General features: G+C 35.6%; 4 protein-coding genes and 1 pseudogene across 4 annotated transcripts; 4 read left to right on the forward strand and 1 right to left on the reverse strand.

Moving 5' to 3' along the window:
- Positions 1–7766: 7766 nt before the first annotated feature.
- LOC136157742 (olfactory receptor 2T33-like) lies at positions 7767–8696 on the forward strand. Its single transcript, XM_065919524.1, has one exon. The coding sequence runs from the start codon at positions 7767–7769 to the stop codon at positions 8694–8696; it is 930 nt and encodes a 309-aa protein (XP_065775596.1).
- A 21543-nt stretch (positions 8697–30239) lies between these two features.
- Positions 30240–31193, forward strand: LOC136167399 (olfactory receptor 2T8-like). The gene has a single exon (XM_065934992.1). It carries the CDS (start codon positions 30255–30257, stop codon positions 31191–31193), a length of 939 nt encoding a protein of 312 aa, XP_065791064.1. The 5' UTR covers positions 30240–30254.
- Positions 31194–42172: 10979 nt separating this feature from the next.
- On the forward strand, positions 42173–43117 carry LOC136157753 (olfactory receptor 2AJ1-like). Its single transcript, XM_065919530.1, has one exon. The coding sequence runs from the start codon at positions 42173–42175 to the stop codon at positions 43115–43117; it is 945 nt and encodes a 314-aa protein (XP_065775602.1).
- Positions 43118–56995: 13878 nt separating this feature from the next.
- LOC136167409 (olfactory receptor 2L3-like) lies at positions 56996–57934 on the forward strand. Its single transcript, XM_065935000.1, has one exon. It carries the CDS (start codon positions 56996–56998, stop codon positions 57932–57934), a length of 939 nt encoding a protein of 312 aa, XP_065791072.1.
- A 9894-nt stretch (positions 57935–67828) lies between these two features.
- LOC136157764 (olfactory receptor 2L2-like) lies at positions 67829–68455 on the reverse strand (annotated as a pseudogene).
- Positions 68456–72089: the final 3634 nt, after the last annotated feature.

Consider the following 72089-nt stretch of genomic DNA (forward strand, 5'->3'; position numbering starts at 1 on the left):
GGGGCAGGAGGAGAAAGGGATGATAGAGGATGAGATGGTTGGATGGCATCACCGACTTGATGGACATGAGTTTGGGTAAACTCCAGGAGATGGTGATGGTTAGGGAGGCCTGGTGTGCTGCAATTCATAGGGTTGCAAAGAGTCGCATATGACTGAGCGACTGAACTGAACTGAACTGAACTGATTTAAGTAAAGTCATGCAGTGAAATTCTTAGGCACAATGCAGATCAGTCAGTAATTCATCAATAAAACTTGTTTTTGATAAGCTATTGATATCATTATTATTCATGGATATTGCTTTTGTTTTTTATTTAACTTATCTAGAATTTGCAAACTTTGACTTTTTTTAACTTTTTTGCCTATGTTATTTCACTTCATTGACTGTAGATATCAATACACAACTGTTTGAATATAAAATTCATACAGACTTTCATATACTGATTTGGAGACTCCTAATAAAATAGATTAATGTAATTAAACTGTCTCACTTATTCCCCAATCAGTTGATATATAAAGTGATTCAATATGCTTATGTTTTGGTTATTAGTTATACTCTCCCAGCATTAAGAAAAGAAAAAAAAAAAACACTTGGAAAAAAAATAACTCCTCTCAGGACTACCTGTTATATCAGAAATTAAAATTGTTTGCTAAAGCAGAGAGAAAGGAAGGAGGTACCTAACACTTATTTGATACAGACAGTGTCTCATATTTATTTTAGAAATGAAACTCAAAATAACCTTGTGGAAGAGAACTTATTATCCTCCTTCTGTAGATGACTATATGGAATTTCCAAGAGTTTATGTAATGGATTCCAAGTCATATGGCTAGAAAAATTCAAAACTGGTAAAGTTCAATTAAGCCATTCTCTTTGGAAGAGTGCCTTTTGGGGAAAAATATTTCTATAACACTTTGCTCCCTATGCAATTACTAGCTTGTTTTGACACGTTAGTTATTACTAAAGTATAGACTATAGGATTAGACTCACTCCCGGGTAAAAGTATTTTATATATGCTATCTTATTAAACACTATTGTTAAGCAAATCTCCCGTTCAAATGGTCAAATCATGATTTTAGGATTAGGTGAGTCAAACAAGCACTTTCTTTTTAGATCAAATATACTGAGATTGAAAATAATATACATGCAGAAGTATTTGGTCATCTGTATTCTCCTAGGTTCCCATTAACATTTGAGTACCTGGAACTCAGGACTCCCTAAGGTTTTACCCCTGTAATTTACATTTTATATTAGAACAGAAGAAGTATTAGTAGGTTCAAAACAGTGATTCAGGTGCCAGAGCCAAGCAGCATTATCCATCTCCTGCAAAATGGCTACTACTGACACAGGTGAGTGCTCAGACTCTAAGACCAAATATATGAAACTTGAGCTGGTGTTCTCTAATGTGCTTATCTATTTTGCTTCCAAAATTTTAAGGACTATAACATAATCTGTAGAAATTTGAAAAATAAGAAATTAACTTTCTAAAATTTCATGTTTACTGTTTGCCATAAATATTTTATAAAACATGGCTTTGCATGTCCACATGCTATCTAGACCATTCTGACTGTTACATTATGCTGCATAATAGTTATTTAGTACTTTTATAATAGATCTTCTCATTATGCATTATAAAGAAACAAAAATATTTTGCGAATAGATGACATTTTCATTTTATGTTACATTACTTTTAGAATGAAATCTAGAAAATGTTGCTGGTTTTAAGCAATAAGCATAGTGCTAGGGTACTTACTCAATCCTGCCAAAGTGATACAGAGATTTTAAACTTTATACTATATTAATTTTTACTACATCACATTTAGTAAGGAATATTATCAAAGAAAACTTAAGTCCAAAGTTTGGTGTATAAGAATATTTTGTTTCATATGTGGGTTTCTTTACTTTTTCCTGAGACTATACATTGTGTAGGCATATATTACATAAATTTATCAAACTGTAGTTATGAACAGTATATGATTGAACTTTTCAAGAGATGGAAATTTATTCATGCTTCAGCTCTAAGTTAAATGGATGCATTTAATTAACTATCTATTTGTGTTTATTAGCATTTTTTAGAAAAAGTGACAGTTTCAGAGTACGTAAAAACAATGGTTCCTACTATTTATTGAGAACTTACTAATTTTAAGTAATCAGTTAAGCACACTTTTTATACTTCCTTTAATCTTACAACTATGTAATATAACCATGTATACATTTTTAAAACAGAAGCTTGAAACACATAGGGTATGAGAAGTGTGCCTTACTTCATCGAACTTGCAATTAATAGAATACAAAATAGAAAGAGTTCTGTTTGACATATAAACCTAACCACTTACTTCAAATATTCTTATAGTTACACATTTTTACATGTATTTATAAATGCATTTTAAAATATTTATGCCATATTTTGTGTTTGCAGTATATTTGCTAGCAAAACTAGGCATTGAAAATGCATCCATCCAGAATGAATGTAACAAATGGGTTTCTTTATTCAAACTAATTTTTTAAAATTACATGAAAGATAATTATTTAATGCAGTTTATAACCTTGAGAATCATTTCCCTAGTGGCTCAGACAGTAAAGCGGCTGCCTACAATGAGGGAGACCTGGGTTCAAGCCCTGGGTCAGGAAGATCCCCTGAAGTACATGGCAACCCACTCCAGTACTCTTGCTTGGAAAACCCCATGGACAGATGAGCCTGGTAGCTACAGTCCACAAGGTCGCAAAGAGTCAGACACGGCTGAGAGACTTCACTTCACTTCATAACCTTTAGAATCCATTATTTAATATGTTAAATATACAGTACTTGCTTATTAAATGTTTTTGTCTTCTCACTGTCAAGACTGTAACTATGACAAAAACTGAGAGACCTAATTTAGCTTGGAAACTTAAATTCCAGAACCTGGGTTCTGGACTCGTGGCTCTGCATTTGGTACATGTCTTCTCCCTTAATTCTCCAGGGAAATTAAAGTAGTGAAAAAGTGAAAGTGAATCATTCAGTCGTGTTCGACTCTTTGCGACCCCATGGATTGTAGCCTGCCAGGCTCCTCCGTCCATGGGATTTTCCAGGCAAGAATACAGGAGTAGATTGCCGTTTCTTTCTCTAGATCTTCCCCACCCAGGGATTGAACCCAGGTCACCCACACTGCAGGCAGACTCTTTACTGTCTGAGCTACCAGGGAAGCCAAAGAAATCTTACTCTAATTTAATTCACGTGCAACTCAAATATCAGTGTCTACTTAATTTAATTATTATGACATTCCATGAGATAATACATATTGAGTTAGTATAGTGTTTGAAGTAATATTTTCTACAACGATTATCCTTGTTATGTCTGAGTGGCCACAACTATAGCATGCTGCTGTGGAATTAGTCATTTCAGCTTTAAAATGTCAGGTCATTTTGAAAAAAAGGTTGTATGAAAGCCTGGCTAATTTATGAATCTGCATGTGTGTAACATAGAGCATACATACAGTTGGGTAGGATGAAGTTTTGGTAATTATGGGGAAATCAAATTACAATGGAGAGAAATGAGATAATGGTGAAGATTTAAGGGACTTCTTTGGAGGTCCAGTGGTTAAGACTTTGCTCTTCCAGTGCATGGACTGTGGATTTGATCACTGGTTGGGGAATTAAGATGACACATGCCATGGAGCATGATTAAAAAAAAAAATAACAACAGCAACAACAAAAACTTATAGTTCTGTGTAACCAGTGATTTTATGCAACTGGAAAAATAAATAACAAGTGATTTTATTCTTTTTTTTTAATGTGTGAGAAGCTACATAGATGACTAGTTATACTCATAAATCTATCATGCATTTTGAACACATTGAATTATATAGATTTGAATTCATTTGAGTAAAGCAGTATTTCTGATAGGAAACAACACATAATAAGATTTTATCTTTTATTTTACCCTATAATTTAAAAATCTTAAGGAGTAAATAATTTTATGCATGATAATTTCCATAATATACTAAAATTTTTTTAGGTATTTAATAGTAAACCTATGAAAACTGTTTCAAAATAGGTAATTAAAGAACCAATATCCTTAGTATAATCAAATTTACAATGGTTATGTGTGTTTTCTCTGTGTTCAAAAATTCATAAAAGCTGAGTGGAGGGGACAATCCCACCCAAAAATATATTGCAAATACTATATCACCTAAATTATTCCTATATCAAAAAAATAGATTTGTATTATATGATTGTTCTCAAATAATTATTGATTTTAATTCCAAGGTTGGGAAACATAATATTTAATAACAGTAAAAAAATATTAAGGCTAATAAAGGTATTGTGTTGTGACATACATTTGGCTATGCATTTATGTGCATTTTCTCTTGTAATCAATAAATAATCATAAGAGATTGACAGCGTGTTTCACCCCATTTTGACATGATATTTAAATATATTTTTAAATAAACTGCCTTAATTTATCCACCTACTTATCAGTGACATAGGCATTCCTACTCAAGAAGGCTACTCATTAATTCAGTACTTCTATCTCATAAAATCAAAGAAAAACTTGCTGCTGAATTTAAGATAAGGAGTACAAATATTGCTATCTATACTCTAACTTTTAATGTGCATTATTAGTGAGCCACATAACGTCTAGACTTTAGATTTCCTAGTAGTTTACTGATTAAATTTGAAGTATATGAGTATTTTACATGACTTTTTATTTGGAAATATATGATTAAATGAATGAAAATACTTGTTACCACAATGAACTTTTAAAAAAGTTTACCATTTTAAAACACTTTCTTCTTTGATTGTAAATTTACATAAGACTTTCAAAATCATGCATAAAATAATTCATTATATAAAAAATAAATTGAGAAAATGGCCTTAAGCATGTGCATTAATTGACAGTTTTCATTCAAATAGAAAACACAAAGTAAATCTCAACAGAGCAAATTAATCCTGTGCTGGAAGAGAGTCCAGAAAAATATAAGCTTCTTGATTCTAGAAACAAGGAGACTGACTCAGCAAGGGTGGTTGTAACATGCCCATTTCTAATAAATACCTTCTAAGCGAATTTTGAGAAAAATTTGGATTTTTTTCTTCTTGTTATTTAAGCATTCTTTAATTCATTTTGCTAATGTTTACTCTGAATCTGGACTGGATAAATTGGAGGAATTTTATATTGAAATATACACAATTCAACAAATCCATGAAGTCAAAGCCCCATTTTTCCATATCATATAATTGAAAAAAGAACTCCAAACAAGACAATTCATAGGGTTAATGTATTTGATAAGCATAGATGCAAAAGATACTTCAAAAATAATATTATTTACCAAGATCACAGAGTCAAACAATGTACATATCAGTAATAAGCAGTTTTATCCCAATAATATTCAGACGGTCCAGTATGAGAAGGTCTATTAATGTAATCTAGCTCAATAACACTAAATCAATAATAACATGAATCTCAAATGCATGTAATATCAATGTAAACGTTGGTTTAAAATGAGGCAACAATCAAAATTTGTTAAGGTATTAAATAATCTGGGTAAAATACTGACATGCATATAAACAAGTCAGAACACTGTACATAACTAGAAGTATAATAAATTATTTAAATCTATAAGGAAAATCCAAACAACTCAAAAGAAAACATAGACAAAAGATGTTCAAAGGGAACTTGAAGAAGTAATCCAAGAGTTCAGTGGATATTTTTTTCTCAATATCAATGAACATGTAAATTAAAACAAAAATAATTTGCTTTATTCTATGATTGCCCATAATAGCTGCACCTAACAATATCTGACAGGATCACATATGAAAAGCGACTGAAGCAAAAATCAGCAGTGGATGCCATTAAAAAATTAGGGATTCAGTTATCTCAAAGCCAAAAACAATGCTGCTTTTAGATAATTTACTAGAAAAAACTATGTCACATGCACGGGACCATAAACTATACTGAGAGAAAATTAGAAAGAAACTAAATGTTGACAAATATGCTAGCCTCTGCAAACAAGTTACAAAGTGGAGTCATAATTGAAAATTTCCTAAGGTAAAAAATATAGTACACATTATTGGGATAACAAACTGTGATAATGATATGGACATTATTATATCTTATTTATAGATATTTTGATTAACAAAGCAAACATACATTTTAACAACATAATTGACTTTGATAGTATACATTAGGCACTAAAAATGATGTAAATATTTACTAAAGATATGGTGTCTTTCACATAAGTTGCACTGTTTATAAAGTAACTTGAAGAACTGAAAAAAAAAGATTTCCTATATAGGGCTTCCCTGGTGACTCAGTGGTAAAGAATCTATCTGCATTGCAGAAGATGCATATGGTTCAATACCTGGGTGGGGAAGATCCTCTGTAGAAGAAAATGGCAACCCACTTCAATATTCTGGCTGGGAAAATCCCATGGACAGAGTAGCCTGCAGACTATAGTCCATTGGGTCACAAAAAGACATGAATGAGCAGAGCACACAGCACAGATTATGAATAAAGTGCAAACATAAACTTCCTGGAAATCACTAATCTATTACTTTCTTTAAAAGTCTGGTTTGCAAAGAAAAGACATATGTTATATAAGAATGAAAGTCATGTGCATATATATTCAACTCTATTCCCATAGATACTAATATGTAACAGAAATAAAAGCTAGCAGTTTTGATGAAAGGAGAATTACTTTTTAGAAATAACTGAAATTCTCCAGATTTTATGTGTAGTGGTGCTGTATCTCAAATGAGTTTTGTGTGATAAATTAACTTGGGTAATATTTTACTTGATTATAAGTTGTATAATCAGTCAATTAAGTATGGTAATTAACCTGCTTGTTAATACTCAAATTAGTTAATAAATTAATATTTTAGTACATTTAAAAGGTACTTACTGATAACAAAGTATGAGAGCCTATAAGTCAGTCCAGTTTCTTTATGATCCTTTAGGTTGTATTCCTTCATGAATTTTTTAATTGTTTATAATGTGTATATTTAACTAATTCAGATTCAATTTGTAAGTATATGTTAAGTATGAATGTTAACTCTTGAGACATCCCTAAACTAAGAAAATGCCCCTGTAATCAGGAAAACCAGTCACGGTAACATAAGGTGATGGGTGACCCTGAGCAGTATCTGTGTGTGTGTGTTAAGTAACTGTAGTAGCTAGAAACTTGATGTACTCAGACTACGGGCTGTTTGCAGGTATAGAATGGAGAAACTGAGCCATTTTCCCTTCATCTCTAGAAAACTGAGTTTTAGTAGGTTGACATTTTGTTTTGTGTATACAATTCATTTACAAATCTAATTCATCATGAGATAAAAAAAAAAGACCTCTTGTAAGAGTATAAAAAAGAACAGGAGAAATATTCAAAGTTATGATGTGTACTATATAACATCAATATTGACTAAAATGGATTATCTGAAATTCTTTAAGATGGAAGTCCCAAAATTATAGAAATTGAGATTATATAATAGCAGCTCCTAACACTATGAATATTTTTTCTGTGGCATACTGACAAAATATTGAGAAAGAAATGCAATTGGTAATATTCCATATATAAAAAATCAATTTATTTTGGTTAGAAATAATGTATAATTGCAAAGAGATGGACAATTGGATACCAAGGCAAACATCTTGTGAAGTGAAATAATTTAACTCATAATTTTTTTTCCAAGTCTCATTTTTTCTGTTATGGACCAATTTTTCTTAAGGAAATACCCAGCCTTCCTTTTAAGCAGTTCTCATTTCCTAATCATTCTTTGTCTTCCAGGAATAACAGGAGCCATGGAAAATGCAAGTGACACCACAGGAATAAACTTCATTCTTCTAGGACTTTTCGACTACACACAGACCCATCTGTTCCTCTTTGCCATGGTGCTCATGGCCTTCCTCACCTCCCTGATGGGCAACACCTTCATGATCATGCTCATTCAGGTGGATCCCCAGCTGCACACTCCCATGTACTTCCTGCTTAGCCAGCTCTCCCTCATGGACATGATGCTGGTTCTCACTATTGTCCCCAAAATGGCAGCCAACTACCTGATGCACAACAGGTCTATCTCTTCTGCTGGCTGTGGTACTCAAATCTTCCTGTTTCTCACTCTGGGAGGGGGCGAGTGCTTCCTCTTAGCCGCCATGGCCTATGACCGCTATGTGGCTGTATGTCACCCCTTGAGATATCCTATCCTCATGAATCAGAAGCTCTGCTTGCACATGACAGCTGGGTCCTGGCTTTTGGGAGGGGTGGATGGGCTGATGCAGGCCGGTGCCACTCTGAGCTTCCCTTACTGCCACTCTCGGGAAGTCAATCACTTCTTTTGTGAGGCACCATCACTTGTTCACCTTGCCTGTGCTAACACCGTGATTTTTGAGTTTTTCATGTACGTCTGTTGTGTCCTGATGCTCTTGATTCCACTGTCTCTCATTCTGGCTTCCTACAGTCTCATCTTGGCTGCTGTACTCAACATGCAGTCCACTGCAGCCAGGAAGAAAGCCTTTGCGACCTGTTCCTCCCATCTGGCTGTTGTGGGGCTCTTCTATGGCACTATCATGTTTATCTACATGCGGCCCAAATCCTACCATTCAGGGGCAAACGACAAGGTGGTTTCTGCTTTCTACACCATCTTCACCCCTGTGTTGAACCCCCTTATATACAGTGTGAGGAATAAAGATGTCAAGGGGGCTTTGAGAAAGTGGCTGGTAAGGCACTTTTGATGGTCTCAATAGTGATCATTATTCTCCAAAATGGCATTACTCAGTTTGAATTTAGGTTATGAAATTTGGTTTGTGTCATCATATTTTTCTCTCTCTTTCCCAGTTTGCATTGATTTTTGCAAGTTATTTCTTTTATATTTGATAAATTAATTAAAAGTGACATTTTTCATATTTTCATACCTTATCATATTTTCTTCTAAACTCTGGACCTCAGCAATAAGATTGAAGCACTATAGTACAAGATATGTTAAATATCAGCCATGTAATTTGCATTTTGGTATATTCAATAAAAATTCTTAATTATGATGGACACAAATAATTTATAAAGTGCATAATTATTTTGAAGAAAGCACTGTAGAACTAAATTCATATACTTTTGATAAATTTCAAATAAACAAATAATTATATATATGAAAGTTGCAAGAAATATTCATCAAAATGTTTTCAGGGCAATTATTATCCCTGATTATGTGATTAAAAACATCTTTAGATAAAGAAATTGGGCTATGTACATTGAGGGATTGTCAATATATGAAGTAACTATGAAGAAGTCAGCATATTTATCTCAAAAAACAGATACAAAAAACTATTAAAATAATATGTGATGAAATTTATCACAAATTAACATAGATAATACACACAGAGTATGTACAACTGTAATTAGGGAAAAAAATCCAAGTATTTTTTTCACATATTTCTTGCTTTCTATTAACTGTCCTACAGATAGAAGAAATCATCTTTGATCACAAGGAAACTTTGGGACCAAATATTTTACATCTAGTGTTTAACTGAGGGGAGTGAATCTAAGTTTATTGGAGAAGTCTTACACTCATGATGTATCTGTAAATATTTTAGGGCAATTTTTTTTTAAAGAAAAAAATGAAAAGAAGGAAGGAAGGTTTATACCTTAAACATTTTGATTTTAAAAGACTGTCAGAGAGAACAAGATGGCGGAGAAGTAGGAGGAGGTGGAGTACATCTCTCTCCATGGATACATCAGAAATACATCTTCAGACACAGAAGTGCATGCAGAACACCTACTGAGAGCAGACAGTAGTACCTGACCAGAGGAAAAAAATATATAGAATCCCCCCAAAACTCAGTAGGACTAAGGAACTAGGGGTAAAAAGAGGAGTGTTAGTTGGACTGGACCTGCCTTCAGTGGGTGGGGGAACTGAAGCACGGGTCTGATCCCCAGAGTGGGGTGATTGTCTGAGTCAGAAGAGAAACATTTAATGCTGAGAGTGAAACAACTGATCTGTGGAAGCCTAAACAGAATGAGAATCAGACAGTCCTTGCTGCAGCCATACTTACCCCAGCAGGAATGCTGGTCTCCTGGAAGGCACAGTGGCTGGGAGTTGAAACTGAAGGATTGTGGAGCAATCCCAGGGTGAGGGCTGCTATTGACTGTGGAGAGATGGATTGAGGGGATATGAGGAAGGAGATCTTGGTGAGAAAGGCTGATGGAGGAAAGGTGGGCAGCCATGGAAGCAAGGCAACACTGCTGAGTTCCGTGTAGGGAGTGGAGTCATCACCATAGCCTCTCTCTCCCCACACGCCAGCACCAGCAGCTGAACAATAAGGAGGCTGGCCCATCAAATGCCTGATGCACTGAATTACAGAGCAGGACCCCACCCAGGGTGCCCTTTTAAGTTCCTGACACACCAATCTACAGAGTAGGATCCCAATCAGGGGGGCCCCCTCTATGTGCCTGACACTTGGAAGAACAGAGTAGGACCCCAGGCAAGGGAGGCCTCTAAGTGCCTGAATGGCCAGAGCTACAGAGAAAGACTGGCCAAGTAGGCCTTCCGATGGCCAGCCAGAAGAGGCTTGAAAAAAGACTCTGATAGGTCCATAACCCCTGCACACTTGGCACGGCCAAGGTTCCTACAAGCCAAGCAGCTGCACCAAAGTTATGCTCAATTCTCACTGGGGCAGAGTTGCCACGGGCAAAAAATGTCATGCGTCTATGGGCTCAGGATTGTGCGACCCTGTAGATTGTGGCCTTCCAGGCTTCTCTATCAGAAAGGGAATTCTCCAGGCAAGAATACTGGGGCATATTGGCCAATACTGGTTGCCATACCCTTCTAGAGCACTATATTTCCTGTTGCCCTAGCTGCCACCCTCCCTGAGTACCTGGTGCTGTCAGAACCCCTGCAACACAAGCAGCTGCACCATCTTCACACCTAGCCTTCACTGGGGCAAACCCAAGCCCTCCAGGGCAGCCTCAGTGTTAAATCCAAGTGGAAGATCCACATGTATAGGTGGAAATAAAATCACAATTAAAACCCAGAGTCAGTGTGGCTAAGGAAGGAAGACCCAAAACCTTCCCATCAGCTGTACAAGCTGCAGATTAAATCCACATGATCAACTAAGCAAACCTGTGTCTATGGAATATATCAAAGGCCATTGAGAGCTCCCACAAAAGAAAACGCATAGCTCTGATAGCTGTGGACATTGGAAACAAGAACACATAGGAGTGGGACCAGATTAGAATCTGAGCTGCCCCCACTGCAGGTCCAGAGACCAGCACAGTGCTGGAGGGCATCCTAAGGAGGTGGGGTGGACTGTGACTCCCAGCGAGGGAAGGGACTCTGACAGCAGTGACTCAAGACAAGCATTTATTCTTCTTATTTTTTTTACTAGTTCTGTAGATTAATTTTTTGTTTGTTTGTTTGTTTTTCTGCCTATTTTCTAGTTGTCAATTTTATTGGTACTAAAAAACCGATTAAGCTTTTTGTTTTCCCCAGTCACAACTTTTATTGTTGTTGTAAACGTATGCCTCTATATTGGGCTTTTGCAGTTTTGTGGCGTTTTCCTCTTTTCTCTCTCTCTCTTTTTAATTTAATTGAAAAAATTTTAAACCTCTTATTTTTTTTTTCTACATTTATTCCTTTGTTTGCCTTTCCTACTGTTCTTTTCCCCAGCAGTTAATCTTTAATGTATATAAATCTTCTTAATCTACCTCTCTTTAACTCTGCATGTCTATTCTTTCTTTTCTTTTTTTCCTTTCTTCTCAATATATTTGTTACTTTTGTTTTCATTGCTTTATTCCCAACTTTGCACCTTGCTTTAGTTTTGTTTTCCAGTTTTTGCTTAAGTTAGTTTTGTTCTTAGCTGTTAAATATAATATTTGATTTCCTTTGTTTGCCAGGTCAATCTACTGTACTTTATTAGTGTTGGGTAGTTTTCACTTTGCTCATGGGAGTATATGTATATGCGAGTACTTCATTAATTTAATTATTATTTGCCTGATTTTGTAACTGCCATTTGTCCAGGGTTCATCTTTGGTTTCTCATTCTTGGATATTTGTTTTAATCTCACTTAATGCCATAACAAACCACTTGTGGAATCATCGTTCCTGACCAAAGAACAAGCCCTGAGCCTTTGGGGTTGGAACACAGATTCCAAGACTCTAGACTACCAGAGAACCAATCCTGGGGGGTATCATACAGTGAGAAGTCACACAAAGGAAACCACTTGAATGCAAGACCCTGAATCACCCAATCACCAGTAGCACCCTGTGCAGGACTCCTCATCTAAAGAACAAACAAAACAAAAATACAAACCCAATCATCAGCAGACAGGACTTACACCTCACTCAGCCTTGCCCATCAGAGGAAAAACAAACAAAAAAACAAACAAAAACTCAGCACAAATCTCACCTTATATGAAACTCACACAAACCACTGAACCAACCTTAGGAGGGCAGAAACCAAAAGGAAGAAAGAATTCAGCCTTCTTAAAGGAAAGAATTCAACTTTCCCTGAAGCCTGGGAAAAGCAGCCCTCAAACACAATAACTTAAAAAATAATAATAATGAAAAGGCAGAGAAATACTGCACAAATGAAGGAACAAACTAGAAACACAGACGTCCAAATAAATGAAGAGGAAATAGGCAAACTACCTGAAAAAGAACTCAGAAAAATGATAGTAAAGTTGATCAAAATCCTTGAAAACAAAATAGAGAAAGTGCAACAATCAATTAACAAAGACCTAAAGAATTAAAGAATAAGCATATAGAGACAAGCAACACAATTACTGAAATTAAAAAAACTCTAGAAGGAATCAATAGCAGAATATCTGAAGCAGAAGAATGAATCAGTGAGCTGGAAGGTAGAATGGTGGAAATAACTTCTGAAGAGCAGAATGAAGTAAAAAGAATGAAAAGAACTGAGGACATTCTTAGAGACTTCTGGGACAATATCAAATGCACCAATATTCAAATTATAGGGGTCCCAGAAGAAAAAGAGAAAAAGAAAGGGTATGAGAAAATTTTTGAAGAGGTTATAGTTGAAAATTTCCCCAACATGGAAAAGGAAATAGTCAATCAAGTCCAAAAGGCACAAAGAGTCCCATATAGGATAAACTCAGAAGCAACACACCAAGACACATAATAATCAAACTAAGAAAGACTAAACACAAAGAAAGAATATTAAAAGCATCAAGGGAGAAGCAGCAAGTAACATACAAGGGAAACCCCATACATTTAACAGCTGATCTTTCAGCAGAAACTCTGCAGGCCAGACGGGAATGGCAGGATATATTTAAGTCCTGAAAGGGAAAAATCTACAAACAAAATTACTGTACCTGACAAGGATCTCATTCAAAATTGATGGAGAAATAAAAAGCTTTGCAGAGAAGCAAAAGTTAAGAGAATTCATTACCACCAAACTCGCTTTACAACATATGTTAAAGGGACTTATACAGTCTAGAAATGCAACAGAAGAAAAAAAACCTACAAAATCAATGCCAAACAATTAAGAAAATGGCAATCTTTCAGTTAAGTCGCTCAGTCATGTCCTACTCTTTTCAACCCCGTGAACCGCAGCATACCAGGCCACCCTGTCCATCACCAACTCCCAGAACTTGCTCAAGCTCTTGACCATCCAGTCGGTGATGCCATCCAACCATCTCATCCTCTGTCATTCCCTTCTCCTGTCTTCAATCTTTTCAGCATCAGGGTCTTTGCAAATGAGTCATTTCTTCCCATCAGGTGGCCAAAGTATTGGAGTTTCAGCTTCAGCATCCGTCTTTCCAATGAATATTCAGGACCGATTTCCTTTAGGTTTGACTGGTTGGATTTCCTTGCAGTCCAAGGGACTCTCAAGAGTCTTCTCCAACACAGATCAAAAGCTTCAAATCTTTGGCGCTCAGCTTTCTTTATAGTCCAACTCTCACATCCATACATGACTACTGGAAAAACCATAGCCTTGACTAGACGGACTTTTGTTGGCAAAGTAATGTCTCTGCTTTTTAATTTTTTTTCTAGGTTTGTCATAACTTTCCTTCCAAGGAGTAAGTGTCTTTTAATTTCACAGCTACAGTCACCATCTGCAGTGATTTTGGAGACCAGAAAAATTAAGTCAGCCACTGTTTCCACTGTTTCCCTATCTATTTGCCATGAAGTGATGGGACCAGATGCCATGATCTTAGTTTTCTGAATATTGAGCTTTAAGGCAACTTTTTCATCTTCCTCTTTCACTTTCATCAAGAGGCTGTTTAGTCCTTCTTCACTTTTTGCCATAAGGTTGGTGTCATCTGCATATCTGAGGTTACTGATATTTCTCCTATCTTGATTCCAGCTTATTCTTCATCCAGCCCAGTATTTCTCATGATGTACTCTGCATATAAGTTAAATAAGCAGGGTGACAATGTACAGCCTTGACGTGCTCCTTTCCCGATTTGGAATCAGTCTTGTTTTTCCATGTCCAGTTCGAACTGTTGCTTCCTGACCTGCATACAGATTTCTCAGGAGGCAGATCAGGTGGTCTGGTATTCCCAACTCTTTCAGAATTTTCCACAGTTTATTGTGATCCACACAGTCAAAGACTTTGACATATTCAATACAGCAGAAATAGATGTTTTTCTGGCTTTCTCGGGCTTTTTCAATGATTCAGGGTATGTTGGCAATTTGATATCTGTTTCCTCTGCCTTTTCTAAAACCAATTTGAACATTTGGAAGTTCATGGTTCATGTATTTCTGAAGCCTAGCTTGGAGAATTTTGAGCATTACTTTGTTCAAAATTATCTCGTGTGAGATGAGTGCAATTGTGGGGGTAGTTTGAGCATTCTTTGTCATAGCCTTTAATAGGGACTAGAATGAAAACTGACCTTTTCCAGCCCTGTGGTCACTGCTGAATTTTCCAAATTTGCTGGCATATTGAGTCCAGCACTTTCACAGCATCATCTTCTAGGATTTGAAAAAGCTCAACTAGAATTCCATTAACTCTACTAGCTTTGTTCATATTGATGCTTCCTAAGGCCCACTTGACTTCTCATTCCAAGACATCTAGCTCTAGGTGAGTAATCACACCATTGTAATTATCTGGGTCATGAAGATTTTTTTTGTATAGTTCTGTGTATTCTTGCCACCTCTTCTTAATATCTTCTGCTTCTGTTAGGTTCATACCCTTTCTGTCCTTTATTGAGCCTGGTTTTGCTTGAAATATCATATTATAACACATATATATGGAATCTTACCCCACTTCAGTACACTTGCCTGGAAAATCCCATGGACAGAAGAGCCTGGTAGGCTGCAGTCCATGGGGTCACGAAAAGTCGGACACGACTGAGCAACTTCACTTTCACTTTTCACTTTCATGCATTGGAGAAGGAAATGGCAACCCACTCCAATATTCTCACCTGGAGAATCCCAGGGATGAGGGAGCCTGGTGGACTGCCATCTATGGGGTCACACAGAGTCGGACACAAGTGAAGTGACCTAGCAGCAGCAGCTGCAGTAGCAACAGCATATGGAATCTAAAAAAATGGTACTGAAGAATTTATTTACAGAGCAACAATAGATAAACAGACGTAGAGAACAAACTTATGGACTCGGAGAAAGGGGAGGAGAGGTTGAGATGTATGGAAAAAGTAACGTAGAAACTTACATTACCATATGTAAAACAGATAGCCAGTGGGAATTTGCTGTATGGCTCAGGAAACTCAAACAAGGGTTCTGTATAAACCTAGAGGAGGGGGATGGGGAGGGAGATGGGAGGGAGTTTCAAAAGGGAGGGGATATATGTACACCTATGGCTGATTCATGTTAAAGTTTGACAGAAAACAGCAAAATTCTGTAAAGCAATTATCCTTCATTAAAAAGTAAATAAACTAAAAAAATAATTTTCAATTTAGAAATTAGTTCAGTTCAGTTGCTTAGTTGTGTTTGGCTCATGTGACACCATGAATTGCAGCAAGCCAGGCTTGTCTATCATCAGTTCCTGGAGTTTGCTCAAGCTCAAGTCCATTGAGACAGTGATACCTTCCAAATATCTTATCCTCTTTTGTCCCCTTTACCTGTCTTCACTCTTTCCCAATATCAAGGTCTTTTCCAATGAGTCAGTTCTTCGTATCAGGTGGCCAAAGTATCTGAGTTTCAGCTTCAGCATCAGTCCTTCCAATGAATATTCAGGCATGATTTCCTTTAGAATTGACTGGTTTGATCTCCTTGCTGCCCAAGGGACTCTCAACAGTCTTTCTCCAACACCACAGTTCAAAGGTATCAATTCTTCAGTGCTCAGCTTACTTTATGGTCCAACTCTCACATTCACACATGACTACTGAAAACCCATAGCTTTGACTATATGGATCTTTGTCGGTAAAATAATGTCTCTAGTTCTTAAAATGTTGTCTAGGTTCATCATAGCTTTTCTTCCAAGGAGGAAGTGTGTTTTAATTTTATGGTTGCAGTCACCATCTGCAGTGATTTTGGAGCCCAAGAAAATAAAATCTCTCACTGTTTCTATTGTTTCCCTATCTATTTGGCATGAAGTGATGGGACCAGATGCCTTGATTTATTCTTTGGAACGTTGAGCTTTAAACCAACTTTTTCACTCTCCTCTTTCACTTTCATCAAGTTGCCCTTTAGTTCCTCTTTGCTTTCTGCAATAAGGATTGTGTCATTTGTATATCTGAGATTATTGATATTTCTCCCTGCTATCTTGATTCTGATGTTTCATAAGATGTACTCATTCTGCATATAATCAAATAAGCAAGGTGACAATATACAACCTTGACGTACTTCTTTCCCATTTGGAACCAGTCTGTTGTTCCATATCCAGTTCTATCTGTTGCTTCTTGACCTGCATGCAGATTTATCAGGAGCGAGGTAAGGTGATCTGGTATTCCCATCTCTTGAAGAATTTTCCAAGGTTTGTTATGATCTACACAGTCAAAGGCTGTGGAGTAATCAATAAAGTAGAGGTAGATACTTTTCTGGTAATCTCTTTCTTTTTCAATGATCCAACGCATGTTGGCAATTTGATCTCTGGTTCCTCTGCTTTTTCTAAATTCAGCTTGAACATCTGGAATTTCACAGCTCATGTACTGTTGATACCTAGGCTTAGAGAATTTTGAGAATTAATTTGCTAGCATGTGAGATGAGTGCAATTGTGCAGTAGTTTCAGCATTCTTTGGCATCGCCTTTCTTTGGGATTGGAATGAAAACTGACCTTTTCCAGTCCTCTGGCCACTGTTGAGTTTTCCAAATTTGCTGGCATATTGATTGCAGCACTTTCACAGCCTCATCTTTCAGGATTTGAAATAGCTCAACTGGAATTCCATCACCTCCACTAGCTTTATTTCTAGTGATGAAACTCCAATACATTGGCCACCTGATGTGGAGAGCTGACTCATTTGAAAGACCTTGTTGCTGGGAAAGATTGAGGGCAGGGGGAGAAGGGGATGACAGAGGATGAGATGGTTGGATGGCATCACCGACTCAATGGACATGGGTTTGGGTAGACTCCGGGAGTTGGTGATGGTCAGGGATGCCTGGTGTGCTGTGGTTCATTGGGTCACAAAGAGTTGGACAAGACTGAGTGACTGAACTGATACTGAACTGATACTGATAGTAGTTCTACTTTTAGTTTTTGGAATCTTCATACTGTTTTCCATAGCAGCTGCACCAATTTTTAAATTCCCACCTCCAATATCTGAAGATTCTCTTTTCTTCATATCCATACAGCATTGGTTATTGTTAAATTTTTTAACAATAGTTACTCTGACAGGCAGGAGATTATAGCTCATTGTTTTGAGGTGATTTGTGTTTCTCCAATAATTAACTTTGCTGAGTAACTCTGTTTCACATTTTAGCATTCTATATGCCATCTCTGGAAAAATATCTATTCAGATTATTTGTGCATTTTTTATTGGGTTGTTTTTTGACATTTAGTTGTGTGTGCTGTTTTTATGTTTTGGATATTACCTCCTTGTTGATCATATCATTTGCAAATATTTTCTGCTGTCCTGTGGGTTGTCTTTATTTTGTAGATTTCTTTTTGCTTTTACATCTTTTGCTTTAAGAGATAGATCAAAAAATTGCTCCTCCTGTAAATCAAAGATTGTTCAGCTTATGTTTTCTTCTATGCGTTTTATGGTTTCAGTTCTTACATTTAGGTATTTAACCCATTTGAATTTATTTAGGTATGTTGTGTGAGGAAATGTTTTAGTCATGTTGCTTCACATTAGCCATCCAGTTTTCCCAGCACCTCCTTTTCTTAAATTTTAATAACTTCTGAATGATCTACCTAATATCTTTCATTTAATTAGCTCACATCAACTCAAATAAAACACTGCATTTGTAGATGGTCAAGAAGTAAGAAAAAATATTCTTCCATAGCTCCAATAATTTCTTTTCCTGTGTCTTCTGCATAGCAAGAAGATTCTTTATCTGCTGAGCCACCGGGTAAGCCATACTTATGTATATTTATTTATAATTTATATATGTAAATTGTTGATAGATACAATTTACATATGTAATACAATATGTAAATATATGTAACAATGTGCATGTGTGTGTATGTGCGCTCAGCTCTGTCCAACTCTGCGGCCCCTTGGATTGTAGCCCACCAGGAGGCTCTTCTGTCTGTGGAATATTTCCAGGCAAAAATAATGGAGCAAATTGCCATTTCCTACTCCAGTGGATTTTCCCGGCCCAAGAGATCAAAGCCGCATCTCTAGCATCTCCTGCATTGACAGGTGGATTCTTTACAACAAACGCCACATGGGAAGCCCAATACATAAAAATATATCTATGTAGTCTATGCTTATTTATAATTTCATATATAAACATATATTTCCATATATAAATAACAGATTTATCTATAGACATAATATGTAAAATACTAATAAACATAAATTACCTCATAAAATTGCAAATTCTAAATTATCATGTATAAAACTGTACTAATTATAAATCAGATTTAATACATATAATTTTCATACACTTTAGTTGTTGTTGATGGCTAGTATTGCTTAGAGTCACAACATATATTTCATGTTCTCATTTTAAGTGAGATCTATTTAAACTTTAAAATATGACAGAACTATTATATGTGTGCATAGTGTATGCATAATGATATATAGGTACCAATGATAAATTGCATATTCCAGAAAACGTCTGCAAAATGTGCCAATCTATAAACTCCAGTAGGACACTACCAATAGTCTATTAAGAACTAAAATCTATGCCCCTGTTCTTTAAATCTGGGAAGACCCCTTTGATTCCTTTTATCCTAACGCATGGCAGAAGTGACTGTATGTTCAATCCATGATTAGGTCACATAGGTACTTTCTTGCCCATGTCTATAAATATTTGCAGGCAGACATTAGGCTTACCTTTAACAGCCAGGACATATTTTTAAGCCCTTGAGAAAGTGGATCCTCCAACACCCTTTTCTGCTGATGCTCCTTGAAACACAGACAAGCTGCCACTGCTGGAAATAGCCAAAATTATAGATTCTTTTGAAATATGTTACTGTTTTTTAAAGCTTCTATTTTCAATACTGAAATGATAATTGTAATGTGCTGTCTTTCTGACTCAGTGGCAAAGAATTTCCCTGCCAGTACAGGAGATATGTGTTGGATTCCTGTGTCAGGAAGATTCCTTGAAGAAGGAAATGTCAACCCACTCCAGTAATGGGTAATTCCCATGGACATAAGAGCCTAGCAGCTACAGCCCATGGGGTCACAAAGAGCTGGACACAACTTAGCAACTAAAACAACAACAGCAACAAAGTAACTATAATAGTACTCTAATTAATGCATGCTTTTTTTCTTTTTTTTTGGCATCCATGACAAATACAATGTCATCATTTTAAACTTACTTCACAAACTCTGGAGCCATTGTTTTGATAGATACTTTTAATTATACTATATGAGAATATTTCATATTAATAGGAATATTTCACTACTTCAGCCTTCATATATGATCCATAGATGTTTTACAAACAAAACATTTCAAAATGTAATTTAGGAAAAACATTCAGAATTTGATACGAAATGATCAGGAGTTACACTCTGAGGTCAGTCACCTAGGAACACACACACTTCTATATTAAACCCTCTAAAATGCAGCTATGCAAGTTTACAAATATAACATTTCTGTAGTTTAAAAATAGTTAAAATTTAATTCAAATTGAAAATTAAATAATATAGACTTCATTATTTGAGTGTGTGGCAGAATAACTACATGACAAATCCAAAGAGTTAGATGGATCTATAGGTAGATTTGGAAATAGATATGGAAATCTATTATGCTTATATATTTACAAATATATCTATATTTAAGTCCATATAGTGAGACATCTATATAAGAGTACCTATCTATTAGAATTGAAAATTGAAGTGAGAGAAGAAATCTGAGAAATCAAATGCCAGGATGTCTTCTCTTTACCAAGAACATCAATCATGTAAAATGAACAAATATTATTTGTTTTCATGACCTCATGCTTCATGGGAAAAAATGAAAGACTACAAGTCAAACCAAAGGTAAAGATCAAAGAGAAGGCTCGTGAATAAATCAGGGATATAAAAAGTACACTTTCAGCATTAGGTTTGACTAGAAATAAACCTCTACTTTTCACCTGTAAAACCCTGAACTCTGAAAAAAAAAAAAAATTGCTTGACTCAACTGAGTTGAGTGGTTAAATACTCAGTTGGAATCTCTGTGTATGTGTGAATGTATTGTCACTTCAGTTGAGTCTGACTTTGTGAGACCCTAGGGATTGCAGCCTGCCAGGATCCTCTGTCCATGGGATTCTCCAAGCAAGAATACTGGAGTAGGTTGCCATGCCCACCTCCAGGAGATCTTCCCAAACTAGGGATCAAGTCTCATCTCTTAAGTCTATCTGCACTAGCAGTAGGTTCTTTACCATTAGTGCCACCTGGTAAGTCCAAATGGAATCTGTAGGTCATTTTATTTATTTTTATTTTTATTTTATTTATTTTATTTTTTATTTTTTCCCATTTATTTTTATTAGTTGGAGGCTAATTACTTTACAATATTGTAGTATTTTTTGCTGTACACTGACATGAATCAGCCATGGATTTACATGCATTCCCCATCCCAATTCCCCCTCCCACCTCCATTCCCACCCCATCCCTTTGGGTCTTCCCAATGCACCAACCCCGAGCACTTGTTTCATGCATCCAACCTGGGCTGGTGATCTGTTTTACCCTTGATAAGACAAATGTTTCGATGCTGTTCTCTCAAAACATCCCACCCTTGCCTTCTCCCACAGAGTCCAAAAGTCTGTTCTGTACATCTGTCTCTCTTTTTCTGTTTTGCATATAGGGTTATTGTTACCATCTTTCTAAATTCCATATATTTGAGTTAGTATACTGCATTGGTCTTTATCTTTCTGACTTACTTCACTCTGTATAATGGGCTCCAGTTTCATCCATCTCATTAGAACTGACTGAAATGAATTCTTTTTAACGGCTGAGTAATATTCCATGGTGTATATGTACCACAATTTCCTTATCCATTCATCTGCTGATGGGCATAGGTTGCTTCCATGTCCTGACTATTATAAACAGTGCTGCGATGAACATTGGGGTGCACGTGTCTCTTTCAGATCTGGTTTTCTCAGTGTGTATGCCCATGAGTGGGATTGCTGGGTCATATGGCAGTTCTATTTTCAGTTTTCTAAGGAATCTCCACACTGTTCTCCATAGCGGCTGTACTAGTTTGCATTCCTACGAACAGTGCAAGAGGATTCCCTTTTCTCTACACCCTCTCCAGCATTTATTGCTTGTAGACTTTTGGATAGCAGCCATCCTGACTGGCGTGTAATGGTACCTCACTGTGGTTTTGATTTGCATTTCTCTGATAATGAGTGATGTTGAGCATCTTTTCATGTGTTTGTTAGCCATCTGTATGTCTTCTTTGGAGAAATGTCTGTTTAGTTCTTTGGGCCATTTTTTTATTGGGTCTTTTTTTTTTTTTCTGGAATTGAGATGCAGGAGTTGCTTGTATATTTTTGAGATTAATCCTTTGTCTGTTGCTTCATTTGCTATTATTTTCTCCCATTCTGAAGGCTGTCTTTCCACCTTGCTTATAGTTTCCTTTGTACTGCAGAAGCTTTTAAGTTTCATTAGGTCCCATTTGTTTAGTTTTGCTTTTATTTCCAATATTCTGGGAGGTGGGTCATAGAGAATCCTGCTGTGATTCATGTCGGAGAGTGTTTTGCCTATGTTCTCTAGGAGTTTTATAGTTTCTGGTCTTACATTTAGATCTTTAATCCATTTTGAGTTTATTTTTGTGTATGGTGTTAGAAAGTGTTCGAGTTTCATTCTTTTACAAGTGGTTGACCAGTTTTCCCAGCACCACTTGTTAAAGAGGTTGTCTTTTTTCCATTGTATATCCTTGCCTCCTTTGTCAAAGATAAGGTGTCCATAGGTTCGTGGATTTATCTCTGGGCTTTCTATTCTGTTCCATTGATCTATATTTCTGTCTTTGTGCCAGTATCATACTGTCTTGATGACTGTGGCTTTGTAGTATAGCCTGAAATCAGGCAGGTTGATTCCTCCAGTTCTATTCTTCTTTCTCAAGATTACTTTGGCTATTTGAGGTTTTCTGTATTTTCATACAAATTGTGAAATTATTTGTTCTAGTTCTGTGAAAAATACCATTGGTAGCTTGATAGGGATTGCATTGAATCTATAGATTGCTTTGGGTAGAATAGCCATTTTGACAATATTGATTCTTCCAACCCATGAACACGGTATGTTTCTCCATCTGTTTGTGTCCTCTTTGATTTCTTTCATCAGTGTTTTATAGTTTTCTATGTATAGGTCTTTTGTTTCTTTAGGTAGATATATTCCTAAGTATTTTATTCTTTTTGTTGCAATGGTTAATGGTACTGTTTCCTTAATTTCTCTTTATGTTTTCTCATTGTTAGTGTATAGGAATGCAAGGGATTTCTGTGAACCAGTAAGTTTTGTGGTGGCTTCTTATACAGCATTATGTATGTATAATAGTTTGAGTTAAATTATATATATATATTTTATTTTTTTGTGTGTCAGTTCTTTTGGAAAATGTAAATATACTTAATTTTACAAGTGAAAAGGAAAGAAGCTATACTGAAGAAAAATTAGATTGTAAAGCAAACATATCTAAATTTGAAAAAATGTAGCATGCTAGAAAATTAAAGAATGAGACTAGGTTTATTAGGCAGGTATTAACCCAACAGTAAACAGATTTAGACTTAGTAAAATAAAATAAATTTGATGGAAAAAAACATTACTATATCTAAAAATACTCACTAGCAAAATATAAAACAGATATTATTGTTAATCAGCATGCAAGTCTTTATTTGCTTGTTTTCAGATCTTTTTATTCTGCAAAGATCTATAGCTGAAGATAAAGATTTTTGATTATGTGCCAGTTGGTTTTCTACAGAAAATCTCAGTAGAAGCTCCCGTGAAAACTTGGAAGTTCTATAGGACACAATAAAAAATACTTTTCTCTTTCATTAGCTGTCTCTCTGTTTTCTTTAGTATCCTTGGCAGTAGTTGAGACTCTCCATGTTTCCAGGTTTCTTGAGAGAGCTATTCTTTCTATATATAGTTTCAAATCATACAATCTAACCGGCCTTTTTACTCAGATTCTTCAAGTGGACCCTATTCTTCAGTTTCAGGATGCTACTCATTCAGGTGCTCCTTGATTTACAGGAATGATGGAAACTTACCATGCTTGCATGTTGCTATGTTCATTCAGTTTTCCCCCATTTGGCTCCTTGACATTCTTACCTTCTATTAGGTTAATTATCTGAATTACTCTGCTCTGTTTGAAAAGAGATAGTGGCTTCCAGTTTTATAACAGTAGAGTCACAGGAACCTTTGGCTTTTTTAATTAGGAAACCAGGCACAGACAACTTAAGGTGTTAAAATAGACAATATGCTCAAGCATCATCTTCTCATGGCAATAAAAGAAGCAAGAGAAAAGGGGGAAAATGATACCTATAAAGATCTTGGTGTGGAATTGATAGATAGAGATGTTCAAACACAATTAGTCCAAACAAGATATAGCTTAGTCAAGCCAATATACATACAGATACACACACATGCACACACGTATGTGTTTTTGTGTGTGTATACGTATACATAATGCATATACATATGACAGTGAAGTTCACTCTTCACATGGACATTGGCAGAATGCCAAGAATATATATAAAGCAATAATAAACCACACACAGACTTCAAACATGTATCTAAAGACTGTTGGCTGAGAAAACTAATTTGTCACAATAAGATTATTTTCTATAAATATCAAGTCAGAGAAGGCAACCTGGATTTTGAAAAATAAAGAATATTTAAGGGCAATGTTCCACTGACAATAAAAAAGAGAAAACTATAAAAATGACTTTAATTATTAATTTTCTTCATCCATATTAGAGTTAAAAATTATATGGCTGCCCAGTAAAAATTGAGAATGTCCGAGAACATATTACTATATGCCTCTCACTGTTTTTTCCCTTTGGGGAATGTTTACTGCTATATTCAGGACTTTGATTCACCAAATATGTTGGGTATTGGATGACATATATTTCACAGGTCATCAGATATAAGAACATTTCTGGATCTGTGGGTAACTGCTCAATACCCATGACTGAATGAGATTTTACTTGTTACCTTTGGAAAGTGAATGAACTGGTTTTGTGAAGGAATTAATGGAACAAGACATTTGTTAAAAAGACAGGAGAAATGATTGATTAGTTATGTTTATTAGTAATCTTGTTTCCTACTTCTGGGGTACAGGTCATATTGTACTTTGTCTATGTCCCATGAATTGCCAAGTGTGTCTCTTTAACCCTAGGAGAGGAGAGGCAAACAGAAGAGTAGAATTTATTTCCCTTACTTCCTATCTGCCCAGATGTAACTTCTTGACTCTGCACTGTAGCCAGGTATCAGCACCTATTAGATGCCCTTTTCAAAGCAGTCTGTCATTGTGAAGTCTGGAAAGTATTTAATTTCTACATACCTCCTGGAGAAGAGTTGAGCAGAACATCTTTGTCTTACTAAAATGAGGGTCTGTTAAAAAGTTTCTGATTTCTCTAAATTATATTCAAATATTTATAAGTAATCTTAAATTATTCTAAATTTTGACCCCAAGATTCACAGTCATTTCAGTTTCATGATGAAATTCTGAGATGTCCATTTTTCCCTCTGATATAAGCGTACCTGATCTTCCTACTTATGCCCCAGGGAATCAACAGAATATTTAATGTATATTACTCAATGTCTATTTCCCCCATCTGACAGTGGCAGCACTGTCAACAACTGTGCTTCTAGAGCATTGCTCTAACAAATCTGTGACCAACATGAAACAATATTCAAAACGGAAAATATAAATTTTATTGAAAATGATCGTTACTCTCTTGCCAAATGTCTTACTTGAAACATGATATACTACCTGTTCAGGTTGTACTACTGTTACTGAGCTAGGAATCTGAGGTTTAACAAAGGAAATAATATAGTTTTGCAAAGGAAATAATATGAAAGTGAAAGCCATTCAGTCATGTCCAACTATTTGCGACTCTATGGACAATAGTTTGCCAGGTTTCTCTGTCCGTGGAATTCTCCAGGCAAGAATACTGGAGTGCATTGCCATTCCCTCCTCCAGGGGATCTTCCTAACCCAGGGATGGAACCCAGGTCTGAGTCACCAGGAGAGCCCAAGAATACTGGATAGCCTATTCTTTCTCCAGGAGATCTTCCGGACCCAGAAATCGAACCAGGATCTCCTGCATTGAAGGTAAATTATTTACCAGTTGAGCTACCAGGGAAGCACAAAGAAATATTATAGCTTGAACTTAAAGGTAAGGTTTCACTCAGAAGGTCAGTTAAGTTCTAAATCAGTGCAAGATTGGACACTCTGATAAGATTCAACATCCAAAGGTAGAGTTAGAATGAAAATCTAAGTATTACTCCCTCCCTAAAAGAAGCAAAATAACAATTATTACTGCTCACCTGGATTAATCAATTTGCAATATCATATATATATATATGATATACATATATCATATAAATATATATATATATATTTACAGAGGCAGCTTTTCCCACTAACTATTCCATGAGAAAGATACATACACACACATACATACATATATGCATATATATATATGTATATTTTCATTTGTGGAAGGTGATCCTTATTTACTCTTAGACAACACAAAGTTACAGGGGTGGTTAAAATGAAGCAAAAATATACTTTCCCTGAGCTTTTAAAATGAAAAGTAAACCAATAATAAAATTATAAAAATTATCCCAGGTAGAATCAAATTGCAAATTGCTTGACACAAAAATGTAATCTGCTATAATTGTTTTTGCTATTACAATCCATGTATTGCATAGACACAAGCATGCAAATACAAAATTATATATAGTTATGTTGCTTCTAAGTCGCTTCAGTCGTGTCCGACCCTGTGCGGCCCCATAGACGGCAGCCCACCAGACTCCTCCGTGCCTGGGATTCTCCAGGCAAGAACACTGGAGTGGGTTGCCATTTCCTTCTCCAATGCATGAAAGTGAAAAGTGAAAGTGAAGTCGCTCATTCGTCTCCGACTCTCCGCGACCCCATGGACTGCCGCCCACCAGGCTCCTCCTTCCACGGGATTTTCCAGGCAAGAGTACTGGAGTGGGGTGCCATTGCCTTCTCCGATAGTTATGTTATATAGATACAAACTAAATGAAACTTAATATGCCATTATTTTATCAAATTAAGTCCAAGAAGAAAAGTAGCTGAATTCTACCATAGGCTTTATCAATTTAACTCCTGAGTTTGACGAAATCTTGTCTTTCAATAACACACTCTTTAAATTTTCCTCCTTATTAAAGTTTAAACAAGTAATGCTAGAATCAGATTAGTCCCTTCAATGTATTTTTAAATAGACATCTCTTTCCAGGTTTATTTGCATTTTAGCTTTCTTTGGGTAAATAATTCTTCCTTGTTTTAATGAACCATAACATTATGAAAGCATGTAAGAAAATTTATTGAAGTTCTGGGGACTTCTAAAATCCTTGAAAATTGAATATCTTTGATATCCAAGAGTCATACTTTTGCAGCTCTGACATATTTATAGGATAATAAATGATGAGTTGGGCTTCCCAGATGGCGCTAGTGGTAAAGAACACACCTGCCAATGCAGGAGAAGTGAGAGAGGAGGGTTTAATCCCTGGGTCAGAAAGATCCCTTGGAGAAGGGAATGACAACCCACTCCAGTATTCTTGCCTGAAGAATCCCATGGACAGAGGAACCTGGCGAGCTACAGTGCATAATGTCACAAAGAGTCGGACATGACTGATGCAACTTAGCACACAAATTTAGAATAAGATGGCAATAGGCCAGACCCATTATTAGGTCACTGCAGACACTGTGATGAGCATGTTTGATGTTGCAAGACTAGAAAAGCCTTCCTCCACTCAAAGAGGAACAATAGAAGGATGCCAGTCAGAGAGGATGCAGATGCAGACTTTTGGAGTTTGTCATTTTTATCTTGTGTGAGTAAGTGATACTAATCTCTAAATATTTCTTAGATTTGCTTATTAAATTTGAACTCCAGAAAGTCCACAGTTAATTTACTTTCTCTATATAGTTTAACAAATAAAATCCATTTTATTATGTACTCTACAATCTGAAGAACTAAAACATATGTTAGCTGGCATACTCATTAGGTTAAAGTACTTGTAATAACTTGGAAGCTCATCAAATAAATTTGGCTGTTATCATTTTAGTTTTTACACAATAGAGTGATTAAGTCTCTGTTTTCTTGGGGGAAATTTATAATTTTAATGCTGAGTGAAGAAAACAAGGATTATAAAAATATACAAATAAAAATTATAGACAGTTTTAAATATTCTATGATAGCTCTATGAGAAAACAAGAGAGACTCTATTTGTGCCTTCTGGCAGCTTTGCAAAAGAGATGAGTTTGTGATTTACAGTAAAAATATCACAACTTTACAGCACTACAAATGAAAGACTATATAGTCAGAATGAAAGGCAGAACATATTTAGCTTTCTGAAACCATAGTCCCAAAGAAAAAATATTTATTTTTACAGTATTACATTTTCCTATTCCTACACTAGTTTAGAGGTAAGCTTTTATTGTCTACATAATGTCTTTGTAAATATTTTATTTGCAAGATGAATTATTCCTCATTTAAAAATTTCACCACATTTTGTATCCAAGCCAATTTTAGAAAGTATCCCTCAAAATTATCTTTTCATAGGTTTACAAATATTTTAAATAGTGGCAAATAGATTCACTATTTGAACTGAAATTCACTATTTGAAATTATCACATATTTGTAATATGAAAAGATAGAAATTTCAATGAACCAAATAATAAAACACTATCACATTTTAGGAAATATAATTCCCTACTACTCATTTAATTGTCACATATAGTAGACCTTTCCATTAGATAATCTAAACACAACTATCATGCTGACTAGTCATTTATATTTGTGATGACTGTTGTTTGTATATACTTATCTCACTCAAAATTAAAGCATAGTCATAGCATTTATGTCCATTGAAAAATTGAGTTAGTGATATCATAATAGATAAAATACTTAATACAAGTGGAAACATCATAATAAGAAAATGTATGGTATAAGCAAAAAGTTTGGTTAAAAATTAATATTTTGTGCTTATACATGTATCTATACAAAATTAAAAATAATTACTATGAATTAATAAAAAGTCACATTAAGTCAATAATTAAACCTGGAGTGAAAGCCATACAAATGTCCATAAGTGAAAGGAATTAATAAGTAGAATGTAGTGTGTACATATGAAGAAATATTGTTTATCTTAAAATAGAAGGAAATTCTGACTCATTACAGTATGGATCAACTTTGAGGGCATTATAATAAGTGAAGTAAACTAATCAAAAACAACTTAAAAGTAAATGCCGCATGATTTCATTTGTCTAATGTTCCTAGAGTAGTCACTTTCATAGAGGTAGAAAGTAGGATAGTGATTTCCAAGGGCTGAGCAGAAGGAGTATGGAGTATTATTATTTAATTAGTAATAGTTTCAGTTGGAGATGATGAAGAATCTGGAGATTAATATTCATGATGCAGTAACAACTGTATGAAAATACTTAATTCCACTGTATTGACAGTATACTTAATTTAAGAAACTCGCCAAACGTCCTGTAGTTACTAAGTTGCCTATTGATTCTTAAACAAGGTTAAACTTCTGAAGGTTTAAACAGGGTCAACCTTCCAACAAAATTGTAATGAAAATGATGGAAAATAAGAAGGATTCGAGTCAAAGAAATACGTTAAGGGGGTTTGAGGTATTTCAGAAGAGTGACACTGAGGGCTTTAGTTGGAAATGCATATAGCTATTAGTGGTTCAGACTGATTATTCAACACAAAAATAGTGTACGCATCATGAAGTTTTAGAAAATATGAAATGCATTTGACAATGGGGATTTCCATGATATCTTACTTTAAAACAGTCAGCTAAACCTTCCAGTAGAATCTGATAAGTGATGATGGTAAGATGATGATCAAGCAATGGAATTAAGAATTGAGTGAGCCTTTTGCAATGCTTTTCTCTTTCTTGGTTGACTAGTATGAGATGAATGTAAAAGGTGTGGGTAAAGAGAATGACCATGAAAGAAGAGGACTCCTTCTGTCAGGTCACTTCATCAAATCACAACATATCATTGAAACTGAATTAGCCTCCTTACTTCTGCAGTAAGGTTATATTTATTTAACTAGCTACAACAACTTTGGCTGCAGGATAGTAGAGATGAAAATGCTTTTGAGGACTTAGATCCTCACGAAACTGAAGGAGAAATTAATTTATCTCTGTGTTTGAGTGAAGAAGTAAGAAGATTTTTTTTTCTTTATCCAATAAAAGTTGTGTTTCTGTGAATTTTCAGGGAAAACTTCTCTCTACACAAAATGTCCTTTCCAGTTATGAAGGTTTAAACAGATTTATGGGATTACATTGTGGGGGGGGTACTACTAAGAAGATAATTATTGTTTTCAATTTATAGCTTGACAAAGTTAAAGTAAATGCACTAACAATTCCAAATTAAGTTGTTTCCATCTACAGACTCAATTCTTCTACTTCCTGTGCATAAGAGTATGTCATCTTATTTTGAAAGTAAAAATAACTTCCAAGATTAATTGATGTCAAGAAAAATTATTGGATTTTAGTGTGTTTCAATAAAGTTTGGTCTGTCATACATATGTAATCCTTATGCATTTCTCCATTTACAGTATCACTCTTGTTTGGAATCATGGAAAACTGGAATATCACTGCAGATTTCATTCTCCTAGGTCTCTTTAACCACACTGGAGCCCACCAATTTCTCTTTGTGTTGGTTCTGATAGTTGCTTTCACCTCTCTAGTGGGCAATGCCCTCATGCTTCTCCTGATTCTCCTGGACCCCCGACTCCACAGGCCCATGTACTTCCTACTGAGCCAACTCTCCCTCATGGACCTGATGTTGATTTTCACTGTTGTGCCCAAAATGGCTGTTGACTATTTGACTGGCAGGAAGTTTATCTCCCCCACTGGCTGTGGGTTCCAGATCTTCTTCTTCCTCACTTTTGGAGGGGGTGAGTGCTTCCTCTTGGCAGCTATGTCCTATGACCGCTATGCTGCTGTTTGTCATCCACTGAGATACCCAGTCCTCATGAGTTGGAAATTATGCCTCAGTATGATTTTAGGATCTTGGTTCCTTGGCGCAGCTGATGGGCTCATGCAGGCTGCTGCTACTCTGAATTTCTCATTTTGCAGTACCCGAGAGATCGATCACTTCTTTTGTGAGGCTCCCACTCTTGTGCGTTTGGCTTGTGCTGACACTTCTGTCTTTGAGTATGTCATGTACATCTGCTGTGTGTTAATGCTCCTGATCCCCATTTCCCTCATCTTGGTTTCCTATGGTCTCATCCTTGCTGCCGTTCTCCAGATGTGTTCTAATGAAGCTCGCAAGAAGGCTTTTGCCACATGCTCCTCACATATCTCTGTGGTAGGACTCTTTTTCGGAGCTGCTATTTTTACCTACATAAGACCCAAATCCTACAGGTCAGCTAACCATGATAAGTTTGTGTCAGCATTTTATACTATCTTCACCCCTGTGCTAAACCCCCTCATCTATAGTCTGAGGAACAGTGAGGTCAAGGGAGCTCTGAGAAAGTGTATGGATCTGTGTACAGCCTTAAGTCTTGATTAACATTAGATTTATTTGCCCTAAAGTTCAAGCTTGTACAGTGTGTTTGTAAAATTTCCTTGAGAGAGTATATACTCATTTTATCTCTGAAGGAAAGTTACATGACTCAAAATAGCCTGGAGTTAAAACTCTCCTCCAGGTCCTCCCCGCCATTCTATGCAAAACAAAGAACTCCTTCACCCGAAGAAAAAAACTGACATTAAGGTTGATTATGCCCAGCTCCCAGCTGGTCCAGTCTCTGGTCGATCTCCAAAATTCCTTGCTCCAGCCCTTTAAGAGATAACTACTCTGAACAACCTTGGAGAAGAACAGGCTCCCTTAAGACAGTAACTTTCCACATACAAGAGTATATATCTTTTCTTAGATAAGTGCAGCAGCTGGCTAATCTGACCTCATCTAATCAGACCTCATCTAATCTGACCTCGCTAATCAGATCACCTCATCAAAGGCGATCTGTTCCTGTAAAGTGCCGTATTGTTCTTTTTCTGAACCTTGCCTTCTGTAACTCCCTTACCTTACAGTTTCCATGTGTCATTCCTGTTTTACTTTAGAATTCATATGGACTTCCATACTTTGGGATCATTTGCTAAGCTGTGGTCAATAAATCAGACTATTAATTATTAAAATTTGTTAATCACAAATCCTTATTAAAATGCTTCTACACCCCATTTCACAATAAATATTTGCTCAAAGAATGAACAAAGTTTTCAAACAATGCTGAAATTTGTTGCTTTAAAAAAAATTGATATAACTTAAAACACTAGAATACTCACAGACATAGGCTTCCCTTAAGCCAATTTCCATAGTACATGAACTTATAACTTACACCCAGTATCAAGAGACAAAACCTTCGGGTTTCCCTGGTGGCTCAGATGGTAAAGAATCCACTTGCAACACAGGTATCCAGGTTTGTACATACAGTACCAAGAGACAAAACTTTTACTAAAGCAAAAATGTCCCTCATGTCCTTTTTCAGTGAAATCACTCAACCCAGTGACAAATACTCATCTGATTTGTATCTCTATCTGTTATTTTAACATGTACTTGAGTTTTATATCAGTGAAACTGCACAGTATGTATTTTTCTTGTCTTTAATATCTTTATTTCATATTAAAAGTTTTTTAAAGATTCCTACACAAATTTACACTGTCTGTAGTTTGTTTCTATCATTGCTAAGTAGTACTTTGTTATTGGTATGAATCACCATTTATTTATGCATTATTTTCTTCATAGACATCAGGGCTGTTTTCAGTCTGGAGCTGTTATGATTAAGCTCCTATTAATCTCTCTCTCTTTTTTTTTTTTTTTTGTCTGTGATCATATGTTTTTACTTTTTTGGTAGAAGTATGAATAAATTTTTAATAATCTGTTTTCAGTGTGGATATTGGATTTTAAACTCCTGCTAGTAGAACACACAAGTAGCAGTTTCTCCAAGTTGTTGATATTACTGTTTCTTTTTATTTTGTCTGTCTTATTTAATGACATTTGGTCATTAAGTAAGACTAATTAATGACATTAAATGACTAATTATCATTTGGTCTAATTAGTATTTTCCTAATGTGTAATGATGCCGCAGACTTTTGAATTAGCTTATTTACTATTTGTATGTCTTTCTTTCTGAAAGATTCATCCAGTCTTTGAAAAAAAGAAAAAAAAAATGTGCTTCTAAATCAAACACAAATTGGTGGTTTACTGATAGATAACACATGATGTTTATAGGAATATTTGGAATTTTTAAATAAATTACTTGTTACTTGTTATACAAGTATACACTTTCTGACATCACTATTTCCACTTAATTCATGATGATTTTCTATTTTCATTGAACTGGGTATGTATAGAATGAGTCTATTCCACCTCCATTGGGCTTGAAGCTGTAACTTTGTTTCCTCTCTCTCTCTCCCCCCTCCCTCTGGCTAATTATCTAGAGTGTGGAAACCCACTGAACTCATTCTCCTGCTCAGGTTTTTAAGATTCCCCTCTAGAGGGCCCTGTGCCTTAGTGAGTGGTGCAAGCCCTGTTCTAGGGTTTTATTGGTTCTCTGCATAAACCAGGGAATATTAGCTTCTTTCTCTCTTTAACTTTCTTATCGTCAACTCTCGTTCACCAGGTTTCAGTCCTTTAAAGGACCACAACAGGATGGAAGGAGATCCAATGAGCAGATAAAATGTTCATGTTCAAATTTGTGTCTTGCCTTAAAGTAGGATACTTATTTTATCAGTATATTCCTTATTTCTCCTGCTGAGTACATACCCACAATTAGTTTTAGCTAAGAAATTTGGAAAAATTAGAGGCCAAGATTGAGGGCAGGAGGAGAAGGGGACACCAAAGGATGAGAGGGTTGGATGGCATCACAGACTCAATGGACATGAGTTTGGGTAGACTCCAGGAGTTGGTGGTGGACAGGTAGGCTTAGCATGCTGTGGTCCATGGGGAGCAGAGTTGGACATTACTGAGTGCCTGAACTGAAGTGAACTGACGAAATTTAGAAACATTAGAGGCCATTGGATTTTCAAAGAAAATAGTTACAAATATACATTTGTTTATACAGCTATGTATTTCAAATATGTACACATAACTCAGGCTTACCAGGTGGTGCTAGTGGTGAAGAAACCACCTGCCAATGCAGGAGACATAAGCGATGCTGATTCAGTCCCTGGTTGGGAAGATCACCCGGAGGAGGGCATGCCAACCCACTCGAGTGTTCTTGTCTGGAGAATGCCCTTGAACAAAGGAGCCTGTCAGCTACAGTCTATAGGATCACAAAGAGTCAGACATTTTGAAGGAACTTAGCATGTATGCACACATAACTCTCCAAAGATAAAGAAATTAAATATTAATATAAAGTTAACTGTAAGACAATAATTTTAAATAACTTGTTTAGAATCCAATTTAGAAATTTAAATGTTTTATTTTGCCATTTTTGCTTGATATGGATCCCAGTTTTCACAACTTTTTCTTTTGTTACAAAGTATTTTTGCTCAAATTGTTTCCATTATGTCATGTGAATTAAGCAGAAATGTCATTTAAAGAAGACAATATCAAGGAGCATGGGACCGAAACAGCTGTTCAGGTTCCTGGAGTATTTTGGAAGTGACATCTAGAGATTTAGGAGAAATACTAAACCTGCATTTAGCTTAAAACTGAATACCATGTTTCAAAGTCTTTAATAAAATTCAACCATTATTCAAATATTTTAAACTGTTCTCCTAAACAGGGCCATACTTTGATCAAAGGATAATTTCACTAAGTATTTTATTTCAATTGTCCACTTAAGGTACATTAAGTAGATTAATCACAGCTTCACTGTGATAGAGTTAACAATTTAAATCAGAATGTCATATTGAATGAAGTAAGTCAGAGAAGGAGAAATATCATATGACATCCTTTATATGTTGAATCTAAAGAGAAATGATACAAATGAACTTAATTATAAAATAGAAAGATATTCACAGACTTAAAGAATAAACTTATGATTGTCAGGGGAAGGATGGGGAGCAGGGATAAGGAGTTAGGGATGTAAATACTGCTATATTTAAAATGGATTTTCAACATTGACCTACTGTATAGCACATGGAACTCTGCTCAATGCTATATGGCAGCCTGGATGGCAGGGGAGTCTGGAGGAGAATGGATCCACATACATGTACATCTGAGTCCCTTCACTCTTCACTTGAAATTATCACAATATTGTTAGTGGGCTGTGTGTGTGCTTAGTCAGTCTGTCATGTTTGACTCTTTGCAATCCCATGGGCTGTAGTCTCCTCTGTCTATGGACTTTTAAAGGCAAGAATACTGGAGTGGGTTGTGATTTCCTACTCCAGGGGATCTTCCCAATCCGGGGATTGAACCCACATCTCTTGTGTCTCCTGCATCAGTATGCAATCGCTTTACCACTGCATCACCTACCCCAATAGAAAATAAAAAGCTTACATGAAAAACAGAAATAATAATAACAATAAACATACAAGGTACTTAATTCATGAATAACCTTGTGACTATTTTGCTTAATATTTCACTTTGTTTCTTAATTATTATCATAATTATGAGAAAGGTTTTACATTACCTTTATTTTTAAAAAATGGGGACATTTATTGAGACATATATGTATGTCTCAATAAATATATCTCCATTGAGACATATATATATTTGCTCAAGAAGGATCAGCTTTAAAAAATAAGACTGAAAACACACCTTCTGTCCCTCATATGTTTCACATATGAACATGTGAAATAGCCATCCTTGCCCTTCATTAAACACAAGATATTGTCAAATGGAGTCTGTGCTAAGTTTGTGGGTGCTATTAAAGTTTGTGGTTAAAATTTGTGGTAAAGTAGTAAAAGTTTGTGGAGATACACTACTTTAGAATGTGAGTGCTGAGACAAAAATTTCAGAACTTGAAATTGGATCATCTGTATGACCTTCAGAATGTTGCTTAACATCTGTAGAATCCATGCAGATTTTTGTTGATTAAATAATAATTAACTGTAAAATGCTAATAAATATAAGATACTTAAAATGCTATCTGACATTTATAAATGCTCAGAGTTGGCAGCCAAAATAATTATATGTAAAATAAGTACATTAGCTAAATGTTTTTGCTATGTTCACTTACATATTCAGTTTATTTGGTGATCATTTAACTGACTCATGAATATATTGAATATTAAAATAAGCAGAATCACTTTGGTGAAGTAAGTCGATCTTTTTAATGCCCCCCCCACCCCGCTTGTAATTGGCAGTGTGTAGAATAATCAAGTTCATCTACTGATGCCCAAACACCCAGGAGACTCAATGCAACAACAAGTGAATTCCATCAAGTTGCCTGCCCTGGAGCTTCTATCTAGTGTAAGGAATAGGTCATACACAGAAACCTTAACAGGCAGAGTAGTTACAAACCTTTAAGAGTAGAAATAAAATATACAAAGAAATGATGGAATGATGGGAAAGGGTTCAGAGAAGGCAGTTTCCCCCTCCTTCATCAAAGGTTTATATCACTTTGTGCAATTAGCACTGAAATAGACTATCCCTTTAACCTTTTCACATATACTCTTCTGCAGCACCCAGAGGAAAACCTGGTACATCTCAGTGTCCATACCTTTCTCCACACAAAGTATTTCATCATGCTTTTTTTAAAACTTCTTTCTTTGACTGTTCCATGGGGACATTTTCCCATGTCACTTTATCAAAGGGTGGTTGTTTTCTTTCCCAGAAGCCAGACAGCAGGACTTCAAGAGGTGGGTGCCCTCTCAGTTTCTTATCGCTCCTCTCAAGACATTTACTCCCCATGTCCCTGTAAACCCTCAGCTACATCAAAAGAAGTGCCTGGATTGAGGCATCACCCATGTCTTTCAAACACTCTGTAAGAAGTAAGAAGTAATATTGAAGTAGACACCTGAATGGTATAAGCAAAGTCCTATTGAGGAGAGAGTTGCTTGCAGCCTATGAGGCACCAGTTGGGCTAGTGTGTTAGATAGGAAAAAAAACTCAACAAAAAGGTCCTTTTCTGGGTAGTGAGAAATGAGTAAAGTGAAGTGGGGTGAGATATGGGCCTTGGGAAGGCTTCAGAGCCCAGGTTAAAAAGGAGTGGATAGGTCATGTTCAACGTGCAGAGAGTATAATTAAGCATAAATGGAGATGCTCTAGAACAGATATGACATCCTGACATAGTTGTAGAGTCCTGAGCAAGAAAGAGGAGAGAAGACAGTTCAAAAAATATCAAGGAAGTCTGTGCACATGAAAGACCAAACATAAAATCTTAGTGGAAAACCATAAAGCCCCTAGCAATGATGGAGAAGACTGTCAATGTGGAAGAGAGAGGAGGGTATAGGCAAAGATATAAAAAAATAACAACCCAAGAAACACAATATTAAATAAGTGCAAATACTTCAGTTTCATAAAATGGGAACTAAAGGTAAGGAGATCTTATTTTATGTTTATTTATTTATTTAATTTAATGTACCCAGTAGAAATTCACATTCTTTTTTTTTTTTTTTTTTTTAAATATTATTTTATTAGTTGGAGGCCAATCACTTTACAACATTTCAGTGGGTTTTGTCATACATTGGCATGAATCAGCCATATAGTTACACGTATTCCCCATCCCGATCCCCCCTCCCACCTCCCTCCCCACCCGACTCCTCAGGGTCCTCCCAGTGCACCAGGCCCGAGCACCTGACTCATGCATCCCACCTGGGCTGGTGGTCCGTTTCACCATAGATAGTATACATGCTGTTCTTTCAAAACATCCCACCCTCACGTTCTTCCCCAGAGTTCAAAAGTCTGTTCTGTACTTCTGTGTCTCTTTTTCTGTTTTGCATATAGGGTTATCGCCACCATCTATCTAAATTCCGTATATATGTGTTAGTATACTGTAATGTTCTTTATCTTTCTGGCTTACTTCACTCTGTATAATGGGCTCCAGTTTCATCCATCTCATTAGAACTGATTCAAATGAACTCTTTTTAATGGCTGAATAATATTCCATGGTGTATATGTACCACAGCTTCCTTATCCATTCATCTGCTGATGGGCATCTGGGTTGCTTCCATGTCCTGGCTATTATAAACAGAGCTGCGATGAACATTGGGGTGCATGTGTCTCTTTCAGATCTGGATTCCTCAGTGTGTATCCCCAGAAGTGGTATTGCTGGGTCATATGGCATTTCTATTTCCAGTTTTTTAAGAAATCTCCACACTGTTTTCCATAGTGGCTGTACTAGTTTGCATTCCCACCAACAGTGTAAGAGGGTTCCCTTTTCTCCACACCCTCTCTAGCATTTATTGCTTGTAGACTTTTGGATAGCAACCATCCTGACTGGCGTGTAATGGTACCTCATTGTGGTTTTGATTTGCATTTCTCTGATGATGAGTGAGATTGAAAGCATTTCCTCTGAAATCAGGAACAAGACAAGGATGCCCACTCTCACCACTACTATTCAACATAGTGTTGGAAGTTTTGGCCACAGCAATCAGAGCAGAAAAAGAAGTAAAAGGAATCCAGATAGGAAAAGAAGAAGTGAAACTCTCGCTGTTTGCAGATGACATGATCCTCTACATAGAAATTCACATTCTTAAATCTGTGTTCTGGGAAAACTAATGAACTAGGGCAAAAAGTGCATTTATGTGGGGAGTAGTGGGAGGCACACCACTCCTCAAATTATCATTGCAATATTATAACACTTTCAGATTATATCCCATAAAACAAAGTATTAGGCATTTTGGATAAAACATGCTAGAATTATACTAGTCTGTTACCTATAAAAATTGATGATCTAGTAGGAATGTTAAAGATAGAAAATGATTACCACAGAACAACCTACTCTTTTTTTTTCTTCTCAAATCAATTTTTGAACAATTTAGTGAGCTATTTCATGCTAATATACTTAGTTGTCAAGATCAAGGATATTTTATGGTGTCTTACAATTTTCTGTTCCTGAATCTCTGAGCTTTGTTTCCTGTATAACTCTTCCAGGAAGGATGCACAACCAAGTATCATCACATACAGATTCAAACTAGTGGGGTGAAGGAGCAAGAATGGTGTGTGCCTCTGCACACAGTTCCAACACACTTCTGTTGTCTAAATTTATTTAATTGAACACACTCCACTGGCTTCAAGTAGATTTGAGAAACATGTGATATTATTCAGGTGTTGCAGAGCTCATACAGGTCTACTAAATTTAAAGAGTAGAATCAATGCCTTAGAGCCTCCATGGACGCATATAACATACAACCATGAGAAAGAATAACCCGTGAGAAGCATTTGCATAGAATCAGTAGGAGATTGTGACTTGCAAATGGAAGAGAAAAGACAGAAAGAGAAGTTAGAATGATTTTCTGATTTCTGGATGGGGCAGTTATATGCAATGGGATCATTCATTGTTTAAGGGAACTTGGGCAGTTCAGCATTGTACATGATGAATTTGATATCAATGTGAGATGCTAATCACAAGATTCTCTTAAATTGGAGAGGCAGCAAGAAGAGGCAGAAGTAAGATCATCCTACAATAATTCCTTGGGGCATGATGTGGTATCCTGAAAAGTCTGCAGGGCAAGAAATGTGTAATGGCAGTATCATTGGCTATTTCAAATGAAATTGTGAAAGGCTCTCCTGATTGATTTCAGAATAAGAAGCAACAAAGAACATTACTTTCCCCTGCCACACAGATCTATACATGTGTATAAGTGTGAGGAAGCCAATCTAAACATCTTCATTCAACATGCAGTGTTGGTTTCTCTCCCAGAAAGCCTCTAATTTTAAAAGATACTGAGAAAAATTGAATTTCTGGTTCTCTTCATTGAAATTTACTTCCAATTACCTGATTATATTCTCTAAGGTCCTGTTTATTTCTCTATCTCTCTCTGTCTCTCTAGTATATAATGGCTTAAATGTATATTTTAAATATAACAAATAGCAATATATTAATGATAGAAATTCTAGCACACTAATCATAGAAACAAAAATAATAATAAGAAGAAAGAATAACCTTTAGTTTGAGTTTTTGCAATGTGTCAGTCTTTGGTGTGTATGTGCATGTATGTATAGACAACATGTATGTATGTATGTATGATTATGTAATGATGCAGGTGTGTGTTATTTAGTGTATTGTCTAATGCATTTCACTTAATCTTCAAAAGATTAGTATGAAAAGTGTACCGCTATTATCCTGACTTTATCGAAATTCATTTCAACTCAAACTTCATCATTAATTGGCATTTTATATCATAAAGAGACATAAAAGATATGTGTTTACATTGTAATTTCTTGTCTCTTCAAAGCATTAGAAAAAATTGAGGTTATATTTCTATTTTTTATATATATGATTAATATCTTTATCTGAGTCAAAAGCACACCTGCCCTCAGGCTAGGTAATATCTATCATACAATTTTCTACCCATATTCCATATCAACTTCTTAATAATGAAAACTTTTGTTTCATTCATTTTTAGGGCAATTCAACTTATGACTCCTGTATGTTCAATGAAAATCTATTTAGTTTATTGAATTGTTTATAACAACCAGTTATTTCAAGTCAGTTGCACACCAACTAAGTCTGATATTTGAAGTTTTCTGAGAGAACTTATCATTATTTTATCAAGCAAGTCACTGATATTATGTTATAGAAAATTAAAAAGTAAAAATGGCAGTATCATATAGTGCAAAATATAAATCTTCAGATTTAGTATTTCCCAGGATTTCCAAATTAAACACTTTTCAAAGTAAATATTTTTCAGAAAGAAATGATTTGGTGTTTTTGCATTTGTTTACATTACAATGATAACTTTAATGTAAATATAAGATGCTAGAACATACAAATATTTCTTTAACATATAAATGTGCAGTCTTACCAAGATTAATGAATAACTGACCTCTAGTTAAATGGAGATATAAAACAATATTGTGTGTGCTTAATTTTATAATGATAAATCTAGTAAAGAAGGGCAAATAATTTGATTTTATTTATAGTGTATTTTGAAAATCCTGATAAATGCAAAATAATAATGATTAGAGTGTAGTACATTCATTGAGTAAAGATTACAAAGGTCTTTTTATTTCCTTTGAGGAAGGATTGAAGTATGGCTGTGTATTTAGCTAAAATAAAACCTATAAGTGATAGCATTTTTTACAATTCATCTTCAAGATTCTTCTAGAAAATACAGGGATATAAACTGCATTGCACATCTCTTTTCTGAAATATAGCATTATTAAACAAGGAAATGTTGATGCTAGATGGAAAGAAACTTTATGTTGGGTAAGAGTTGCACAAATGTGGAAGGGGCTAAGACTTGTAATGCATATGTCTCCACTTTGAACATAAAGCAAGGAAACTCATCACTAGAGCATTCCTCTTTTGATTCAAGAATAAAATTTCATTCAAGATCCTGGCTGTCATACAAGACATTTTTTCATCATTCTAGCATCTTGGGAGTATGTTTCCAGATCCTTGATTGATTGGTTATGCAATAAGTTATGAAAGAGAACTGTCAAAGCTTTAGGTGCCTCATAGATATTGGCAGGACGATAGAAGTAGGATGATGAAGGAGTTAGTGAATGTATCATGGAGTGTTTCTAGTACCTGAAGACAAAATAATAAACAATCTTGTGGAGACAATGCAAACTCTCTAAAAATGTAAATATAATTGATACATCATCAGAAACCTTTGATAACAGGGACCAGACAAACATAAATCAATAATTTTATAAAATAAGCATTTGAGAACTTATGATGGTACAGGGACTCAGTGTGAGTAGACTAGACATTACCCATACTCAGCACTAAGATGAAGTGTTAAGTTTTGAATCAGGATGACTATAGGAAAAAGCAAAATCAGCAGGACAAAATTATTCCAGGCATGAGAAAACATCAACAACTTTGTACACAGACATACTGAATTTCAGTTGTCAGTAACCACTGATGTTCGAGACTTATGATCAACCAGTTCTTGGAAGGCACCACTGCCCGAAACCTGAATCTACATCTATACGGAATTTTTACTGAGTTAGTAAGTCAAACCAGTAAAGAGAGTCAGGACCAAATTTACATGCATATATCCTGCAAACCTCATTCATATGCTGATCATTTAAAGCTCATAAAATCATAGTAAATTGATTCTAAAATTTCAAGGAATTCAATGCAAAATCAGAATTTGTTTATTTCATAATGAAAAAAAATAGTTTATGGCTGATTCATATTGATATTTGGCAGAAAACAACAAAATTCTGTAAAGCTATTATCCTTCAATTAAAAAAAATAAATTTTTTAAAAATAGCTAATTTAATGGATAAACATCATGTTACAAAAAATATCCACTTCCAAAGTTGCCTGAAATTCCTTTGGTTTTAATTGCAAAATGCACATTAGTAACTCTCATTTTCACATACAGCTAAATGTAAACAAGTTTGAGATTCACACTACTTTTCCCCCCTTTTCTGTTTAGCTCTAATTTGATTATTTATTTATAGGTAGAAAAAAGGAATTCAGGATGGAGCATGAGAATCACACTTTCAGCAATGACTTCATTCTTTTGGGACTCTTTACTTCTTCTCAAGCAAGTCTGGTATTCTTCTCTTTTATATTCACCATTTTTGTTTTGACTGTAACAGAAAATACAGTCATGATTCTCATTATCCACAGGGAATTACGACTTCATACTCCAATGTACTTCCTGCTTAGCCATCTCTCTTTTATGGATATCTTGCATATTTCCAACATTGTTCCCAAAATGATCACTGACTTTCTGTCAGGCAGCAAAACTATTTCTTTTGCAGCCTGTGGCGTCCAGATATTCCTATCCCTCACCCTCTTGGGTGGCGAGTGCCTTCTCCTGGCAGCAATGTCCTATGATCGCTATGTAGCCATCTGTCACCCCCTGCGCTACCCTATGCTTATGAATGACTATGTCAGCGTTCTCATGGCTGGAGGGGCCTGGTTTGTTGGGATAATCAACTCCATAGTTCACACAGCTTACACACTTCACTTTCCCTTTTGTGGCTCAAGAGCCATCGATCACTTTTTCTGTGAAGTCCCTGCTATGTTGGTGTTGTCTTGTGTGGACACAACACACTATGAACGAGGAGTTTATGTAAGTGGCATCATTTTCCTGCTTATCCCTTCCTCTCTAATCTTTGCATCTTATGTCCAAATTCTCCTTACTGTCCTCCAAATGAAATCTTCAGAGGCTTGGAAAAAGTCATTTTCTACCTGTTTCTTCCACATGATTGTAGTCATAATGTACTATGGGCCTTTTATTTTCACATACATGAGACCTAAAAAGTATCACACTCCAGGCCAGGATAAGTTCCTGGCAATATTCTATACCATCCTCACACCATCTTTCAACCCAATTATCTATAGCTTTAGGAATAAAGATGTTCTAGAAGCACTGAAAAATATGCTGAAAAGTAACTTTGTCCAGAAAAAACAATAGAAAAAATGCTCGAAATACCTGTTTTCTATTTCCACAGTTATATTTAGACAATATCTGTTATTCATATCTCTGAGAAGATAATAAAAAAGTTCTTATCTCTTCAACTGTAGAAAGAAGCAGATGTTTCCAAAATCCTGATAATGATAAAGTTTATCACAGGGATTTGCCTTACAAATACATTTATCTAAAAAATATACCTTCCTCTCTATGGTACTGATTATAATTGTCAGTCTTTAATCAAAAGTCAAATATGACTCAATGTTTTCAATTTTGTATCACTAAAATTATAAGAATGTGTAAAAATATTTTATAATAAAATCACATTGTATTGAATATATATATGTGTGTTAGTCGCTTAGTTGTGTCCGATTCTTGTAACCCCAGGGATTGAAGCCCACCAGGCTCCTCTTTCTGTGGAATTCTCCAGGCAAGAGTACTGGAGTAGGTTGCCATTCTCTTCTCCAGGGGATCTTCCCAACCCAGGGATCGAACTTAGGTTTCCTGCTTTGCAGGTAGATTCTTTACTGTTTGAGCTACCAGGGAAAATAATTTTATAAAAAGTTATGTGATTCTCTCTCTCTATTTATGTAGATATATATATGTATATTCCATGTAAATACAGAATATACTTATGTATTCCATATAAATATATACCATACATATATTCCAGTAGATTTGGAATATATATATATATATTCCATATACATATATATATGTATGTGTGTGTATATATATATATACATATATATAAAAAGGGAGAAAGAGAGCCACATAAATTTTTAAATTATATTTCAAACACTACAATGTTATTAAAAGTTTAAGGTAATGTTCATCAAAGGTACAAATTACCAGTCTGGAGATAGGTACTAGGGATATACCAAAGAGCATTGTAATTATATGAAAAATAAGATACATTTTATATTTAAAAGTTGCTAAAATAGTAGATTAAAAAACTTCTCATCACTCAGAAACAATTGTAATTGTGGGTGATAGATTTTAACTAAACTTATTGTGGTAATCTTATTGCAATATATGCATACATGTACACATGCATGCTAAGTTTTGCAATACACACACACACACACACACACACACACACACATGTATATCAGAACATCATGTTCTATGCCTAAATGTAACACAATGTTTTATGTCAATTATATTCCTGTAACACAAAGAATATGAAATATATTACTATCATTACAATATATTCTTCTCTGGGCATACCGCTTATAATATTAAAATAATATTAATACATGATATTCATTAAGTGGACCTCCCTGGTGGCTCAGCAGTAAAGAATCTGCCTGCCAGTGCAGGAGAGATAGGTTCAATCTGGGGGTTGGGAAGATCCCCCAGAGAAGGAAATGGCAACCTATTCCATTGTTCTTGCCTACTCTCTCCTCATCTCAATTGAGGAGGAATTTAGTGGCCACAGGACTGGAAAAGGCTAGTTTTCATTCCAATCCCAAAGAAAGGTAATGCCAAAGAATGCTCAAACTGCCACACAATTGCCCTCATCTCACAGGCTAGCAAAGTAATGCTCAAAATTCTCCAAGCCAGACTTTAACAATACATGAACCGTGAACTTCCAGATGTTCAAGCTGGTTTTAGAAAAGGCAGAGGAACCAGAGATCAAATTGCCAACATCCGCTGGATCATCAAAAAAGCAAGAGAGTTCCCAGAAATCATCTATTTCTGCTTCCTTGACTATGCCAAAGCCTTTGACTTTGTGGATCACGATAAATTGTGGAAAATTCTGAAAGAGATGGGAATACCAGACCACCGATCTGCCTCTTGAGAAATCTGTATGTAGGTCAGGAAACAACAGTTAGAACTGGACATGGAACAACAGACTGGTTCCAAATAGGGAAAGGATTACATCAAGCCTGTATATTGTCACCCAGCTTATTTAACTTATATGCAGAGTACATCATGAGAAACGCTGGGCTGGATGAAGCACAACCTGGAATCAAGATTGCTGGGAGACATATGAATAACCTCAGATATACAGCTGACACCACCCTCATGGCAGAAAGTGAAGAACTAAAGAGCCTCTTGATGAAAGTGAAAGAGGAGAGTGAAAAAGTTGGCTTAAAACTCAACATTCAGAAAACTAAGATCATGGCATCCAGTCCCATCACTTCATGGCAAATAGATGGGGAAACAGTGGAAACAGTGGCCAACTTTATTTTTCTGGGCTCCAAAATCACTGCAGATGGTGACTGCAGACATGAGATTAAAAGACACTTACCCCTTGGAAGGAAAGTTATAACCAGCCTAGACAGCATATTAAAAAGCAGAGACATTACTTTGCCAACAGAGGTCCGTCTCGTCAAGGTTATGGTTTTTCCAGTAGTCATGTATGGATGTGAGTTGGACTATAAAGAAAGCTAATTGATGCTTTTGAACTGTGGTGTTGGAGAAGACTCTTGAGAGTTCCTTGGACTGCAAGGAGATCCAACCAGTCCATCCTGAATGAGATCAGTCCTGAGTGTGCATTTGAAGGGCTGATGTTGAAGCTGAAATTCCAATACTTGGTCCACCTGATAAGAAGAACTGTCTCATGTGATAAGACCCTGATGCTGGGAAATATTGAAGGCTGGGGGAGAAGGGGACAACAGAGGATGAGATGACTGGATGGCATCACTGACTCAATGGACATGACTTTGGGCAAACTCTGGGAGTTGGTGATGGACAGGGAGGCCTGGCATGCTGCAGTCCATGAGGATGCAAAGAGTTGGACATGGCTGAACGACTGAACTGAACTGAACTTGGGGGAAACAAAAAGCTAGAATTATACAAAGCGACAAATCAGTACAACCGTATCTGTCACTTGGCCCTCTCCTGGAAACTTTCAAAATCTGAAAAGACTTCACAAACTCTATTTGAAAAACGTTTGACTAATAAATCAGAATATTTATCTTAAAAAGTTTAGTGAGGTAACAGAGAACATAAACAACTATACAGAATTAGACAATCAATGTAGAAACAAAATGAAAAGTTCAACAAAATTTGAAACTGTAAAAGAGAACCAAACAAATCTAACCCTAGAACTGAACACAGTAATTGAAATGAAGAAAAGCAATAGAGACTAAATAGCAGACTAGATCTAGCAAAAGAACTCTCTATGAGATCAGAGATTACCAACAGGAATAATAATAGCAACAACAAAAACTGTGAAAAAAATGGAAAAAAACATATAGCACTTATAGGATAGTATAAGTCACTAAGAGGAAAGAAAGAGAAAGGGAGGCAAAAGTTTATTTAATGTAGTAAATGAAAACAATATAGAAACTGAAAATCTGGGGAGGGAAGTGAACATCCAGATCCATGAAACTCAAAGAACTCAAAATAAATTAAACATAAGGAAATCTTCCCCTAGACATATTGTAATTCACAAATCAAATATTTTAAAAATCTAAGCTGAATCAATATTACTCCTTGTCAAGTAAAACATACAATTAATTAACTTACTGAAAACTATTGAAAATATAAGAACACAAGTTATAATCTGCAATAAAATTTATTGTTGAATATTTTCTCAATATCGTTGCACCAAAGTAAATATTATTTTCATTAGATAGTTTATTACATGAAAAAATTAGCAATCTAATTATAATTATTACATGACACTTTTTTATAATTTAATGAGTTTTACCAAAAGAATGACAATTTCAAATAAATTATGTAAACTTAAAAAAATTAAAAACTATTCTCATAAGTGTGATATTTTTAAGAATCCTTGCTCACATGTTTTGTTAAATTAAACACATCCTATTTGATTTATTAAATTTTTGGCCAATATAATCATAATAGGAAATAAATTAGTATATGCAGACATATCAATACTGTGCACTTACTGAGTAACAATATATAAAATATATGATTTAAAAATTTAGAGGCATAATAATATTGAAAGAATCTGAATAAATAAGCAGTGTCTTTCTGCACCAACTAATACTAAATACACCAGGGAAAATTTCTATAGAAGTTATTTGAACTCCTACCCAAACCTTGGCTTGTGGCCATCCTGGGCTTCTAGTAATTTAACTGATATTATGTAAGTCTCGGTGGATATACCTAAGTGCCTAAGTGGATGGAAAAAAAAAAAAGAAAAAAAGAATTAAATTGAGTTTCAGGTAAAGGAGGCCTAGAATCAAATCACTGTGACCCCTGAGTTTCAATAAAGGCATTTAAAATGTCAGCTTTAGAGATGTAAATATTAATATATTTGTTTAGAAATTTTTCAAAGAATTTTACTCAGGAAATACTTTGCTCCCATGAAGAAGTTTGGACTGCTTTCAGCTAATCAAGCCAGTGCGTGTGTAAAAGTGCAGATATAATAAAAGGTACTAATTGTATTTTTATTTCTATTTGCCACCGAAGAGAAGGGACACTTCAGCAACTGCTTAATAGGAGTTTATTCAGAAGTAAGTAAGTACTTCTGCTTATACTAAGCAATACAGCCAGGCCTGTTGTTAGCCAGAGAATTCAAAAAGAAAACTTCATTTGACTGAAGTTAGTTTCACAAGGTATACAAATATTTTATACTAGATTGTATATCCTTAAAAGTAAAAAACTATATGGGCTATTCAAACACTTGCAAACATTTTTTAAAGACATGAAGCTCTGTTTAAATCTAACATTTTTTATCATATAATTCTGACTATTAATCTGAGTGTGAATGACTGTGAAAGGATGGTAAAATATAGCAAAACTGATAAAGACAGCTGTTGATATTGTTTATAAACTACTCTTCTAAATTTATGGGGAATAATGCATGGGTCTACACTCACCTATACCATATACTGAAATATGATGGAAAATAATCATGATATTTTACAAAACATACAATAAACTCTCATAAAATTCAAATAGTACTTCAAATATGAGATTTATGTGGCTGTGATTGAAGTAAGATATGCATAGAAAAAAGAAGAAATTCAACTAATAAACAATATTCATTAAAGAAATGAGAATTCATTGTATCCATAGGCTATGATATATCCTTTGCACATGGGAAATATTGTAGCCAAGAAGGGAATGTTTTAAAACAGCATAGGTAACACAAATCATAATCTCTAGGAGTAGAGATGTTTTCATGCAAGCACACTATACAATAACATGGAAGCTGATTTTATTGTATTAACTCCTTGGCAGTGTTGATTACTGTTTGGATTGAAATCATTCAGGACTTAAGGTAATCAGTTTAGGAAATGAGTGATATAATATACATAAGAGTTGGTTAAGCTAAGAAATAGAGGTTTTAAATGAAATTTGATATTAAGTGTGTGATTCCACTTTTTAAAATACTGTTCAGCAAAAATTGTACAACATAAAATGAACAACAAAAAGTAGTTTTCTACCTTATTCATAAATGTGATTTCTGAAAGGGAAGTGAGATGAAGTTGTTGGAAGAGATAGAGCCAAATCATATTCAGTATGCTCTGGATGTGCTCACGTTATATTTGAAGAATAATTTAATATTTAGGGAATCGAATTCTCAATAAAGTTTATAGAGGGCAGCCTTTCTTATTTATTATTAATTTTAATTTTTGGTTTATGAATGAAAATTCATTACATGGTAATGTTGCAACCTTAATACTGCTTCCTACTCTTTCTTTTACCCTAAATGAACTCACAATTTCTAAGTAAAACCTAAAAATTACTTGTCTAAATTTCATATCGAAATATAAAATGGAATAAATAGTGAAGGTAAACAATAATGGCTATTGTTACCTGTCTGTGGATATATTTTGATCATCTGTATCCATAAATTCTATAATTTGAAAGATAGCTTCTAGAAATAAACTAGCTATTAACCGTATGTTTAATTATCTTTTTTTATACTTTTAAACATAAACTGTATAATTGAGGTGTCTTATGCTTTTAACTTGTACATTTTATTTATTTTTATTTCTTATAAATAAATATTGAGCAAATTTATCTGAACAAACAATCTTGCATAATTTTGTGAATATAAAATGGGTTGTAGCATACAGAAATAATTTGAAAACATGCAATTGTAGTTAATGACAAGTGAGGTGAATGTAAATGTTGGTTATGAATTATAAAGACGCTAAAATGTATAGCTCTTCTCAGTGATATTTTACACCCTGGCATGCACTGATTTTTATGTTTTATCTCCTAGATGGCCTGTAATATTCCATGTCTCTTTGTACCTGTTCTACTTAAAAAATACAGACTCAGATATTTATATTCTTTATGCTTACAATTCTTGTAAGTAAATAAGATAAAATTGTATCCAGTTTTAAACTTAAACTCTCTCTTTCATGTACCTGTGTATTAAAACAGAATAAATACATTCTTATTGCAAGACAAAATTGAAAGACATATTATTATAATCAGTTTCTGTCTTTCAAAATATTTGCTAATTACTAGTTTACCTAATAATGCTTATTCACCACTGTAAAATTTCACTGAATAATGTGAATTAGGACACACAAGCATATAAACACAAATATTCTATGTATTTAGATCTCATTATATGTAAAAATATTATATACTTTAAAACTTAGAAATACACATTATTTGAATACTAAGCACTATTAGTAAAATCTCTAAATCAGTTAATTAATATAAGTCTTTATTCACCCTTGGCTCTTCTTTAGCAAAACCTACTGTGGAAACACTTGAAGGAATATAGAATCTCATGTAAGTCTCCATAGAAGGATATTGTGTAGAGCTATGCTTATCTATAGCCCAGGGGACTCTCTTTTGGGTAATATGGTTCTGATCCTATGAAAGTCATTTTACAGTGCTGTCAATTCTAGATAACTGATGGAAATACAAAATAATTTTATTATAGACATTTATGACCAGTCAATTTTTAGGAACTATAATCGACTTCTTGTAGCTAATGTATTCAATAACCTCACAGTATAATTGATCTAGTAACCTGGTTTACTGGTTTCCCAGCCCTAAACATTTGAGTAAGGAAGGTCATTTGGGGAAAGGTCTAGCAGTTTAGTTTACTTCAGACATCTTGAGAAGAGAGGTTATCCAAATTTCTCTAAAACCTGGTGGAAATTGTCTTTGTGCTTTAAGAACTTGTGAAAGTCTGATCTGAGATTTCTTATAACACTTCCAACAAAGCAAGTTTAAGAAACATTGTCAGATAAATCCATAGTCTTACTGTATCTCTGTAAATAGTCGCGCCAGTTTTATTTTCTAATCAAGACTATTTCATTGAGAAGAGTTTTGCTCTAAAGCAAGGAGAGTGTAGGGTGCAAAAATCTGTGCTTCAGTGGAAAACTCTGCCTTGTCTAGGTTCTAGAGGATGCTCTTCTGTGTTTTCTAATTCAATCACTAGGTCACTATACAATTGTAAAGAGCTCACTTAACATATTCATGATTTTATGCTTTACCTTTTTTTTAATAATAAAATTATGATTTTTAAAACTTTGTTTCATAACATACGAATCACTGAAAGGTGGATTTTTAAAGTATTTCACTTCCAACTCTAAATATAAATATAGGGGGAAAGTATAGCGGAAAAAATGCTCTACACTGAAGTTGATGCATATTGATTTTAAGAGATGGCTATACACGTAATTTGGGCTTCCCTGGTGGCTCAGACGGTAAAGCGTCTGCCTGCAATGCTGGAGACCTGGGTTTGATCCCTGGGTCAAGAAGATCCCCTGGAGAAGGAAATGGCAACCCACTCCAGTATTCTTGCCTGGAAAATCCCATGGATGATGTAGCCTGATAGGCTACCGTCCACGGGGTCGCAAAGAGTCGGAGACGACTCAGCGACTTTACTTACTTACTTATACGTAGTTTATTTTGAAACTTGAGTAGCATTTTGGATGGTTTTAATTATCGTACAGAATGTGTATATCTATAATCTGAATTACTCAGACAGTGATATGATTGTTTCCTTCAAGTGAAATCTAGAAAGAGAGAATTTTGTTTTGGGAGCAAAATATGAACTGTATTTCATTTAAAAGCTTTGAGAGACCAATTTGTGAAAATACTTTAAAACTGGTATGTATGAGAAAGTAGAGAAATATGTCAAAGCGAGTTAACTATGAACACTGAAATAGCTTTGTGTTTTAAGACATATTTCATATACATTCTTGACTTTCTACTACCTATATAGAATTATATTTTAATGACTTCAATTTATTTTTTTCTTTTGCCATTTTCAGTTCTTTATTGTTTGTCAATAAAAAGTAACCCACCCTTATTTCAGGTTTATTTTCACAAATATTTAATATGTAATAAATAAGATAGGAATGGGATGTGTTTACATAGATTGATAGATAGATTGGTAAGAACTAACTGGAAATTCAGTTCTCTAACAATATATTTTAAGGTAAAGTCACTTCAAATATCTGAATCTCAACCTTGTCATTGATAAAATGTCAGTGGTGGTGTCAAGGTCAAGAGAGGGTAGTAAAGACTAAATACAATTTAATTCAGGAACATATCCTAATATGTAGCAGGTGCCAACCTATAGAGATGATCAATAAAAGTTTAAATTTTTATCTTTTCTTCCATATATTACATGGCCCCAATATTTTTTTTTCATCTAGCATTTTCCTCTTATGTTTAATGTCATTAATGCTGATGCCTTGATTGCAATATTTTAGAAAAATTTTAAAAATCAAAGAGATCAAAAATGTTTTGTAAATGGAAATATGTTATTTATTGTTTTTTCAGTGGATAAAACCCCAGAAGTTACATTTTAAAAAGCTAGTTGACTTTATTTTAACCTAGGAAAATGTCCTATTAACTTTAGAGGTAGAAGTACTCAAGGATAATATTCAGCAGCTAAAATTGGTTCCCTGATGAATGCAGAGGTCTTTTATGTAATACCGCATGACAGAATGTTAGAATACTGACACATGAGTAACTAAAACATTGCTACAGGGTCAGTCACAACACATGGGATAAAACATCAGATATGATGTGTCATTCATCGCTTCCCTTGTTTATTTTTTCACCTTCAGAATGTAATAATATTAACTACTCGATAGAAAATGCATGCAATGTATGTTTTAGTAGCTCAGCATGTCCAACTCTTTGCAACACCATGAACTGTGGCCTGCCAGACTCCTCTATCCATGGGATTCTCTAGGCAAGAATACTGGAGTGAGTTGCCATTTCCTTCTCCAGGGAATCTTCCCGACCCAGGGATTGAACACAGGTCTCTTGCATTGCTGGCAGATTTTTTATCATCTAACCCATCAGGGAAGTTCAAAATACATGTGATGGGAATGATCATAACTCCATTGTTAATTTCAAATATTATATTTTAACTTACTCTTAACTAAGTTACTTATTTAAATTATATACTATGGGATCAAGTTCATATCCTATATGTTTCTGAACATAAGTGGCATTTATGAAGAAACATTTCTCCCACTTTTTCCTTTGCAAAGCTGTCAGAGACCAAACAGTATTCAAAGGTTGATTCTTCTGTATATGTCCAGAAACCTGCCATAGGTTTGAACACTGTATTTGGAACTTAAAATATTGAATAATTTCAATTATATTTGAATTCTATTTTTTAATTTTTTGTGTGGTAAATATGCTTACCATAATTTTTTACCATTTTATCCATATTTAAGAGTATAGGTGAGTGATAAGTATATTAACATTATTGCACAAACATTACCCACATCACACAGGACATTGTTATCTTACTCAACTGAAACTCTCTACTTATTAAAGACTAACTCTTCACTCCTCTCGTGTGCCAGTCTTTAGCAACAACCATTCCACTTTCATCTCTATAAGTTTGACTACCCTGGGAAACTCATATATGTGGAATCATGTGTATGGGTTGTCATGACTGTCTTATTTTACTTGACAATATCTGCTAGCTTCATCCACGTGGTAACATGTAGCAGCATTTCCATCCATTTTAACACAAGATATATGTATACATATATATATACACACATATAGATATGTATATATAAGTTTAGTAATTAATCTGTAAATGGACATTTTTGTTGCTTCCACCATTTAGCTATTGTGAATAAAGTGAAAAAAGCGTGGGTATATGGATACCTGTTCTAGATTTCACTTTCATTTATTTTGGAAATGTACTTGGAGGTGGAATTACCTTGTCATATGGTGATTCTATTTTTTTTTTTTTTTTTTTAGAAATTGCAATAGCATTTTCCACAGTGGTTACACCATTTTGTGTTTCCTCCATCACTGCATGTGTTCTAATTTCTTCATATCTTTGCCAAAATTTGTTATTTTCTGCTTTTTTTTTTTTTTTCCTACTGTTCCCCATGCAATAAGTTGGTATCTTATTGTAACTTTGACTTTAATTTCCCTAAAATTTTTGGTATTGAGTATCTTTTCCTCTGTTTATTGGCCATTTGTATATCTTTGAAGAAATGCTTATTCAAATGTGTCCACCATTTAAACATTTTTCTGTTGTTGTTGAGTTATAGTTCTTTACATACTCTTTGTATCAGTTCATTATCTGGTATACATTTTGTAGATATTTTCCATTTTGTGTGTTGCTTATTCACCCTTCTGACAAATTTCTTTGATTCACAGAAGCTTTTTATGGAATACATCTATATTTTTGCTGTTTCAGTGTTACGACTAAGAATAAATAGCTAAATCCAATGTTATGAAACTTTCATGTTTCCTTCTAAGAATTTACAGTCTTAGCTCTATAGTTAGCTATTTCATTCATTTAAACTAATCTGTGTATGCTGTAAGATAATGGACCAATTTTAATATATACATATGGATCTGAAGTTTTCCTAGCAATATTATTTGAAAGAACATCCCAATTGTAGGTATGAATGAGATGTGTCAAAAAATTCATTCGATCACATATGTGAAGTCTTTTTCCTGATATCTCTAAAATTTTGGTTTTGTTTTTCTTTATAACAGTACTACAGTCTTTGTTTTTGTAGCTTTGTGGTAAGGTTTGCTCAGAAAGAGTGAGTTTTCCAATTATTTTATAAGATTGCTTGGGCTAGCCTGTGTATTTGAATTTCTTAATGAATTTTAGAATGTATTTCTTCTATTTCTTCAACTTCCTTTTGGGATTATGATAGATATTTTATTGCATCTGTTCTTTGCTTAAGTAGTATCAGCACTTTAACAATATTCAGTTTTCCAACCCAAAGGCACAGAGCACTTTTCCATTTATTTGTCTTTGCTTCAGTTTCTTTAAGCAGTGTTTTGTGATTTTCAGTGAGTAAGTTTTCTGCCTTCCTTGTTAAGTTTATTCCTAATAATTTTATTCAATTGTATGATACTCTTAATGTAATTGTTTTCTTAAATTCTTTTTGGTATATACATAATATGCGTTATTAGTGTACAAAAATGCACTGATTTAGTATCCTGCAACATTGCTGAGTTATTAGTCCTAATGGATCTTCATTTTCTACACATGAGATAATGTATATTTTCAACCATGCTGATTTCACTATTTTCTTTATAGCTAGGATTTTGATTTGTTTGTTTTACTTGCCTAGAGGTTCTTTTTAGTACTTCCAGTACTATATTAATTAGAAATGGCAAAAGAGGACTTTCTTGCCTTGTTCTTGATCTGAAAGAACATTTTAGTCTTCCACCATTGATTATAGAGTTAGTTGTGAGTTACATTTTTAATTGCGACATTAGTTTATACCACCTTAATATTTTATTTAAGTAAAGAAGAACTTGATCTTAGTGGCCAACAGAATGAGCCAATGGTTTCATCACCCACTCCTCCTTATTCCTAAGGCATATATTTTAAAATATTTTAGCACATTTCCCTCTATTTAGCAATATATTTTTCACCAATATGCTTATATTTAATACTTACTAAATACCAATACCACCTCAACTCTTCTCCCTGGCTACTGTGAACAAAGACATTTCTCTCTATATACCACCATCTCCACCTCTTTTGTGTGTGTTACCATCATTTCAACATAGTTACATCCAACTTTGCATCTGCAATGACTAGGTTGACAACATTGTTTGATCTTCCACTATAGATTGCTATAATAGAAGAATATAAATTATTTTAAAATCATGATATTTTAGTGTATATTTCTCTGTATACAATTCTTCTCATTATTGGTATTTTTACTGTCAAGACATTTTTAGAGCTATGTATTTATAGGCAATGCTGAGAATATTCAGAAAACATATTCAAGAAGACATTTAAAATCCTAAAGAAGTTATTTTGCAATATAGCATTTCTCATTTATTTTTCTGTTTTCTATTCATGATATTTCAATATAGTGACTCATGTATATCAATACTGAAAGTATTTTTCTTTGATAATATTAGCTCCATTATTATTTTTTATGTGAATTTCTAGGAATGACTATACATATATGTTAGTTTCCTTATAGTACTTCTCTAATTCTCCTGTCCCTTCAATATGGCAACATAATTAGATGTTTGTTGCTGTTCTATTTTAAATATTAATTCTATAGAATTTTTCCCCTTTGTGTTTGAAACTTCCCATTAATCTTTTCATTGATTATCTTTTTTTCTTACTTAGCAAAAGACTTTCTTACCTGTCTCTTTTACGTATCTAATGATATGTGATTTAATAATATCTTATACTTCTTTGAAGAGAAAACTCATTTTTTAAAGTGTTCTCTTTTTCATTTTTTTCAATTATTTAATTCACTCTATATTTGTATATGATTGTGTGTGTTTCAGTACGTGTATATGTATGTGCCCATATTCAGTTTTCTCTTTCATGTTTGGCAGTTCCTTTAAAAGTCTGGAAAAAATTGGCTCTAGAATAATATTTACAAGTAAAACACAGCATGCAGTGTAGAATTAATAAATTCTTATAATATCACTGAGAATGCTGTTTCCAATATTCATTTATGAGAATACTTTCAGAATGTCGTTTTCTGTTTTCCATTAAATGATTGACCACTTCTCTATTCAAAGTTCTTCTTTCAAAAGAACCTAGAATATTTCATCTCTCATTGTGCCATATGCTTCCCTGTTCCCTTTTAGTTTAGTACATGTCTATTTCTTAAACATCATGATAGGTTTTTAAGAAGGAGGAGATTATAAATATATGTAGTTAACTGAACACACTCATCTAGAATTGAAAATAATTTTAAGTACAAACAATGGTAAAAAATGAAATGAATACAGCAAAGAAATGTAGGGCAATATTTATCAAATAATTATTAAAAAATAAAATTTGTGCTAATGGGAGGCATTGAGTAAATTCACAAAAGCTACAAGGGGCACATTTTACAGATATTCAGGTAAAGGGTCTATGTTATCTATAGTATTAAGAATGTTGTTGAGGAGGAAGAAGAGAATGACTTTGTGTAAACAGTACTTAACAATAAGGATTCATCCTAGATTTCACAATGAATGAGCCAAATGATATTAATTGGCTTCAAATAAGCTTGATTTGACATTTCTATGTAAAAAAATTCTGAAGAAAGAAAAATATTAATAGCTTCCCATCATCAGCTGATACATTGATACAGTTTTAGAGGTAAGCTTTTGGGTTTGAATATGAAAGATAAATAATTCATTAATTGTAATAAATATTTATTTGCAGAATTTATATAAGGTATGCATTTGCATTGATGTCCTATGAGTATATTTCAATTATGATATCTGATTTTGATGATACTTGAGTTCATGTAGGTGGTAAAAACACTTATCTTAATGATTTCTTAATAATTTTTTATAAGCAAATTCAAAGATTTCTGGGAAAATTTTGGCAAAAAATATTTCATCTTAAACTTTCAATCTCTGGCTTAAAATTTAAATTTATCTTTTGAAAAATAGATAAAAATTCAGTTTTGAATTTTTATGACTGAACTAAATTAGTCATTTAAGAATAACTTACTGTTATGTCTGTCTTTAGGAAAAAAAACATATCAATGATTCATGGAAACCTATAATTGGACATCAAATGATTTCATCTTAATTGGATTGTTCTCCCCTTCAATAATTGGCCTGTTTCTTTTTATTTTCATTGCTCTTATTTTCTTAATGGCATTATTTGGCAACCTGTCAATGATCCTTCTCATCTTTCTTGACACGCATCTCCATACACCAATGTATTTCCTTCTTAGTCAGCTCTCCTTCATTGACCTAAATTACATCTCCACCATTGTCCCCAAAATGGCCTCCAATTTTCTGTTTGGAAACAAGTCTATCTCCTTCATTGGATGTGGGATTCAGAGCTTCTTCTTTTTGACTTTAGCAGTTGCAGAAGCATTGCTTTTGACATCTATGGCTTATGATCGCTATGTGGCCATTTGCTTTCCTCTTCACTATCCCATAAGAATCAGCAGAAGAATGTGTGTGCTGATGATAATAGGATCTTGGATAATGGGCTCTATCAACTCCTGTGCCCACACCACATATGCCCTCCATATCCCTTATTGCAGATCCAGGGCCATCAATCATTTCTTCTGTGATGTCCCAGCCATGTTGACTCTGGCCTGCATTGACACCTGGGTCTATGAGTACACAGTATTTGTGAGTACCACCCTATTTCTTGTGTTGCCTTTTATTGTTATTGCTTGTTCCTATGGCCGTGTTCTCTTTACTGTCTATCGCATGAACTCAGCAGAAGGGAAGAAGAAGGCCTATTCAACCTGCAGCACCCACCTCACTGTGGTGACTTTCTACTATGCACCCTTTGTTTATACATATCTACGTCCAAGATCCCTTCGATCTCCAACAGAGGACAAGGCTCTGGCTGTCTTCTATACCATCTTAACCCCGATGCTCAACCCTCTTATCTACAGCATGAGAAACAAGGAAGTAATGGAGGCATTGAGAAGAGTAGCTCAGAGACTCTGCTCTGTGAAAATGTAGACAAAGCCTTTTTCCATGCATACCAAGACCTGAGCATAAATCCATTCATCACTATACAGTGATGAAAACATTACTTTATGCTTAACTGAAAGGATAAAAAATTTGAAGTGTCTTGTTAAAAAGAGGACAAAGTTGCCATTATCCTTTCTCAAATATAGTTTTTTCTTCAACATTATCTTGTTAAATATGAAATATAATACAAATTGCAAACAATATTTTGTGTCACAATTTTATGCATAATAAAAAGTGATCACTATTTTCATATGTCATTATTGGCCATGCCCAAACTCACATTTCTATGAATTTATCAAAATTTATACTTTTTAAGAAAATCTATTTTTTTAATATAGTTGAAATTTTTTTAGTCAGAGATGACAAGTAAAAGTTTGCAGTTAATTACTGATTACTTTTAATTTTGAAATGAATCTTTCTGCTAATATTACTGAAGCCATTAGGAGTATTTGTAAGTTATGAAAACCTTGGGTTGAATTATTGATAAATTATGCCAAAGTGTAACTTTTAGCACATGTGGAACTAATAATTCAAACGGAGAGTTTCTTTTTCTAAAACGTTCTCTTATAAGTCAAGTTTACTTCATCAATTCACACAAACCAGTTTCATGTAAATCTGAATTTAATAGATTCAGTCTGTGTCATCAATTATTTCTGTCAAATTTCTCATAATTTGTAGACTGTGTATAGGAAACCAGAAGTATCGTGAGGTTTCAAATGCCTTTTCTTTAATTTTACCACCATATATCCAATTAGAAGGTAAATTGAGTTAAAATTTGCTAATGATTATTTCCTATCATTTTACATAAAGAAATTATTGTTTTCCATGAATGATCTTTTACATTAATTTTAAAATCTTAAAATGTCATTTCTATTTCTAGAACTGTGGATATTTGATTTGTAATGTTGAAACAGTTTAAAGAAAAACAACTTACTTTCTGTACAGTTTCATGAATGCTTACAATTTCCCGATGTGCTTTATTTCAATGACAATTTTTACACTATTATTTTGTTTATTTACTGAAAAAGTTGACTGCCTGAGCTCTTAGCATTTGTCCTGGCACTCTAGTGATGAAGTGATGTAGTGAATAATTTTGTACATGACAAATATTGGGCTTTAGGATGGAAGTTTAATTTGGTCCCTACCTCCACCATTGGTCATTGTTTCTTCCAGGCAAAGCTCCTTATTTTCTCTTCTAGTCAGTGACCACATGTAACGTTGTAGTTGCATCTGCAGCTGCCCTTATCACCACCAGCAATCTGTGCCCAGGTTTCAAGGTAGCCCATCCCTTGTCCTGTGAAGATCTGAACACAGATGTATGTGCACACATTACGGTAGGCCAGGCCATTTGCTTCTTATACTGCTGCCTGAGCTGACAGAAACAGATCCTGCTACTGTGGATGATTAAGCATGTAATCATGCTCCTGCAAGGCAGGAGTTGTGGGTTCGATCCTCTGGAGGAAGCACTGGCAGCCCAATCCATTATTCTTCCCTGAAAAATAATATGGACAGAGGAGCCTGGCAGGCTATAGTCCATGGGGTCACAAAAAGTTGGGCATCACTGAGTTCCAAGTACACACACATGTACTGCTGCCTGAGCTGGCATAAACAAGTCCTGCTACTGAACCAGAACTCTTTGCTGTGGCTGCCAGCCAGTATAGTAGGTCTGCTCACACACATGTTCAGATAGAATTTCACATGGAATTGAAACAACAGAGCATTAATGGCAAAACGGAGCATTAAACAAAGAAAGTTTATTTCTAAGAACTAAGCAAGCACACGTGCTACATGCTCTAATAAATGCAGAATGAGTGAATAGAAAATGAATGGCATCATGAAAACCAGAAAATGATGGTAATATCTGCTGTTTTGTCAGTTGTTATTATTGAAAGAAAATAAGGAAGTTTGGAACTGAGCACGAATGTCTATTCCAGACACTTCAACATGTCAGGTGGTAAACAATAGAATCAAGAGATATGTATCTATTGTTGGACCTGATGCTCTATGGCCTAGGGGAATCACATCATATGGACTTTGCTGAGAAGCAAGATAGAAGCTGGAAAAGATTGAAGGCAGGAGGAGAAGGAGACGACCGAGGATGAGAAGGTTGGATGCCATCACCGATTCGATGGACATGAGTTTGAGCAGCACTGGAAGTTGGTGATGGACAGGGAAGTCTGGCATGCTGTAGTCCATGGGGTCGCAAAGAGTCAGACATAACAAAGTGACTGAACTGAACTGAACTGAAAGATAGAAGCAGCATACCCTGAATTATTGGTAAATTGCAGTAAAGAAAGAAAAAATTTTTTTTCTCTGCCTATCTAGTTCTTGGCTGAGCTATCCTCTATAATAAAAGTCAGGTTAACAGAAAAAAAAAAAAAAAAGAAGTTTACTAACATTTATACTTCCTGTATACATGACAGAGACCCAGCAAAACTGAATAACTCTCTGAAATAGCCCAAGTCATTGAGACAGGAGGGCAAGCAGATGGGCACAACCTTTAAAAAAATGACAGCCATTGATCAAAACAGTAAATGACAAAAACTGGTAGGACATTTTTTTAATAGGCTTAAGATGACAGAAAATTTGACATCTAGTAGACCCTGACCTTCAGTATATGCTCACTGTCATATATTAGCATGCTAATTGACCATCCACAGGGCACCATGACAGTTCTAAGGCTGACCATAAAAGGTCAAACTGTGACAAACCTAGACATCCCTACCCCTTTCCCCAAATAGTTGGAACAATCCTCTCACTTGTTAGTGTATGAAGTTCCCCAACCCATTAAAAACTAACCATATCCTAGGGCAGCTTTCTGAAATTGTCTACATTCTGCCTAGGTATATCTCTCTAAATACAAATTATCCCACTTTACTTTGGCTCACTCTTGATTTCTTTCCTTTGCAAAGCCAAGGATTTTCACTTGGTGGCCCATTCCAGGAACTTGCCCAAGACCTGGGAAAGGATCATTATCTTGCTCACCCTTCTCCTGCAACACTTTCTGGCTAACACAGAGGGATCTCAAAGAGCATAATTTGGATCTGCCTATTGGGCTGGGACTCATTCATCCTGAACAGTGTAGATTCATGTAGCCCCTCAGGGAATCTGGCAGAATTCAGCTCTCTGGTTATGAAAGAACATGCCAAGCCCCAGGCCTTTCTTGTCTCGATCTTTCTTATTATCCTCTACTTCTCTATCTCTTTTGACTCCGGAAGATCTACTGAGATGACCACTCAGGACCGCCAAATAAAGACTGTGAAGCAGGTAATTGGCAACCTGATTGCATGAGTTTTCTGTCCGTGGCTCCTCAAGCCTGATTTCCAAACCCTACTTTATCTTAGTCTCAGCCTTGTTCTAGGATACTGGAACCACGTCAGGGAGCCCCAAAGAGGGGACTAATGACCTGGCCCTCTTCTGGTGCCTCTTGGGGTTCACAACCTCATTGCAGTTCTGAACAGAAGTCACAGATGAGCACTTCCCTTGAGAAGGTCATATGCTTTATTTAACCCCTGTGCAGAGGTCATGATCAAGCACCTTTTTTTTTTTTTTTTTTCATTTATTTATATTAGTTGGAGGCTAATTACTTTACAATATTGTAGTGGTTTTTGCCATACATTGATATGAATCAGCCTTGGATTTACATGTGTTCCCCATCCTGAACCCCCTTCCCACCTCCCTCCCCATCCCATCCCTCTGGGTCATCTAGTGCACCTGCTCTGAGCACTTGTCTCATGCATCAAACCTGAACTGGCAATCTGTTTCACAATTGATAACATACATGTTTCAATGCTATTCTCTCAGATCATCCCACCCTCACCTTCTCCCACAGAGAGCACCTTTCTTAAGAGTTTTCAAATCTCTAGTCTTGGGAGCATCATGGCTGTATAACTTCTTGTCTTTTCCTAGAGATCTTCATGCTGAATTTCTCTTATAGCCTCCTTTTCTAGTTCCCTTCTGACTTCTTAGACTGCGCATTCATCCTTGAGCCTCCTTGCCAGCTTTGCAAGCAGGTCGGATGGTGCCTTGATTTTACTTCTGTGAAAAGGTAAGCCTCATTTGGCTCCCTTCAGGTCAAACTGCTATTAACCTGAGCCTGGTGGGTCATAAGTCCATGGGGTCATAAGGAGTCAGACATGACTGAGTGACTAATACAACACAAGTAAGTGATTTTAACCCTGTTGGATGCCTGATTCAACAATGCTAAGCTAAAAATCACAAGGGCCAATCCTGAAGGTGACTTTGCATTGTATTATTATCACTGTGTTGCCTTGTGTTCCAGTTTTATCCTTCAACTCTATTTGTTTCTCTTTTTTCTTTCTCAGAGAGCACTAAAAGATAATCTGCTCAGTTGACTCAGGATCTAGGTCTCCTTCTCCTCCTCCTCCTCCCTCTCTCTTAAGGATGGAGGCCTTGAACTCAGATCACTTTCATTCCCACTGGCTTTTGTTCTTCTCCTTGACTAATCCAAGCGGTTTCCCAGGCTGACCACACAGAGATGGAGACCTCACCATTGTCTTTGCCGAGCAGACCTTTTCTGATGGTTGGTTGGATGCAATCCCCCTTTTTTATTTTTTTCTGCTTAATTGAACACTTTTTTTTTTTTTTTTTTTTGGCCAAATTTCCTACCCCAGAATCAGGGGCTATCTTGGATCCAGTCAATTAAACTACCTGTAAAGTTGCTGTCAGGACTTATGTTTGTGAAAGTCCTTTGAGGAGGTCCACTCACTTAACTTTCTGGAAGCACATTCTCTTCTTATATTTTTAAGATTCAAGGACAACAACTAGAAACACAGTTATGGTAGGTAGCCCTAGCCCCAGTACCACCTCAGTGTTACTCTCCCTTGCAAAAGCTTATACAGGGGCAGATCTAGAAAATATGGATCAGAGGCACCACCCAATCGAGAGGGGATTTGTTTTAAATGCAACCAGGAGGGCCACTGAATGCCCTCTGTATGAGAAAAGTCCACTAGGACTCTATCCCCCTTGATATGCAAATTAGAGAGCTATCACGGTCCCTGCATCGATTGGAAAAGAATTTCCAGATGTGAGGCAAAATGAAAGGAGAATAAAGTTTATTGGAGCAGGATTTGTGCAAGGGGCAGAGGGAAAAGCACTGCCAGTAAAGGTCAGCTTCCTGACAATCAGGGAGAGCCAACCCTGAACGTGGGTCATTGATCTGCTTTTATAATCAGGGGACAAAGGAATGGGGTAAGGGGTCTTGTGAGTCATTTGCTGATTGGATGAGTTACTTATACATTCCCTATGTGAGGCACATATACACTCCCTATATGAAGTAGGAGAAGAGTGGGACAAATACTTTTCCTTATATGGGGTTGGAGGGGGACAGACTATGCTACTGAGGAGCGCTCAAAAATTCCACAATGGTTATAGCATGGCAAGCAGGGCAATAAGAGTCTGCTTCTCTTTCTTCCTATATTCTGAGACCATTCATGCTCATCTTGTTCTTTTGTCCTCAGGGCACCACGGAACATTGGAATCAGACTGCCCTCGGTCCCAAAGAGGATTCAGGGCTCCCAAACTGATGAAGATCGAAGACTGATGAGGCCTGGCACCACCCATGGCTCCCCCAAAACAAATGTCATTTCCCTAGAGGAGATTTGGGTAATCCTTGATGTAGCAGGTAGTAAAATTTTTTCTCATTAGATATGTGGGTTACCTACTGTATACTGACTGACTTCCCTGGATCATTGTTCTCCCAATCATGTATGATAATAGGGATTAATGGATGGCAAAAAACCAAGCTGTTCATTTAAACTCTCAGCTGCTTGCTAGAGAATTTTATTTATACATTTCAGTTCCTGCTGACACCTGAATGTCCCACAGCCTTGTTTCAGAAGGGATTTGCTTAAACTTCAGCCAATACCCTGATTTGGATATCTTCATGAAGAAGGCATCCACCAAGAAAAACATCATTCTGAACCACGGGGACCTTTCTCAGTCCTAAGCCAGGAGAGGTTTCTATTATAACCCATATTGTTTCTCAAATGAGTCCTATTCTCTGGACAACTGAGATCCCTGGCAGAGCTACTAATGTGCCACTGGTTCAGATCTCATTAAAACCTGATTGCTGGGGCTTTCCTGGTGACTCAGTAGTTAAGAATCCACCTGCTGGTGAGGGAGACCTGGGTTCGATCATTGGTCTGGGAGTATCCCACATGCTGAGGGGCAACCAAGCCTGTGCACCACAACTACTGAGGCCACATGTCACGAATATTGAAGCCCAAACACCTTAGAGTCCAAGCTCCATGTAGCAAGAGAAGCCACTACAATGAGAAGCCCACATGCCACAACTAGAGAGTAGTCCCTGTTCTTTGCAACGAGAGAAAGCCCGCTCAGCAACAAAGACCCAGCACAGTCCCCCAAGAAACTAATGCTGATTACTCATGGGGGAAAAATGACTGTTTGAGACCCGAGGTCCAAGAATGTGGTCAGTTCAGTTCAGTCAATCAGTTGTGTCTGACTCTTTGCGACCCCATGGACTCCAGCACACCAGGCTTCCCTGTCCATCACCAACTCCCAGAGCTTGCTCAAACTCGAGTCGAGATATCATCCAGCCTTCTCATCCTCTTTTGTCCCCTTCTCCTCCTGCCTTCAATCTTTCCCAGCATCAGGGTCTTTTCAAATGAGTCAGTTCTTTGAATCAGATGGCCAAAATATTGGAGTTTCGACTTCAGCATCAGTCCTTCCGATGAATATTCAGGACTGATTTCCTTTAGGATTGACTGGTCAGATCTCCATGTAGTTCAAGGGAGTCTCAAGAGACTTCTCCAAAAACACCGTTCAGAAGCATCAATTCTTCGGCACTTATCTTTCTTTACAGTCCAACTCTCACATCCATACCTGACTACTTGAAAAACCATAGCTTTGACTAGATGAACCTCTGTTGGCAAAGTAATGTCTCTGGTTTTAGTATGCTGTCTAGGTTGGTCATAGCTTTTCTTCCAAGGAGCAAGTGCCTTTTAATTTCATGGCTGTAGTCACCATCTGAAGTGATTTTGGAGCCCCCCCAAATAAAGTCTCTCATTGTTTCCATTGTTTCCACATGTGTTTGCCATGAAGTGATGGGACCAGATGCCATGATCTTAGTTTTCTGAATGTTGAGTTTTAATTTTTTGTTAAGCCAACTTTTTCACTCTCCTCTCCCCAAGAATGCATCCGATCTTTAATTATCAAGTTCTTAAAATATGAGCTGCTTCAACCTTGCCAAACTTTGTGTAAAATCTCCATTCTGTCCATAAAAAATAAAATTGAGATAATAAGCTTATCTAAGACCTGAAGGTAGTTAATGAGGCAGTGTTCACAGTTTACCAGACAACCTCTAATCCATGCCCCATATTGATCGAAGTCCTGGAGAATGAAAATTGGTTCACAGTGCTAGACATAAGAGACAGTTTCTCTTGCATTCCACTGCACCCTGACTTCCAAAATCACTTTCCTTTTGAGTGCACAGATTCAAAATCACCTAATAGCATGAATGCCTCCACTCTGTGTGCTTATGATGAAATTAGTTTTTAGGGTGCCCATGGGTTAGAAATGGAATGAACTAAAATTTTGACTAAAACTTTCCTGGTTACCTTTAGAAATGGAATGACATGAAGCTATAGGCAAAAATCCAAATCAAAGGCCAAAATGAAGGCTATAATTGGAAAATTTATTAAATCCAAGGAGAATCATCAGAAGTGTTTATAAACAGATTATTAAAATTAGAGGCCCTTGTCCAAGCTAAACTGATCATAGCTGATATTCAAAGCCTGATAGGGATTTTGGGGGAGGGGGGCATTTATTCTAAACTAAATGTTCAAAAATAAAACATCCCAACATTGGTGAATGGGTTTGTCAGTCCTTGATCACCAACTCTTTGAGAAAAAAGCAAGCAAACAAACAAACCTGCTGTTAGAAGGCCTAAAGTGAAAAACACAATGTTCAATTAAGGGTTTTCTTAATCATACAGAATCTAGAAATGAAGCAAAATCTGTCTGTGATACAGTGACTTAAATCAGCTCAAGCTCAATGTGTACTGGCTCATTGGACATATTTGATTGTTTCCGTGTAACCAAAAAACATGTATATCTGAATCATTGGTTAGATTTGTGGATGATTATTAGTTTCCATGTTTCAAAATTAATTCTGAGTAAGGTCCAGTCAATCCTACAGGAAATCAATTCTGAATATTCATTCGAATGATTGTTGCTCAAGCTGAAAATCCAATACTATAGCCACCTGATGAGAACTGATTTACTGCAACCACCTTGATGCTGAGAAACATTGAAGGCAAAAGCAGTGGGAGAGTTGGGGGCAGGCAGAAGATGTAGGTATGTATGCATCTGCATCAGTTCAGTTCAGTTCAGTTCAGTTCAGTCGCTCAGTCGTGTGTGACTCTTTGCGATCCCATGAATGGGGTCCATCACCAGGCTTCCTTGTCCATCACCAACTCCTGGAGTTGACACAAATTCATGTTCATCGAGTTGGTGATGCCATCCAGCCATCTCATGCTCTGCCTTTCCCTTCTCCTCCTGCCCCCAATTCCTCCCAGCATCAGGGTCTTTTCCAATGAGTCAACTCTTCACATGAGGTGGCCAAAGTATTGGAGTTTCAGCTTCAGCATCAGTCGTTCCAATGTACACCCAGGACTGATCTCCTTTAGGATGGACTGGTTGGATCTCCTTGCAGTCCAAGGGACTCTCAAGAGTCTTCTCCAACATCACAGTTCAAAAGCTTCAGTATTTCGGTGCTCAGCTTCTTTATAGTCCAACTCTCACATCCATACATGACCACTGGAAAAACCATAGTCTTTACTAGACAGACCTTTGTTGGCAAAGTAATGCCTCTGCTTTTTAATTCACTGTCTAGGTTGGTCATAACTTTCCTTCCAAGGAGTAAGTGTCTTTTAATTTCATGGCTGCAATCACCACCTGCAGTGATTTTGGAGCCCCCCAAAATAAAGTCTGACACTACTTCCACTGTTTCCCCATCTATTTCCCATGAAGTGATGGGACTGGATGCCATGATCTTAGTTTTCTGAATGTTGAGCTTTAAGCCAACTTTTTCCACCCTCCTCTTTCACTTTCATCAAGAGGCCTTTTAGTTCCTCTTCACTTTCTGCCATAAAAATGGTGTCATCTGCATATCTGATGTGTGTGTGTGTGTATATATATATATACATATATATATATAGTGCCATATATGTATGCTAGCCACAAAAAAGAATAAAATAATATCATTTATAGCAATATGGGTGGACCTAAAGATTATCCTAAAGTGAAGTAACTAAGGCAGAGAAAGACAAATATCCATACTTATTTATACTTGTATGTGTTTCCAAGATAACTCTTCAGAGACATTTTTGAACTGTGGTGTTGGAGCAGACTCTTGAGAGCCCCTTGATCTGCGAGGAGATCCAACCAATCCATCCTAAAAGAGATCAGTCCTGGGTGTTCATTGGAAGGACTGATGCTGAAGCTGAAGCTCCAATACTTTGGCCACCTCATGTGAAGAGTTGACTCATTGGAAAAGACCCTGATGCTGGGAGGAATTGGGGGCAGGAGGAGAAGGGGACAATAGAGGATGAGATGGCTGGGTAAACTCCAGGAGTTAGTGATGGACAGGGAGGCCTGGTGATGGACCCCATTCATGGGGTTGCAAAGAGTTGGACAAGACTGAGCAACTGAACTGAACTGAATGAGTCTCTACTCCTCTCTAGTATTTTTAACCTTTTCATTAAAGCATAGAATAGTATTTTTCATCACTTTATACAATGAGAGATAGAATTATACTCAAGTCTTAGTACTCATGCAAAAACTTTGTCTACATTTTTACAGAGCAGATTCTCTGAATTACTCTTTTCAAAGCCTCCATTAGCTACTTGTTTCTCAGGTTATAGATAACAAGGTTGCACCCTGGTGTAAGGATGATGTAGAAGACAGCCAGAGCCTTGTCCTCTGTTGGAAGTGTCATGGGTGTAGGTAAGTGTAAACAACGGGTGCATAGTAGAATGTCACCACAGTAAGATGGGTGAAGCAGGTTGAATAGGCCTTTTTTCTCCCTTCTGCTGAGTGAATGTGATTGACAGCAAGGAGAACATGACCATAGGAACATACAATACCAATGAAAGGCAACACAAGGAAGTGGGTGGTGCTCACAAATACTGTGTACTCATAGACCCAGGTGTCAATGCAGGCCAGAGTCAACAGGGCTGGGACATCACATAAATGATCGATGGTCCTGGATCTGCAATAAGGGATATGGAGGGCATATGTGGTGTGGGCACGGGAGTTGACAGTGCCCATTATCCAAGATCAACACACACACTCTTCTGCTGATTCTTATGGGATAGTAAAGAGGAAAGCAAATGATCACATAATGATCATAAGCCACAGATGTCAATACCAATACTTCTTCAACTGCTAACGTCAAGACAAAGAAGCATTGAATCCAGCATCCAATGAACAAGATTGCTTTGTTTCCCAATAAAAAATTGGAAGCCATTTTTGGGACAGAGGTGGAGATGTAATTTAGGTTAAGGAAGGAGAGCTGACTAGGAAATATATGGGTGGGTGTGTGGAGACGCATGTCCAGAAAGATGAGAAGGATCATTGACAAGTTGCCGAAAAGAGCCTTTAGGAAAATAAGAAAAATGAGAGTAAAAATAAACAGATCAATTGTTAAAGTGGGGAGTAACCCCAATGAGATGAAATCAGTTGATGTTTGATTATAGTTTTCCAAATGATACTGATATGCATTTTTCCCTAAAGCCAGCAGATATAAAAGTAATTAAGTGTAAAACTATAAAATATAGTATTAAATTATTATTTTAGTCCATTATTTAAAATTTACAACTCATAAAAGGAGAAATGATGCTATCTATATTGAAAAAAAATATGTTATATTTTGAAACTGAGTTTAAAATTTGAAAACACAAATATATTTGGCCAAAGTGTTTTCCCAGATATCTTTATTTTCTTAAATTATTATGTCATTAGGAAAAGTAAGTGTTATTGTCCTATAAAACTCAAGCAACAAATTCAGATACCGTATTTAAAATATGTTCATAGAAAATCAATGTAAATTCTTATCTTATAGAAAAATTTGCTATAAATTAATTTTTATCAGCATAAAGAAATGACTTCTCTTACATATTCAATCCCTAAGGCTTACAGCAACCTATCAGCTAATGTTGATAAGACATGTTTATTTTCCTTTAGAATTTTTTACACAGAAATGACAAATCAAGCCTACATAAAGTCAGGTAATATTTGGTTGGCTTCTTGTCCTTTTGGCTAACATCAAGTGTAGTATGGGGACTTCCCACATGGCACAGTGGTAAAGAATGAGAGATGAAATGTTTAGATCCTTTTGAAAGGAGAATTTGGAAAGAGGAATGATCAGTTACTTAAACAGAAAAAATAAATTGAGAGTCTTCTCATGGAGGTGGGAGGAGGAAATCTCCAGAAGTATTTTAAGTCAACAAAGTCTACACAGTCTCTAATGCTTTAGCTGTAAATATTAGTCTTGAACCAAATTTTTCCAGACATTAAAGGTGTTTCAAAATGAAAGAGGAAGCTGAATACATGGGCACACGCTGTCAACACACAGACACACATATTCACACACACATTCAAACACAAATATATGAGCTATAATAATTGCAAAATGCAAAAGAAAAAAAAATTTTAAAGTAAGATTTGTCTCTTAAAAGAAGCATGAGATATTATTGATTCATAATGTAAATATCATTACATATATAAAGTCATGTAACAAAGCCTTTTGCAAATTAAAAAATAATAATCAATTAAAAGTTAAATGAAAGTTTCAAAGTGGAAAAAACCTACAGAAATAATTTAAAAAAACCCAGCAGTACAATTTTAAAATTTTTATAGATTCCATATATATGCATTAATATATGATTTTTTTTCTCTTTCATACGTCACTCTGTATAACTGGTTCATAGAGAACAGACTTATGGACACAGTTAGGGAAGGAGACAGTGAAATGAGTTGAGAGAGTAGCATTGACATATATATACTATATGCGTGCATGTTAAGTCACTTCAGTCATGTCTGACTCTGTGCGACCCTGGGGACTGTAGCATGCCAGGGTCCTCTGTCCATGGGATTCTCTGGGCAAGAATACTGAAATGGATTGCTGTGCCCTCCTCCAGGGAATCTTCCCAACACAGGGATCAAACCTGTGTCTTTTATATTTCTTGGGTTGGCAGGCAGATTCCTTAAAACTAGCACCACCTGAGAAGCCCGTATATACACTACCCTTGTAAAGTAGAGAGCTAGTGGGAAGCTGCTTTATAACACAGGGAGTTCAGTCCTGTCCTCTGTGACAACCTACAGAGGTGGGATAGGGGAAGGGTGGGAGAGAGGCTCAAGATAGAGGGAATAAGTAATATGTACACTTATGGCTGATTCAGATCATTGTATGGCAGAAAGCAGCATGCATCAGAAACTAAAAAAAATAAATCAATTATCCTCCAATTAAAAATACTTTTTTAAAAAGTGAAAAACAAAAGACTTTATCAAGGGCAAAGCCTTCCTCTCTGTAGGAAGAAGCATATATCCAGCCAGGAGTCACTGAGGGGAGCTGAAGATCTAAATCAGTTCAATCTTATAAGTAATAGAGAGGCAGTCAATCCTGCTTACTTCTGTCAAGCAGGGCATGGAAGGCATAGCAAATGCAAGACTCTTCACCACTGCTGTTGAAAGTAAATACATAGTGCTCATTGGCAGAAAAAAGTCAACAGGAACTGGGATGTTTCTTGGGAAGGGAAGGAAAGTCTTCGATTGAGAGAAGCTTAAGGTATAAGGAGAAGTATGTATAAGAACTGACAATCTCTCCGAGGTAGAGTTAGTAGTAAAAAGTCTGCCTGACAATAGGAGATGCAAAAGACATGAGTTCAATCCCTGGCTTGGAAAGATCGCTTGGAGTAGGGAATTTCAGAATTCCAGGAAATTCCAGTAGGAATTTCCAGGATTCTTGCCTGGGAAATTTCATGGACAGGGGAGCCTGACAGGTTACGGTTCATGGGATTGCAAACAGTCGGACCTGACTGAGTAACTAGCACTTTTGCTTTTTCACTGTATAGCACAGGTAACTCTGCTCAATATTCTAAGCAACCTAACTGGGAAAGTACTTTGAAGAAGAATAGATACATGTATCAGTCAGTCAGTTCAGTCACTCAGTCATGTCCGACTCTTTGCGATACATGTATATACATAACTGAATTGCTTTGTACACCTGAAAATAACATAGCTAGTCAACTATATTCAAATATAAAATAAAAAGTTAAAAAAAGAATTGGAGGACTCATGCTTTGTGATTCAAAATTTAGTAGAAAGCTACAATATCAAAACTGTGTAGTGTTGTCATAAAGGCAAACAGAACCCAACAAAATTAGACTCCAGAAAAAAAAAAAAGGGAAACACTTCACATATGTGATGAAATGATTTTTGACAAGAGTCTTAAACCTTCAGTTAGGTGTCTTTTCTATAAATATTGCTAGGGAAACTTGATATCCATATTCATATAATGAAACTGCATATGCATATATATGCATATAATATAGATTACTTTACAGCATTTTCAAAAATTAACCTAAATGAGTAACAGATCTAAATATAGAGCTAAAAATATAAATATCTAGAAGAAAACATAAGGGAAAAAATTTATGATATTGGATTTATTTGTTCATACTTGGATATAACACCAAAAGCATGTGCAACAGAAATAGAAATATATCTTGAAATTTGTCAGAACTGAAAACTTCAGTGCATTGAAGAACTTTTATCAGTAGAGTGAATAAGCAACCCACAGAATGGAAAATATTTGCAAAATGTGTATCATGTAATAGAATGATATAATGAATTTTTAAAGAACCACAGCTCAAAAAGAGCAACAGAGAAACTAATTTTAGAATGTTGAACACATCTGAAAAAATATATCTTCAAAGAAGATATACAAATGGCCAGCATAAACAGGAAAATATTTGTTATTGTTCTTCAGTCACTGAGTCATATCCAACTATTTGCGACCCCATGAACTGCAGCATGCCAGGATTTCCTGTCCTTCACTATCTCCCAGAACTTCAGACTAATGTCCACTGAGTTGGCAATGT

Source organism: Muntiacus reevesi, chromosome 1 (genome assembly GCF_963930625.1).
Source record: "Muntiacus reevesi chromosome 1, mMunRee1.1, whole genome shotgun sequence".
Taxonomy (NCBI): domain Eukaryota; kingdom Metazoa; phylum Chordata; class Mammalia; order Artiodactyla; family Cervidae; genus Muntiacus; species Muntiacus reevesi.

Excerpts from the sequence above, each read along its gene's own strand:
- LOC136167399 (XM_065934992.1), top strand. The coding sequence starts at position 30,255 with ATGGAAAACTGGAATATCACTGCAGATTTCATTCTCCTAGGTCTCTTT.
- LOC136157753 (XM_065919530.1), top strand. The coding sequence starts at position 42,173 with ATGGAGCATGAGAATCACACTTTCAGCAATGACTTCATTCTTTTGGGA.
- LOC136167409 (XM_065935000.1), top strand. The coding sequence starts at position 56,996 with ATGGAAACCTATAATTGGACATCAAATGATTTCATCTTAATTGGATTG.
- LOC136157742 (XM_065919524.1), top strand. The coding sequence starts at position 7,767 with ATGGAAAATGCAAGTGACACCACAGGAATAAACTTCATTCTTCTAGGA.